Source organism: Lolium perenne, chromosome 7 (genome assembly GCF_019359855.2).
Source record: "Lolium perenne isolate Kyuss_39 chromosome 7, Kyuss_2.0, whole genome shotgun sequence".
NCBI classification, from domain to species: Eukaryota; Viridiplantae; Streptophyta; class Magnoliopsida; order Poales; family Poaceae; genus Lolium; species Lolium perenne.
In genome coordinates this window covers 330,853,067-330,925,155 of record NC_067250.2, presented here as the reverse complement: position 1 = coordinate 330,925,155, position 72,089 = coordinate 330,853,067, and the positions used below count along the sequence as shown (strand labels likewise).

Below are 72,089 nucleotides of genomic sequence, written 5' to 3'. Positions count from 1 at the left end.
CAGGAGGAATAGAACTACTTTAATAACATTGCTAGAGTAGCACATAGATAAATTGTGATACAAAACTCATATGAATCTCAATCATGTAAAGCAGCTCATGAGATTATTGTATTGAGGTACATGGGAGAGAGATGAACCACATAGCTACCGGTACAGCCCCGAGCCTCGATGGAGAACTACTCCCTCCTCATGGGAGCAGCAGCGGTGATGAACATGGCGGTGAAGATGGCAGCGGTGTCGATGGAGAAGCCTTCCGGGGGCACTTCCCCGCTCCGGCAGCGTGCCGGAACAGAGACTCCTGTCCCCCAGATCTTGGCTTCGCGATGGCGGCGGCTCTGGAAGGTTTATGTGGGTTTCGTCCAACGTATCGAGGTTTTTAGGTCAGGGGCTTTATATAGGCGAAGAGGCGGCGCCAGAGGGTCGAAGGGGTGCCCACACCATAGGGTGGCGCGGGCCCCCCCTGGCCGCGCTGGCCTAGGGTTTGGTGGGCCTGTGCCCCCTCCCTGGTGCTTCTCGTGTGTTCTGGATGCTTCCGGTGAAAATAGGAACCTGGGCGTTGATTTCGTCCGATTCCGAGAATATTTCGTTACTAGGATTTCTGAAACCAAAAACAGCAGAAACAAAGAATCGGCACTTCGGCATCTTGTTAATAGGTTAGTTCCAGAAAATGCACGAATATGACATAAAGTGTGCATAAAACATGTAGAAATCATCAATAATGTGGCATGGAACATAAGAAATTATCGATACGTCGGAGACGTATCAGCATCCCAAAGCTTAGTTCTGCTCGTCCCGAGCAGGTAAAACGATAACACAGATAATTTCTGGAGTGACATGCCATCATGATCTTGATCATACTATTTGTAAAGCATATGTAGTGAATGCAGCGATCAAAACAATGTATATGACATGGGTAAACAAGTGAATCATAAAGCAAAGACTTTTCATGAATAGCACTTCAAGACAAGCATCAATAAGTCTTGCATAAGAGTTAACTCATAAAGCAACAATTCATAGTAAAAGCATTGAAGCAACATAAAAGAAGATTAAGTTTCAGCGGTTGCTTTCAACTTGTAACATGTATATCTCATGGATATTGTCAACATAGAGTAATATAATAAGTGCAATAAGCAAGTATGTAGGAATCAATGCATAGTTCACACAAATGTTTGCTTCTTGAGGTGGAGAGAAATAGGTGAACTGACTCAACATTGAAAGTAAAAGAATGGTCCTCCATAGAGGAAAAGCATCGATTGCTATATTTGTGCTAGAGCTTTGATTTTGAAAACATGAAACAATTTTGTCAACGGTAGTAATAAAGCATATGCATCATGTAAATTATATCTTATAAGTTGCAAGCCTCATGCATAGTGTACTAATAGTGCCCGCACCTTGTCCTAATTAGCTTGGACTACCGGATCATCACAATGCACTGTTTTTACCAAGTGTCACAAAGGGGTACCTCTATGCCGCATGTACAAAGGTCTAAGGAGAAAGCTCGCATTGGATTTCTCGCTATTGATTATTCTTCAACTTAGACATCCATACCGGGACAACATAGACAACAGATAATGGACTCCTCTTTTATGCATAAGCATGTAACAACAATTAATAATTTTCTCATTTGAGATTGAGGATATATGTCCAAAACTGAAACTTCCACCATGGATCATGGCTTTAGTTAGCGGCCCAATGTTCTTCTCTAACATATGCATGCTTAACCATAAGGTGGTAGATCTCTCTTACTTCAGACAAGACGGTCATGCATAGCAACTCACATGAAATTCAACAATGAATAGTTGATGGCGTCCCCAGTGAACATGGTTATCGCACAACAAGCAACTTAATAAGAGATAAAGTGCATAATTACATATTCAATACCACAATAGTTTTTAAGCTATTTGTCCCATGAGCTATATATTGCAAAGGTGAAGAACGGAATTTTAAAGGTAGCACTCAAGCAATTTACTTTGGAATGGCGGAAAATACCATGTAGTAGGTAGGTATGGTGAACACAAATGGCATAGTGGTTGGCTCAAGTATTTTGGATGCATGAGAAGTATTCCCTCTTGATACAAGGTTTAGGCTAGCAAGGTTTATTTGAAACAAACACAAGGATGAACCGGTGCAGCAAAACTCACATAAAAGACATATTGTAAACATTATAAGAATCTACATCGTCTTCCTTGTTGTTCAAACTCAATACTAGAAATTATCTAGACCTTAGAGAAACCAAATATGCAAACCAAATTATAGCATGCTCTATGTATTTCTTCATTAATGGGCACAAAGTATATGATGCAAGAGCTTAAACATGAGCACAACAATTGCCAAGTATCACATTACCCAAGACATTTATAGCAATTACTACATGTATCATTTTCCAATTCCAACCATATAACAATTTAACGAAGAAGAAACTTCGCCATGAATATTATGAGCTAAGAACACATGTGTTCATACGAACCAGCGGAGCGTGTCTCTCTCCCACACAAGCATGATGTAATCCAATTTATTCAAACACAAACAAAAACAAAAACAAACAGACGCTCCAAGTAAAGTACATAAGATGTGACGGAATAAAAATATAGTTTCAGGGGAGGAACCTGATAATGTTGTCGATGAAGAAGGGGATGCCTTGGGCATCCCCAAGCTTAGATGCTTGAGTCTTCTTGAAATATGCAGGGATGAACCACCGGGGCATCCCCAAGCTTAGACTTTTTCACTCTTCTTGATCATAGTATATCATCCTCCTCTCTTGACCCTTGAAAACTTCCTCCACACCAAACTCGAAACAACTCATTAGAGGGTTAGTGCACAATAAAAATTAACATATTCAGAGGTGACACAATCATTCTTAACACTTCTGGACATTGCATAATGCTACTGGACATTAGTGGATCAAAGAAATTCATCCAACATAGCAAAAGAGGCAATGCGAAATAAAAGGCAGAATCTGTCAAAACAGAACAGTTCGTATTGACGAATTTTAAAATAGCACCAGACTTGCTCAAATGAAAATGCTCAAATTGAATGAAAGTTGCGTACATATCTGAGGATCACTCACGTAAATTGGCATAATTTTCTGAGTTACCTACTGATAATTTTGCCCAGATTAATGACAGCAAAGAAAACAGTTTCTGCGCAGTAATCCAAATCTAGTATTGACTTTACTATCAAAGACTTTACTTGGCACAACAAAACACAAAACTAAGATAAGGAGAGGTTGCTACAGTAGTAAACAACTTCCAAGACACAAATATAAAACAAAGTACTTTAGCAAAATAACACATGGGTTATCTCCCAAGAAGTTCTTTTCTTTATAGCCATTAAGATGGGCTCAGCAGTTTTAATGATGCACTCGCAAGAAATAGTAATTGAAGCAAAAGAGAGCATCAAGAGGCAAATTCAAAACACATTTAAGTCTAACATGCTTCCTATGCATAGGAATCTTGTAAATAAACAAGTTCATGAAAAGCAAAGTAACAAGCATAGGAAGATAAAACAAGTATAGCTTCAAAAATTTCAGCACATAGAGAGGTGTTTTAGTAACATGAAAATTTCTACAACCATATTTTCCTCTCTCATAATAACTTTCAGTAGTGTCATGAGCAAACTCAACAATATAACCATCACATAAAGCATTCTTATCATGAGTCTCATGCATAAAATTATTACTACTCCCAACATAAGCATAATCAATTTTATTAGTTGTAGTGGGAGCAAATTCAACAAAGTAGCTATCATATATAGGAGGTATATTGTAATCATAATCAAATTTATCCTCCATAACAGGTGGTACCAAAAGACTACTATCATTATAATCATCATAAATAGGAGGTAGAGTATCATCAAAGTAAATTTTCTCCTCAATGCTTGCGGGACTAAAAAGATCATGCTCATCAAAACCAGCTTCCCCAAGCTTAGAATTTTCCATATCATTAGCAACAATGGTGTTCAAAGTGTTCATACTAACATGTTCCATGGGTTTTTTAATTTTCGGATCAAACCATCCATGTCTTAAATCAGGAAATAGAACAAGAAGCTCATTGTTGTCCATTATGCCAAACTAGTGTAAACAAGAAACAAAAAGTTGCAATTGCAGGATCTAAAGGAAATAGCTTTGAGTACTTACAACGCCGGAAAATAGCTTAGTAGCCGAGATACGGAGTGTGAGTACCTTTTACCTTTCCTCCCCGGCAACGGCGCCAGAAAATTAGCTTGATGTCTACGTTCCCCCTCCTTTCCTGTAGACAGTGTTGGGCCTCCAAGAGCAGAGGTTTGTAGAACAGCAGCAAGTTTTCCCTTAAGTGGATCACCCAAGGTTTATCGAACTCAGGGAGGAAGAGGTCAGAGATATCCCTCTCATGCAACCCTGCAACCACAAAGCAAGAAGTCTCTTGTGTCCCCAACACACCAAATAGGTGCACTAGTTCGGCGAAGAGATAGTGAAATACAGGTGGTATGAATAAGTATGAGCAGTAGCAACGGTGCCAGAAAATAGCTTGCTGGCGTGTAGTTGATGGTGGTAGTATTGCAGCAGTAGTAACACAGTGAAACGATGAAACAAGCAGTAGTAACGCAGCAGTATTTAGGAACAAGGCCTAGGGATTAGACTTTCACTAGTGGACACTCTCAACATTGATCACATAACAGAATAGATAAATGCATACTCTACACTTTTGTTGGATGATGAACGCATTGCGTAGGATTACACGAACCCTCAATGCCGGAGTTAACAAGCTCCACAATTTGTTCATATTTTAGTAACCTTTAGTGTAAGATAGATCAACAGATTAAACCAAGTACTAACATAGCATGCACACTGTCACCTTCATGCATATGTAGGAGGAATAGATCACATCAATATTATCATAGCAATAGTTAACTTCGCAATCTACAAGAGATCATGATCATAGCATAAACCAAGTACTAACACGGTGCACACACTATCACCTTTACACACGTGCAGGAGGAATAGAACTACTTTAATAACATTGCTAGAGTAGCACATAGATAAATTGTGATACAAAACTCATATGAATCTCAATCATGTAAAGCAGCTCATGAGATTATTGTATTGAGGTACATGGGAGAGAGATGAACCACATAGCTACCGGTACAGCCCCGAGCCTCGATGGAGAACTACTCCCTCCTCATGGGAGCGAGCGGTGATGAACATGGCCGTGAAGATGGCAGCGGTGTCGATGGAGAAGCCTTCCGGGGGCACTTCCCCGCTCCGGCAGCGTGCCGGAACAGAGACTCCTGTCCCCCAGATCTTGGCTTCGCGATGGCGGCGGCTCTGGAAGGTTTATGTGGGTTTCGTCCAACGTATCGAGGTTTTTAGGTCAGGGGCTTTATATAGGCGAAGAGGCGGCGCCAGAGGGTCGAAGGGGTGCCCACACCATAGGGTGGCGCGGGCCCCCCTGGCCGCGCCGGCCTAGGGTTTGGTGGGCCTGTGCCCCCTCCCTGGTGCTTCTCGTGTGTTCTGGATGCTTCGGGTGAAAATAGGAACCTGGGCGTTGATTTCGTCCGATTCCGAGAATATTTCGTTACTAGGATTTCTGAAACCAAAAACAGCAGAAACAAAGAATCGGCACTTCGGCATCTTGTTAATAGGTTAGTTCCAGAAAATGCACGAATATGACATAAAGTGTGCATAAAACATGTAGAAATCATCAATAATGTGGCATGGAACATAAGAAATTATCGATACGTCGGAGACGTATCAGACTTGCATATGACGAGGATCTCCGCCGTCAAAAGGATGTGATGAAGCTTGGTGCAGGTGAAGAACAGGCAAAGGCAGAGCTTCTCGATCTCAGGATACCTTGTTTCTGCATCCAACATCCTTCTGCTGAGGTAGAAAACGACCTTTTCAACACCCTCATAGAGTTGCACCACCACCGAAGCGATGGACGTGTCAGCTACTGATAAGTAGATATAGAACGGCCTGTCTTGTTGGGGCGGAACTAGCACAGGCGGCGTCGTCAGATACCGCTTAATCTCATCAAACGCCTGCTGCTGTTCTGCCCCCCAGTGAAACTCGTCATCAGATTTAATTTTCACCAGTGCTATGAAAGGCTCGATTCGCCCTGACAGGTTAGAGATGAATCGTCGGACAAAGTTGATCTTGCCGATAAGACGTTGGAGTTCCTTCTTCGTGGTGGGCGGCTGCATGGTACGCACTGCCTCTTGACTTTTCAGGCCAATCTCAATTCCCCGTTCATGAACCAGAAAACCCAGGAACTGACCAGCCGTCACCCCAAAAGCACACTTCTTTGGATTCATTCTCAGTCCGGACTTCCGAGTTCGGTCTAGGACGTGTCGTAAATCACCCAAGTGCCCCTCCATGGAGACAGACTTGACTACCACGTCATCAATGTAGATTTCCACCAGCTTGCCGATCAGATCGTGAAATATATAATTCATGGCTCTTTGGTACGTTGCACCAGCATTCTTCAACCCAAAGGTCATGACTACATATTCAAATAAGCCTACTGCCCCTGGCACTCTGAATGCGGTCTTGTGTATATCTTCCGGAGCCATGAAGATTTGGTTATAGCCAGCGTTGCCATCCATGAAGCTCAACACCTTATGGCCAGCAGCTGCATTGATCAACGTTTCTGCCACATGCATCGGATATTCATCTTTCGGAGTGGCTCTGTTGAGATCTCGGAAATCGATGGCCACACGCCATCGGCCGTCCTTCTTTTCTACAGGAACGATACTGGAGATCCACTCAGCATACCTGCATGGCCTGATGAATCCGGCGGCCAACATCTTCTCGATCTCTTTCTTGACTTCTTCCAAGATTTCGGCCTTCATCTGACGTGCTCTTTGTTGGAACGGCCGAAATCCCTTCTTAAGGGGGAGCCGATGTTCAATGATGCTCCTGTCTAACCCAGGCATTTCTGTGTAATCCCATGCAAAGCAATCTGGGTATTCCTTTAACAGAGCTATCATTTGGCTCCTAAGATGTGGACCTAACTTTTTGCTGATGAAAGTTGGTCGCGGCTTGTCCCCAGGTCCGATGTCGACTTCTTCTAGCTCATCAGCCGATGTAAACCCATACCCTAGCTTCCCGTCACCTGTAAGGTCGACACTAAGTACAGGGGGAACGTGTGGCAAGGATAACACGGGCCGATCGCTGGAATCTGTAGGATAACATTGCATAGAAAACAAAAAATTTCCTACCGCGAACACGCAATCCAAGCCAAGATGCAATCTAGAAGATGGTAGCAACGAGGGGATTATCGAGTCTCACCCTTGAAGAGATTCCAAAGCCTACAAGATGAGGCTCTTGTTGCTGCGGTAGACGTTCACTTGCCGCTTACAAAAGCGCGTAGAAGATCTTGATCACGATCGGCTTCGGCGCCACGAACGGGCAGCACCTCCGTACTCGGTCACACGTTCGGTTGTTGATGAAGACGACGTCCACCTCCCGTTCCAGCGGGCAGCGGAAGTAGTAGCTCCTCTTGAATCCGACAGCACGACAGCGTGGTGTCGGTGGCGGTGGAGATCTCCGGCGGAGCTTCGCTAAAGCTACGCGGGAGATATGGAGGAGAGGGGGCGGCTAGGGTTTGGGAGGGGTGGCCGGCCTCAAGGGGGTGCGGCCAACTTGTGGCTTTTTGGTGGCCGGCCCCCTCCCCTATGCCCCTCATTATATAGGTGGAACCCCAAGAGTTAGTCTCCAAGTCTTCGAATAAGACCCGAACCAAAAACCTTCCATATGGAGGGGAAACCTAGCCAAGCTAGGATTCCCACTAGAGGTGGGAGTTCCACCTCCCATATGGGGGGGTGGCCGGCCCCCTAAGGGGGAGTCCACTTGGGACTCCTCCCCACCTAGGGTTGGCCGGCCATGGAGGTGGAGTCCCATGTGGACTCCACCTTCCTTGGTGGTTTCTTCCGGACTTTTCTAGAACCTTCCATAGAACCTTCCGCGACATTTTAATTCACATAAAATGACATCCTATATATGAATCTTATTCTCCGGACCATTCCGGAACTCCTCGTGATGTCCGGGATCTCATCCGGGACTCCGAACAAATATTCGAACTCCATTCCATATTCAAGTACTACCATTTCAACATCCAACTTTAAGTGTGTCACCCTACGGTTCGTGAACTATGTGGACATGGTTGAGTACTCACTCCGACCAATAACCAATAGCGGGATCTGGAGATCCATAATGGCTCCCACATATTCAACGATGACTTTAGTGATCGAATGAACCATTCACATACGATACCAATTCCCTTTGTCACGCGATATTTTACTTGTCCGAGGTTTGATCTTCGGTATCACTCTATACCTTGTTCAACCTCGTCTCCTGACAAGTACTCTTTACTCGTACCGTGGTATGTGGTCTCTTATGAACTCATTCATATGCTTGCAAGACATTAGACGACATTCCACCGAGAGGGCCCAGAGTATATCTATCCGTCATCGGGATGGACAAATCCCACTGTTGATCCATATGCCTCAACTCATACTTTCCGGATACTTAATCCCACCTTTATAACCACCCATTTACGCAGTGGTGTTTGGTGTAATCAAAGTACCTTTCCGGTATAAGTGATTTACATGATCTCATGGTCATAAGGACTAGGTAACTATGTATCGAAAGCTTATAGCAAATAACTTAATGACGAGATCTTATGCTATGCTTAATTGGGTGTGTCCATTACATCATTCATATAATGATATAACCTTGTTATTAATAACATCCAATGTTCATGATTATGAAACTAATCATCCATTAATCAACAAGCTAGTTAAGAGGCATACTAGGGACTCTTTGTTGTTCACATAACACACATGTATCAATGTTTCGGTTAATACAATTATAGCATGGTATGTAAACATTATCATAAACACAAAGATATATAATAACCATTTATTATTTCCTCTTGGGCATATCTCCAACAGTCTCCCACTTGCACTAGAGTCAATCATCTAGTTTACATTTGTAAAGATATAACACCTTGGCCTTCTGGTGCTTTATCATGTTTTGCTCACGGGAGAGGTTTTAGTCAACGGATCTGACACGCTCAGAAACGTATGTATTTTGTAATTCATTTGCGTCTCAACGCATCACTCATTTCCAAATGAGTTGGCATTAAATACGTTTGATCTTCTGGTGGAACCTTAATTCCGCGGTCTGAAATAAGTCACTAATATTGTCACATACAATATAGCTTCAAAGTTCTGACACTATCGGAACTACACCAAGTTCTCAAAGAACTTCTTGACTCAACATCCTCAGTCATTTGTCAAAACAATGACATACTCTGCCTTCGTTTGTAGAATCCGTCATAATATTTAGAACTCTTCTAAATCTAACATAGACAACTTCTAGCTCATTGTACTACCTTTAAAACAACACTTAGTCTAATTTGAGATTGAAATTCTATTTTTATATGTGACAAAACAAATATCGGTGTAATCACATTACAACGATTTGTTTTTCATTTCTCCATACAAAACTATATATATATATCCTTGGTTCTTCTAAAGTACTCAAGGATACTCTTACTGTCGTCCAATGATCATCTCATGAATCATTCTGGTATATGCTCATAACATTTTAGTGCACAGGACATCTGATTGTGTACATATTATTCGTGATTCATAATCTCTCATGTGTTTTTACTCATTGAGTATCAGATACACTCAAGTCTTGTTAAAACTTCACATGACAAGAACATTTTCTTAATATTTCTATATTGAACTATTTCAATATCCATTCTATGTACTTTGACTTAAACTTATTTTGTGTTTCAATCTATCTTCATAGATCTTGACACTAGATATGTTTCAGTCCATATCCTTTCATTGAAATTAATTTCTCAATGAACCCTTTTAATCAAGTATATAATTACGTCATTTATAACCAACTATATGTGATCTACATAAGTATTATAAATATGTCTCAGCGCTCCCACTTAATTTCTTGCAAATGCAAGCCTCTTCATCGTCTCTGATGAAATCAAAAACTCTTTGACTATTTCATCTGGTGAAGATTCAAACTCCGCGATACTCACTTCATCAAATTGAAGTTTGTATACCTATCTAGTATTCCACGGACCAGCAAAACTCTTGGTTGTATCTTGTATACAACTTTAATACATACTTCTGATAAGTAATGTATTTTGCCATCCTACTAGAATAATCCATATAGACTATAAGCATTTCTACGGAAGATCTAATCTTATCGTAGTCAACTCTTTGAACTTTGTCGTAAACAATTTTTCGACAAGTCGAGCTTCTTCAAGGATATTTCATCCAAGTCTATAGATCCATTTACTTTCAAAAAGTATTCATCTATTATGGATTTCATGGCGCATAGCCATTTTGACGGAGTCAGGGCCCATCATAACTTCTTTGTTTGTAGTTGGTTTATCATTGTTCAAAATCAATCCTTTGTCCACAAATCATTTATTTGATCACAAAGTAAACCATACCTACAAGGTTCAATATGTACTTCGATCTCCATGACTAAAACACTTTGTAGTCATGGGAGCCATGCTCGTTGTGGCCACTTCCGAAACCAATTCCGATGCTGCGCTACTCTGATCATTATGCTCAGGTTCATAAACCTTATCAAATTATATTGTCCTCCCACTCAAATACTTCACTAGAAACAATTTCTCGGAAATAAGAAACATTGACAAACACTTTTTGTCTTTGTCTCGTGGGAAGAATTCCCAATCAAATCTCTGGGATAACCAACAAAGACATTCATCCGATTTTGGTTGTAAACTTATTTACTTATGCTATGCATACCAAAATTTAAGAAAAGACTATCAGGTTTCTTACCTATGCCATAACTCGTATGGTGTCATTTCAACGGATCATGATGATGCTCTATTTAGTGTAAAAGCGGTAGTCACTAAAGCATAATCCACAAAAATGTTGGAGATATGCCCAAGAGGCAATAATAAAAGTGGTTATTATATATATCTTTATGTTTATGATAAATGTTTATATACCATGCTATAATTGTATTAACTGAAACATTGATACATGTGTGATATGTAAACAACAAAGAGTCCCTAGTATGCCTCTTAACTAGCTTGTTGATTAATGGATGATTAGTTTCATAATCATGAACATTGGATGTTATTAATAACAAGGTTATATCATTGTATGAATGATGTAATGGACACACCCAATCAAGCGTAGCATAAGATCTCGTCATTAAGTTATTTGCTATAAGCTTTCGATACATAGTTACCTAGTCCTTATGACCATGAGATCATGTAAATCACTTATACCGGAAAGGTACTTTGATTACATCAAACACCACTGCGTAAATGGGTGGTTATAAAGGTGGGATTAAGTATCCGGAAAGTATGAGTTGAGGCATATGGATCGACAGTGGGATTTGTCCATCCTGATGACGGATAGATATACTCTGGGCCCTCTCGGTGGAATGTCGTCTAATGTCTTGCAAGCATATGAATAAGTTCATAAGAGACCACATACCACGGTACGAGTAAAGAGTACTTGTCAGGAGACGAGGTTGAACAAGGTATAGTGTGATACCAAAGATCAAACCTCGGACAAGTAAAATATCGTGAGACAAAGGGAATTGGTAATGTATGTGAATGGTTCATTCGATCACTAAAGTCATCGTTGAATATGTGGGAGCCATTATGGATCTCCAGATCCCGCTATTGGTTATTGGTCGGAGTGAGTACTCAACCATGTCCGCATAGTTCTCGAACCGTAGGGTGACACACTTAAAGTTGGATGTTGAAATGGTAGTACTTGAATATGGAATGGAGTTCGAATATTTGTTCGGAGTCCCGGATGAGATCCCGGACATCACGAGGAGTTCCGGAATGGTCCGGAGAATAAGATTCATATATAGGATGTCATTTTATGTGAATAAAATTGACGCGGAAGGTTCTATGGAAGGTTCTAGAAGGTTCTAGAAAAGTCCGGAAGAAACCACCAAGGAAGGTGGAGTCCACATGGGACTCCACCTCCATGGCCGGCCAGCCCTAGTGGGGGAGGAGTCCCAAGTGGACTCCCCCTAAGGGGGCCGGCCAACCCCCCACATGGGAGGTGGAACTCCCACCTTGGTGGGAGTCCTAGCTTGGCTAGGTTTCCCCCCTCCTATGGAAGGTTTTTGGTTCGGGTCTTATTCGAAGACTTGGACACCACCTCTTGGGGATCCACCTATATAATGAGGGGCCAAGGGGAGGGGGCCGGCCACCCCAAGACCACAGCCTGGCCGACCCCCTTGAGTGGCCGGCCACCCCCTCCCAAACCCTAGCCGCCCCCTCTCCTCCATATCTCCCGCGTAGCTTAGCGAAGCTCCGCCGGACTTCTTCACCGCCACCGACACCACGCCGTCGTGCTGTCGGATTCAAGAGGAGCTACTACTTCCGCTGCCCGCTGGAACGGGGAGGTGGACGTCGTCTTCATCAACAACCGAACGTGTGACCGAGTACGGAGGTGCTGCCCGTTCGTGGCGCCGGAACCGATCGTGATCAAGATCTTCTACGCGCTTTTGCAAGCGGCAAGTGTACATCTACCGCAGCAACAAGAGCCTCATCTTGTAGGCTTTGGAATCTCTCCAAGGGTGAGACTCGATAATCCCCTCGTTGCTACCGTCTTCTAGATTGCATCTTGGCTTGGATTTCGTGTTCGCGGTAGGAAATTTTTTGTTTTCTATGCAACGTTATCCTACAGTGGTATCAGAGCCGTGTCTATGCATAGATGGTTGCACGAGTAGAACACAATGGTTTGTGGGCGTTGATGCTCTTGTTATCTTTAGTTTGAGTACTTTGCATCTTTGTGGCATAGTGGGATGAAGCGGCTCGGACTAACTTTACATGACCGCGTTCATGAGACTTGTTCCTCGTTCGACATGCAACTTGTATTGCATAAGAGGCTTTGCGGGTGTCTGTCTCTCCCACTATAGTGAAGATTCAATTTACTCTTCTATTGACAACATTAGTATCAACGTTGTGGTTCATGTTCGTAGGTAGATTAGATCTCTCTCGAAAACCCTAAACCACGTAAAATATGCAAACCAAATTAGAGACGTCTAACTTGTTTTTGCAGGGTTTGGTGATGTGATATGGCCATGATATGATGATGAATATGTATGAGATGATCATTATTGTATTGTGGCAACCGGCAGGAGCCTTATGGTTGTCTTTAAATTTCATGTTGAGTAGTATTTCAAAGTAGTTGTAATAGTTGCTACATGGAGAACAATCATGAAGACAGCGCCATTGACCTTGACGCTACGCCGACGATGATGGAGATCATGCCCGAAGATGATGGAGATCATGTCCGTGCTTTGGAGATGAAGATCAAAGGCGCAAAGACAAAAGGGCCATATCATATCACATATGAACTGCATGTGATGTTAATCCTTTTATGCATCTTATTTTGCTTAGATCGCGACGGTAGCATTATAAGATGATCCCTCACTAAAATCTCAAGATAATAAAGTGTTCATCCTTAGTAGCACCGTTGCAAAGACTTGTCGTTTCGAAGCATCTCGTGATGATCGGGTGTGATAGAATCAACAAGTGCATACAACGGGTGCAAGACAGTTTTGCACATGCGGATACTAAGGTGGCCTTGACGAGCCTAGCATGTACAGACATGGTCTCGGAACACATGATAACGAAAGGTAGAGCATGAATCATATGGATGATATGATGAACACTTTGAGTGTTCGCCATTGAAATCACACCTAGTCTCGTGATGATCGGGCTTAGGTGCGGTGGATTTGGTTCGTGTGATCACTAAGACAATGCGAGGGATATTGTTTTGAGTGGGAGTTCACCTAGATTTTTAATTATGTTGAATTAAAATTTGAACTCAATTTGTCATAAACTTAGTCTAAACTATTGCAAATATATGTTGTAGATATGGCGTCCCCAATCAATTTTAACCAGTTCCTAGAGAAAGAAAAGCTTAAGAAGCAACGGTAGCAACTTCACCGACTGGTTCCGTCATGTGAGGATCTTCCTCTCTGGCGGAAATCTGCAATATGTGCTTGATGCACCGCTAGGTGACCCTCCAGCAGAAACAGAAACCGATGAAGTAAAGAATGTTTACGCGACTCGGAAAACTCGGTACTCTCAAGTTCAGTGTGCCATCCTATGCAGTCTGGAATCCGATCTTCAAAAACGTTTTGAGCACCACGATCCTCATGAGTTGATAAAAGAGTTGAAGACTATTTTTTGAGACTCATGCGGCTGTGGAATGCTATGAAGCATCGAAACAATTTTTCAGTTGCATGATGGAAGAAGGTAGCTCCCTTAGTGAGCACATGCTCGCCATGACCGGGCATGCGAAGAAACTCAGTGACATGGAAATAGTTATTCCTAACAGACTGGGGATTAATCGTATCCTTCAATCACTGCCACCTAGTTACAAGAACTTTGTGATGAACTACAATATGCAGAACATGAACAAAGAGTTACCTGAACTCTTTGCCATGCTTAAAGCTGCTGAGATTGAGATCAAGAAAGAGCACCAAGTGTTGATGGTCAACAAGACCACCAGTTTCAAGAAACAGGGCAAGTCTAAAGGAAAATTCAAAGAAGGGTGGCAAGAAAGCTGCCACACCTCCTATGAAACCTAAGAACGGTCCTAAGCCTGATGCTGAGTGCTATTACTGCAAGGAGAAGGGACACTGGAAGCGTAATTGCTCCAAGTATTTGGCGGATCTGAAGAGCGGCCTTGTCAAGAAAAAGAAAGAAGGTATATCTGATATACATGTTATAGATGTTTATCTCACTGGTTCTCGTACTAGTACCTGGGTATTTGATACTGGTTCGGTTGCTCATATTTGTAACTCGAAACAGGAACTAAAGAATAAACGAAGACTACTGAAAGATGAAGTGACGATGCGCGTTGGAAATGGGTCCAAAGTCGATGTGATCGCTGTCGGCACACTTCCTCTACATCTACCTTCGGGATTAGTTTTAAGCCTAAATAATTGTTATTTTGTACCCGCGTTGAGCATGAACATTATATCTGGATCTTGTTTAATGCAAGACGGTTATTCATTCAAGTCTAAGAATAAAGGTTGTTCTATTTTTATGAATAATATCTTTTATGGTCGAGCACCTGAAAAGAATGGCTTATTTCTGTTAGATCTCGATAGTAGTGATACACATATACATAACATTGATGCTAAGCGAATTAAATTGAATGATAATTCTACTTATATGTGGCACTGTCGTCTTGGTCATATTGGAGTGAAACGCATGAAGAAACTCCATACTGATGGATTACTTGAATCACTTGACTTTGAGTCACTTGATAGATGCGAAGCATGTCTAATGGGAAAAATGACTAAAACTCCATTTTCTGGTATGATGGAGCGAGCTACTGACTTATTGGAAATCATACATACCGATGTGTGCGGACCAATGAGCGTAGCATCGCGCGGTGGTTATCGTTATGTTCTAACCTTCACAGATGATCTGAGTAGATATGGGTATATCTATTTCATGAAACATAAATCCGAAACTTTCGAGAAGTTTAAGGAATTTCAAAGTGAAGTAGAAAATCAACGTAACAAGAAGATCAAATTTCTACGATCTGATCGCGGAGGTGAATATCTGAGTTATGAGTTTGGCATGCATTTAAAGAAATGCGGAATACTTTCACAATTGACTCCGCCGGGAACACCTCAACGAAACGGTGTGTCCGAACGTCGTAATCGAACTCTCTTAGATATGGTTCGTTCTATGATGTCTCTTACTGATTTGTCGTTATCTTTTTGGAGTTATGCATTAGAGACAGCCGCATTCACTTTAAATAGAGCACCATCAAAATCCGTTGAAACGACACCGTATGAATTATGGTTTAATAAGAAACCTAAGCTGTCGTTCCTAAAAGTTTGGGGTTGCGAAGCCTATGTAAAGAAGTTACAACCGGACAAGCTAGAACCCAAAGCGGAGAAATGCGTCTTCATAGGATACCCTAAGAAAACTATAGGGTACACTTTCTATCACAGATCCGAAGGCAAAATCTTTGTTGCTAAGAACGGAACCTTTCTTGAGAAAGAATTTCTCACTAAAGAAGTATTTGGAAGAAAAGTAGAACTCGATGAGATTGATGAATCTATACTCGTTGATCGAGAGTAGCGCGATCGGAAGTTGTACTGCATCGTCTACACCGGCAACAGAGGAAGCTAATGATAATGATCATGAAACTTCGAACGAGGAAACTACTGAACCTCGCAGATCGACAAGGGAACGTGCCACTCCTGATTGGTATGATCCTTGTCTAAATGTCATGATTGTAGATAACAATGATGAGGACCCTGCGACGTATGAAGAAGCAATGATGAGCCCAGATTCCAACAAATGGCAAGAAGCCATGAAATCCGAAATGGGATCCATGTATGATAACAAAGTATGGACTTTGGTAGACTTACCTGATAGCCGAAAGGCTGTCGAGAATAAATGGATCTTCAAGAGAAAAACAGATGCTGATGGTAATATTACTGTCTATAAAGCTCGACTTGTCGCAAAGGGTTTAGACAAATTCAAGGAGTTGACTACGATGAGACTTTCTCACTGTAGCGAAGCTAAAATCTGTGAGGATTTTGTTAGCAATAGCTGCATTTTTCGATTATGAGATTTGGCGTATGGATGTCAAAACAGCGTTCCTTAATGGAGACATTGAGGAAGAGTTGTATATGGTACAACCCAAAGGTTTTATCGATCCTAAAAATGCCGACAAAGTATGCAAACTTCAGCGTTCAATCTATGGACCGAAGCAAGCATCAAGAAGTTGGAACCGACGTTTTGATAAGGTGATCAAAGACTTCGGGTTTATACAAAGTGTCATGGAGAGGCCTCGTATTTACAAGAAAGTGAGTGGGAGCTCTGTAGCATTCCCGATATTATATGTAGATGACATATTATTGATCGGGAATGATATAGAACTATTAAGCAGTGTTAAAGGTTATTTGAATAATAGTTTTTCAATGAAAGACCTTGGTGAAGCATCGTATATATTAGGCATCAAGATTTATAGAGATAGATCAAGACGCCTAATAGGGCTATCACTGTGTACATACCTGGACAAGATTCTAAAGAAGTTTAGAATGGACGAAAGTAAGAAAGGATTCTTACCAATGTTACAGAAAGGTCTTGAGTAAGACTCAAGGTCCGGCTACGAGAAGAAAGAGAAAGGATGAGTCAGATCCCCTATGCCTCGGCAGAGGCTCTATCATGTATGCCATGCTATGTACTAGACCGGATATAGCACATGCTGTTAGTTTGACTAGCAGATATCAAAGTGATCCAGAATGGAACATCGGGACAGCGGTCAAGAATATCCTGAAGTACTTGAAAAGAACTAAGGATATGTTTCTTTGTTATGGAGGTGACCAAGAGCTCGTTGTAACAAGTTACACCGATGCAAGTTGGAACACCGATCCCGATGACTCTAAGTCACGATCCTGGGTACGTGTTTATATTGAATGGTGCCGCAGAAGCGGGCAAGCTCGAAGCAGTGCACGGTGGCGAAGTCTTCAACAGAATCAGAGTACATAGCGGCTTCAGAGGCTTCATCAGAAGCGGTATGGATGAAGAGGTTCATTGTTGAGCTCGGTGTGGTTCCTAGTGCATTGGACCCATTAATCATTTACTGTGATAACATGGGTGCCATCGCCAATGCACAAGAGCCAAGGTCACACAAGAGGCTGAAGCATATCAAGCTGCGTTACCACTCGATTCGCGAATACATCGAAGATGGAGAAGTAAAGATTTGCAAAGTACACACTGATCTGAATGTAGCAGATCCGTTGACTAAAGCTCTCCCTAGGGCAAAGCATGACCAACACCAGAATGCCATGGGTGTTAGGTACCTTACAATGTAATCTAGATTATTGACTCTAGTGCAAGTGGGAGACTGTTGGAGATATGCCCAAGAGGCAATAATAAAAGTGGTTATTATATATATCTTTATGTTTATGATAAATGTTTATATACCATGCTATAATTGTATTAACTGAAACATTGATACATGTGTGATATGTAAACAACAAAGAGTCCCTAGTATGCCTCTTAACTAGCTTGTTGATTAATGGATGATTAGTTTCATAATCATGAACATTGGATGTTATTAATAACAAGGTTATATCATTGTATGAATGATGTAATGGACACACCCAATCAAGCGTAGCATAAGATCTCGTCATTAAGTTATTTGCTATAAGCTTTCGATACATAGTTACCTAGTCCTTATGACCATGAGATCATGTAAATCACTTATACCGGAAAGGTACTTTGATTACATCAAACACCACTGCGTAAATGGGTGGTTATAAAGGTGGGATTAAGTATCCGGAAAGTATGAGTTGAGGCATATGGATCGACAGTGGGATTTGTCCATCCTGATGACGGATAGATATACTCTGGGCCCTCTCGGTGGAATGTCGTCTAATGTCTTGCAAGCATATGAATAAGTTCATAAGAGACCACATACCACGGTACGAGTAAAGAGTACTTGTCAGGAGACGAGGTTGAACAAGGTATAGTGTGATACCAAAGATCAAACCTCGGACAAGTAAAATATCGTGAGACAAAGGGAATTGGTAATGTATGTGAATGGTTCATTCGATCACTAAAGTCATCGTTGAATATGTGGGAGCCATTATGGATCTCCAGATCCCGCTATTGGTTATTGGTCGGAGTGAGTACTCAACCATGTCCGCATAGTTCTCGAACCGTAGGGTGACACACTTAAAGTTGGATGTTGAAATGGTAGTACTTGAATATGGAATGGAGTTCGAATATTTGTTCGGAGTCCCGGATGAGATCCCGGACATCACGAGGAGTTCCGGAATGGTCCGGAGAATAAGATTCATATATAGGATGTCATTTTATGTGAATAAAATTGACGCGGAAGGTTCTATGGAAGGTTCTAGAAGGTTCTAGAAAAGTCCGGAAGAAACCACCAAGGAAGGTGGAGTCCACATGGGACTCCACCTCCATGGCCGGCCAGCCCTAGTGGGGGAGGAGTCCCAAGTGGACTCCCCCTAAGGGGGCCGGCCAACCCCCCACATGGGAGGTGGAACTCCCACCTTGGTGGGAGTCCTAGCTTGGCTAGGTTTCCCCCCTCCTATGGAAGGTTTTTGGTTCGGGTCTTATTCGAAGACTTGGACACCACCTCTTGGGGATCCACCTATATAATGAGGGGCCAAGGGGAGGGGGCCGGCCACCCCAAGACCACAGCCTGGCCGACCCCCTTGAGTGGCCGGCCACCCCCTCCCAAACCCTAGCCGCCCCCTCTCCTCCATATCTCCCGCGTAGCTTAGCGAAGCTCCGCCGGACTTCTTCACCGCCACCGACACCACGCCGTCGTGCTGTCGGATTCAAGAGGAGCTACTACTTCCGCTGCCCGCTGGAACGGGGAGGTGGACGTCGTCTTCATCAACAACCGAACGTGTGACCGAGTACGGAGGTGCTGCCCGTTCGTGGCGCCGGAACCGATCGTGATCAAGATCTTCTACGCGCTTTTGCAAGCGGCAAGTGTACATCTACCGCAGCAACAAGAGCCTCATCTTGTAGGCTTTGGAATCTCTCCAAGGGTGAGACTCGATAATCCCCTCGTTGCTACCGTCTTCTAGATTGCATCTTGGCTTGGATTTCGTGTTCGCGGTAGGAAATTTTTTGTTTTCTATGCAACGTTATCCTACAAAAAATATAATGGCGTCATAATTTTTTTATCTCATCATTAATCCAACAAGGTTTGGATACATATCTTGGATACTATATCATCATTATGATACTCCAAGAAACGTGAGTTGTAGAACAATTTCATAACTCTCTTAGATGTTCGCTAAAACTCGTAATTCAAATATTTCCACCATGATCCAATCATAGATATTTGACTTTTCTATTACGATGATTTCCACTTCATGCTGAAATTTATTTGAATCCATTCAAATGTTTCAAACTTCTTCCTTATTGAATATATCCACATATATATACTCAATTCATTGTTGAAAGTTTTCATGAAGTAGAAGAATCTCCCGCACACAACTATGCCCAGTGAACCACATACATCATCATGTATTTTTCCACTATGTTAGTTGCCCGTTCAACTTTTGGCCTATGAACGGTATTTTAATCATTCTCTTTAGAAAAGATTTGCAAGCGCCAAATGATTCAAAAATCAAATGACTCCAAAAATCCATTTGCATAGAGTTCCTTCATGCGTTCCTTTCTAACATGACCTAAATGGCGGTTCCACAAATAAGTGGAATTCAAATCATTTGCCTTATGGCATTTTTAGCGTCAGTGTTATGTATGTGTGTTTCACCATTAAGATTTATAATAACTTTATCCATTGTACATGGAGTAATGTCATAACTCATTGTTTTCATTTGACCAGAGCAAAATAACAATTATTAAGTTCTTTATTATAAATTCTAAGGGCTAGATAGAATGCTAATGACGAACATAATAACACTTTATTTTGTTCCAGGCGTGCATTCTTATCATATTCCTTGTCAGTCACTTAGGCCATTGTATTCTTGTATTGCGTTGTTTTGTATGACACTTCATACCAACCAATATAGTACTAATACCCAAGAATTTCATAGTGTGACTTAACTAGGAATACAACCATAACATGTATATCATTTATATACACCTGAGCTAGACCTTCTAGTCTTTTCTTTTCTTTTGCCAAAATATCTTTTGCGCTTCTCGTTTAGCTTTCCTCATTATTCAAAGAAACACTTTAACATTATTAACTTCTAGATTTGTTGGTCAAATACCAATAACCCTGAGGTTCTTACTTTAAGTTTGATCATCATATGACAAGTGTTTCAGATTTCACTATTAGTAACTTTGTAATATGATGAACAATTTCACTCATAATTTTATCCATTGAATCATGATGACTTTCTGAGACCATGTCTGTACATGCTAGGCTCATAAAGTTTAACCTTGGTATTCGCATGTGCAAATCTGGCTTGCACCCGTTGTATGCACACGTAGAATCTATCACACCCGATCATCACGTGATGCTTCAAACGATTTAGTCTTAGCAACGGTGCATACTAAGAATGATAACTTCATGGATATGCGAATATTATTAGTGCCCCAATAGTTGGAGGATTGTGACGCCTGGCGTCTTCAACCTTCATACATTCCCATAAAACTTATGAGTTTATGTAGTCTCACCAAATTTATATTCTATCATCTTGCAATAAGGTCTTAGATATCACATATATCTCATACCTTGATTATTTCTGAAAACTAAATTTTCAGCTCCTTACTTTTCAAACAGATTTGAACTTCAAGTTTCATGGAGACAAGATAACTTTAGGTACTAATTGAAACCATAGCTCTTTGAATCAACATTGTGAGGTTTACTAAAAATTTGCAATAGGACTTAATCAATTCTTGATTCTTAACAATACGGTACCAATCCGTAAAGTTTCTTGTCAGATTTTAACAGTATTTCTATCTCAATTACAAGACTAGCGCATAGTAGTAAACGGATGCCAAAACTACAAAATTAATTCAAAATACTACTCAGACTAAGTTTATGATAATTAGTTCATGTTTTAATCTAATTACTAATGAACTCCCACTTAATACAACATCCCTCATAGTTGTTAAGTGGTACACGATCCAAATCCACTACACCAAAACCGATCATCACGTGAGATGATGTAGCTTCAATGGTGAACATCAACATGTTGATCATATCATCCATATGACTCGTGTTCAACCTTTCGGTTTCCGTTGTCCCGAGGCCATGTCTGTACATGCTAGGCTCGTCAAGGAAACCCAAGTATTCTGCGTGTGCAACATGGCTTACACCCGTTGTATATGAACGTTGAGTCTATCACATCCGATCATCACGAGATGCTTCGAAACGACGAACCTTGGCAACGGTGCATACGATGGGAGAACACTTTATTATCTTGATATTAATGTGAGGGATCATCTTATAATGCTACCGTCGCGATCTAAGCAAAATAAGATGCATAAAGGATTAACATCACATGCAATTCATATGTGATATGATATGGCCCCTTTTTGTCTTTGCGCCTTTGATCTTCATCTCCAAAGCACGGACATGATCTCCATCATCTTCGGGCATGATCTCCATCATCGTCGGCGTAGCGTCAAGGTCCATGGCGTCGTCTTCATGGTTGTTCACCTCATGTAGCAACTATTACAACTACTTTGAAATACTACTCAACATGAAATTTAAAGACAACCATAAGGCTCCTGCCGGTTGCCACAATACAATAATGATCATCTCATACATATTCATCATCATATTATGGCCATATCACATCACCAAACCCTGCAAAAACAAGTTAGACGTCTCTAATTTGGTTTGCATATTTTACGTGGTTTAGGGTTTTCGATAGAGATCTAATCTACCTACGAACATGAACCACAACGGTGATACTAGTGTTGTCAATAGAAGAGTAAATTGAATCTTCATTATAGTAGGAGAGACAGACACCCGCAAAGCCACTTATGCAATACAAGTTGCATGTCGAGCGTGGAGCAAATCTCATGAAGGCGGTCATGTAAAGTTAGCCCGAGCCGCTTCATCCCACTATGCCACAAAGATGCAAAGTACTCAAACTAAAGACAACATAAGCATCAACGCCCACAAACCATTGTGTTCTACTCGTGCAACCATCTATGCATAGACACGGCTCTGATACCACTGTAGGATAACGTTGCATAGAAAACAAAAAATTTCCTACCGTGAACACGCAATCCAAGCCAAGATGCAATCTAGAAGATGGTAGCAACGAGGGGATTATCGAGTCTCACCCTTGAAGAGATTCCAAAGCCTACAAGATGAGGCTCTTGTTGCTGCGGTAGACGTTCACTTGCCGCTTGCAAAAGCGCGTAGAAGATCTTGATCACGATCGGCTTCGGCGCCACGAACGGGCAGCACCTCCGTACTCGGTCACACGTTCGGTTGTTGATGAAGACGACGTCCACCTCCCGTTCCAGCGGGCAGCAGAAGTAGTAGCTCCTCTTGAATCCGACAACACGATGGCGTGGTGTCGGTGGCAGTGGAGAACTCCGGCGGAGCTTCGCTAAAGCTACGCGGGAGATATGGAGGAGAGGGGGGCGGCTAGGGTTTGGGAGGGGGTGGCCGGCCTCAAGGGGGTGCGGCCAACTTGTGGCTTTTTGGTGGCCGGCCCCCTCCCCTATGCCCCTCATTATATAGGTGGAACCCCAAGAGTTAGTCTCCAAGTCTTCGAATAAGACCCGAACCAAAAACCTTCCATATGGAGGGGAAACCTAGCCAAGCTAGGATTCCCACTAGAGGTGGGAGTTCCACCTCCCATATGGGGGGGTGGCCGCCCCCTAAGGGGGAGTCCACTTGGGACTCCTCCCCACCTAGGGTTGGCCGGACATGGAGGTGGAGTCCCATGTGGACTCCACCTTCCTTGGTGGTTTCTTCCGGACTTTTCTAGAACCTTCTAGAACCTTCCATAGAACCTTCCGCGACATTTTAATTCACATAAAATGACATCCTATATATGAATCTTATTCTCCGGACCATTCCGGAACTTCTCGTGATGTCCGGGATCTCATCCGGGACTCCGAACAAATATTCGAACTCCATTCCATATTCAAGTACTACCATTTCAACATCCAACTTTAAGTGTGTCACCCTACGGTTCGTGAACTATGTGGACATGGTTGAGTACTCACTCCGACCAATAACCAATAGCGGGATCTGGAGATCCATAATGGCTCCCACATATTCAACGATGACTTTAGTGATCGAATGAACCATTCACATACGATACCAATTCCCTTTGTCACGCGATATTTTACTTGTCCGAGGTTTGATCTTCGGTATCACTCTATACCTTGTTCAACCTCGTCTCCTGACAAGTACTCTTTACTCGTACCGCGGTATGTGGTCTCTTATGAACTCATTCATATGCTTGCAAGACATTAGATGACATTCCACCGAGAGGGCCCAGAGTATATCTATCCATCATCGGGATGGACAAATCCCACTGTTGATCCATATGCCTCAACTCATACTTTCCGGATACTTAATCCCACCTTTATAACCACCCATTTACGCAGTGGTGTTTGGTGTAACAAAGTACCTTTCCGGTATAAGTGATTTACATGATCTCATGGTCATAAGGACTAGGTAACTATGTATCGAAAGCTTATAGCAAATAACTTAATAACGAGATCTTATGCTATGCTTAATTGGGTGTGTCCATTACATCATTCATATAATGATATAACCTTGTTATTAGTAACATCCAATGTTCATGATTATGAAACTAATCATCCATTAATCAACAAGCTAGTTAAGAGGCATACTAGGGACTCTTTGTTGTTCACATAACACACATGTATCAATGTTTCGGTTAATACAATTATAGCATGGTATGTAAACATTATCATAAACACAAAGATATATAATAACCATTTATTATTGCCTCTTGGGCATATCTCCAACAGAATCGGCCTTCATCTTGATTGTAACCGGGACCTTTTGGAATTGTCGGGGCCGATCATGTGGAACGGCTTCCTCCTTGTCCTCGCTATGAGAGCAACTGCCCTCGTCTCTGTCCTTACCAGGGTGGCGTCCAAGTCCTACCATGTTGACGTTGAACGAGAATCTTGACTGGCACCTCCCAGGGTACGTGTCTTCCACCATGTCAACGGCGTATGCCGGTGAGTTCGGCACTTCTGATGCTGCCAACGCGTGTGGCGGTGGTGGATGGGACTGGAGTGGCATCTCTCCTTGGTAAGTCCCGCGAGCTGGTCCCGTCGGAGAGTACTGGTGCCTCATGATCTCCTGACGCAGGGACCTGGTGCGCTCTCCTGACGGGGTGGACAGGTCCACTCCGTCGAGTGCGCCTTCAGGCGCGAACCCTTTCCACCTGATGCCGTGTGAGCGGGTTCTGTGAAAAGAGCCGATGAGGTCGGCTTCGAGGAGTGCTTTGACCTCGTCGTACTTCTTCTTGAGCTCCTCGGTCAGGTCGTCGTACGTGACTGGGGTGCCCTCCGCCATCTCAGATGTAGATGGCGATGCGGTTGATGTCGAAGATTGTCCCACCGGGCGTGCCAGAATGTGTTGCGGTCAGAAACCCACCGGCGAGCAGCGACGGGCAACACAGTGGAGCCGGGAACAACCTAGGGCTGCGGCTGGCCCTGGTCCCTCCGAGCGACGGCCCGCAAGGCTCCTGGTACGCACGCGCCGATGCTGGTGCAAGGGCGTGCCACCTGACCTATACCTGGTCAGGAAGGTGATGGATGATGCCTCGCTTAGTTTCCTGCATGGCATACACGTAAACATTAAATACGAGCCTCGATCGGCTCTCAGGTTGTCCTGTGAATCGGCTCAAAGAGCCGATCCACCCATGATCCGTACGAGGTGTACGAATATATGGTGGTCCTGCTTGATCGAAATAAAGCTAAAACGACCTACTACGATTTAGGGTTTTCACCGCATAATCGGAACATCCTACTCGTGATTGAGCCTCGCGGCCACGCACGGTGATCGTAAACCGACCCTAGACAAGGCCTAAAAACCAACACGAGGTTGATCCTCGGAACATCCTGTCTAGGGCTAGCAAACTACACCCTACGCGCCACTGGATCCTTCAACCCGTTTGTAAGGCCTAACCATGCAGATATTAAACTAATCCTTGTGGAACAAGGAGCAATCATAACGGATCGGATCTACTGAATAACGATCAAGCGGGGTGCCGCCCCTACACCTAAGATAGGTGTAAGGGCGGCTAGACGTCTCAGGGTTGCACGGCGATAGCATATGATACGAAGAACAATGCTAACCCTAACACGTCTAAGATAACTACGTTGCTCTCCATCAAAAAGGCTTCAGCACGAGCAACGCATGGACAGCGAATAAACTTGTACTGCCTAGATCGCAAGATGCGATCTAGGCAGCATGATGCTTACCCGGAAGAAAACCCTCGAGACAAGGGAGTTGGCGATGCGCCTAGATTGGTTTGTGGTGAACGTGATTGTTGTTTATTCCATAAACCCTAGATACATATTTATAGTCCGTAGACTTTCTAACGTGGGAATAATCCCAACCGGGCACGGGCCAAACTCTATCTAATTGATACGTAATCTACTATATTACAGATACACAGGCAAACTAGCCCAATCTTTGCATATAAGACCGATTCATATATTCCTTCCACGTATATCCTTTAAGCCCATCTTCAATCGCGGCCCACCTCTGATCTGGTCAAATTCTGGTGATAACAACAAGAATATTTTACGCTCGGACAACCCGGGGAAGCCTGAATCCTGGATTAGGAAGGCCCACATGGAGACTTTCGGCAGTTGGTTGAGAAAACATTTAATGAATGACAATGATGTTGTAGATCAGCTGTACATGTTGGCCAAGACACCATCTTCGACTATAACGACTTTCCAAGGGTACAAGATAAATGGGAATACATTTTACACGATCGCCCAAGATAAAAAGAGCACCAACCAAAACAGTGGTGTCCGCTTTGATGCAGCAACCGGGAATGGGCAAAAGGTCACATATTATGGTTACATAGAGGAGATATGGGAACTTGACTATGGACCCTCCTTAAGGTCCCTTTGTTCCGGTGCAAATGGTTCAAGCTAACAGGAGGTGGGGTAAAGGTGGACCAGCAATACAGAATGACAATGGTGGATTTCAACAATCTTGGTTACCTTGACGAACCATTCGTCCTAGCCAAAGATGTCGCTCAGGTTTTCTATGTGAAGGACATGAGTAGCAAACCGAGGAAACGAAAAGATAAGAAAACGATCAGTACATCATGCGATGATCCAAAGCGCCACATTGTTCTTTCAGGGAAAAGAAACATCGTGGGAGTGGAGGACAAGACAGACATGTCAGAAGATTATAATATGTTTGCTGAAATTCCGCCCTTCAAAGTGAACACCGACCCAAGCATTAAGTTAAATGATGAGGATGCTCCATGGATACGGCACAATCGTAAGCAAGCAGGGACACAAGGGAAGAAATGATGTGTAATAATTTATTGTACCAAACTTTATTGAATGGATCATGTGAATTATATTACCCGTGATGTGTTTGGTGTCCATTTTCGAATGATTCGATTGATTCGAGAAACCACACTGATGATACATGAAATTTGGAGTGATTTAGTCATACTCCTGCCTAGGCGTATAATATGCATACTCGTAGTCTTCATAGCCGCCGCCGTTGTACTGGTAGTCGTCGCCTTCTAAGTTGCCGCCGTTGTCGTCGCTGTCGTCGGGCGGCGCTCGTGGCTCGAACTGAGGGTAGCGCACGCGGGGGATATCGCCGGCCGTGATGTAGTCCATGACGCTCTGCAGAGTCCGGCCGTACCACCATAGCCGACGGCCGGCCTCGTGGAAGTTTCCAGGAGGCAGACCGTCCTCCTCATACTCGGCGAGCGCCTCTCACGCCGATTGATGAAGAAGGCGTCCCAAGTATGCTGGTTATCGGGATGCCGGCGGATTCATCCGCTGCTCCGGCGTGAGGTCGAGGTAGTAGTGGTTCGTGATGGCCGCCGGCGCAGCACTCGAGGGACGGGAGGGACCGGCACGCCGCCGGCGCTTAGGCTCCAGCCGGCGGGGACGCGGTAGCCCGGTGGGCAAAGGTAGTTCGAGGCGTAAAGCTCCTCCACCTGCTGGTAGGTTAGAGTGGGTGCGGTGGAAGCCATGAGAGAGTGATGAGAGATTGTAGAGATGTGATAATGCTGGCCAAGCCGGGCTACACATATGTAGTGAGAAATGGCGGGAAAAATGGGAGCGGGAAGACAGGAGGCGGGAAGAAAGTGGCGGGAAGAAAGAGGCGGGAAGAAAGAGGCGGGAAGAAAAAGGCGGGAAGAGGGGGCCGGCGGAAAGACAGAGGCGGGAAGAGGGGGCCGGCGGAAAGATAGAGGCGGCCGGGAAGAACTGGTGGGAAGAACTGGTGGGAAGAAGGAGGCGGAAAGATTTTGATATATTAATTGCATTTTTAACATTTTTAAATGAATTAGTTTTATTTTTCTGAATTTTTTGATATATTAATTGCATTTTTAACATTTTTAAATGAATTAGTTTCATTTTTCTGAATTTTTTGATATATTATTTGTATTTTTAAGATTTTTAAATGAATTAGTTTTATTTTTCTGAATTTTTTGATATATTATTTGTATTTTTAAGATTTTGAAATGAATTAGTTTTATTTTTCTAAATTTTTTGATATATTAATTGCATTTTTAACATTCAGAAATTAAAAGAATTTTGAAAAAATACCTTTAGGGCGCGGTCATTGCCTGCACTATATATATGTCCTAACTATATTGTTCTCTACGCTATTATGCAGAATGAAGATCAAGAAATGCGGAGTAAGGAACATCCATGATGTTGGGTTCATTGACCCACACATCGTTAATGGATATGTGTTAAAACATCACCCCGCCGACGTGGAGGAAGACCTGTGGTGGTTTCTTGATAAGCAGAACTCAAAAGTGATATTCTATTTCCTTGCCATTTTGGGTGAGTGTTTCTGTCTTGAGCACATTCTCTTTTGTGTACTCCATGCATGGTATGTGGCTAATCGATGAGTTATGCATGACTATGCATGTATCGTGTCCGCAGGTTCCACTGGATTCTGCTAGTAATTAAATTTCACTACTCCACAGTTCTCATCCACGACTCTCTGAATATGGATGCAAAGCTTTGGGCCGACATGAGAAAAATGATGCAGAAGTAATTATTTTCATTCATTTGCGCTCTATATCGATCGGCCTATTTCGTTCATTTCCTAATATCAAGTAACTAATAACTCTCTTGTTCATTTAATTTTCTTTGCCTCGTAGGGTTTGGAGACAGTTCGTAGATGCCAAGGTCGGTGAGTTCAAAAAGAGCTACATTTTATGCGGTCAGTGAGTGGGACTGGGGATATTCAGCCACCGGGGACCAATCTATGTGGATACTATGTTTGTGAGATGATCCGGAGATACACCTCTGAGCGGGTTCCGTGTGAGAACAATATCAAGAGGAATAACCTCCGGAAGATGCTTAGTCCAGAAGCTCGCTTCCGACCACTTCAAGAGGAACTAGCTGGATGGATCGCGAGGGAAGTCGTCGATCCTAAAGGAGAACACTATGTAGAGGACTTAGAACTTCATATGCACTAAATTATGTATGAAAACTTATTCAAAATTGTATATGCTGGTCATCCGATATTGAATATATATTGTATATTCCTCTTGAATTCTCTTTGGTTCTAATTTCAAATTTGTTTGAAATTGTACATTCATATGCATGTATGTAGTACCCTAGAATATGTGAAACTCCTTCAAAATTAAAATAAAACACAAAAGAAATAAAACAATACAAATTAAAAAGAAACCAGGTTTAGGGGGGGGGCTAAAACCCTAAACCTGCGGCGGCCTTTAGTCGCGGTTGGCCAGAAGAACCGCGACTAAAGGTCCTCCGCCCCGACGGTCACCTGGCGCCCACGTGGACGGGCCTTTAGTCGTGGTTCGTAAGCAACCGCGACTAAGGGGGGGGGGGGCTTTAGTCGCGCTTAATTGGTCGCGGTTGCGCAACCGCGACTAATGGCAGTTGCGAACCGCGATCAATGGCCCTTTTTCCACCAGTGTTGGGGCCAATGCTGGTTTATAGACCAAAACTATTGAGGAATTTCATTCATCTCTTATTGGAGGATACTCTGGAGTGCAAGCCAGTTATCCCATGCCGAACAAATTGTTTCCATTTTACTGGAATCAAGCAGGGAGTGCCAAACTTTGTGCAGCAGCTAGCAGGCCAAACATGAACACCGTAAGTATCCCGACCTTCTCAGTCCATTGGCAATAGCTAATGGAGCATGTGAGGATGTCTCCATGGATTTCGTAGAAGGGCTGCCTAAGTCAAATGTTTTTCTGTCACTGGTAAATAAATGTGGATAGGTATACGAAATACAATCATTTCATACCACTCAAGCATCCTTTCACAACAACAACAAAAATGTAGCTCGATCAAGATGTGTTGGGAAATATAGTGAAACTGCGCACAATATACCACTCACTATTACCTCAAATCAAGATAGGATTCTTACCAGCAAATTTTGGACAGAATTAGTATGGGGAACAAAACTGCAGATGCCCACTGCATGCTTATCAGTTCAACACCGCGCACCATTCGTCATTGGGCTGCTCACAGTTTAAAGTTGTGCATGGGAAGGAGCCAAATCTTGGACAGCTTCAGAAAACTCAACCAACCTGCCAGAAACCCGGGTTTACAAGCATGGCCGAAAGAAAGGGGGAACTATTCGAGTTTCCTCAAGCAACACTTGGCCAGAGCGCAAGCTAAGATGAAGTTCGATGCCGACAACAACATGACACAAAAGGTATTCACAGTGGGTGACTCGGTCTTTGTGAAATAATAACCTTATGCTAAAATTAATACGTCTGAGGGATTATCATCCCATAGTGGCATAGTCAGGTGCACCGAAGTTGGGCGCTGGAGTGCCCGGAGAAGGGCCGGGAAGGCGCGAGCGAAAGGCCAAGTTTAAATTAGTAACTGCTTGGGCTGAGTCGAGTCGCTTGAAGGGGTGGGCCTTGGGCGAGAGCTGGGTTAGCGTGTGGGCCGGACCGCTGCTAGTCCATCCAGTCTAGGTGCTGCTGGATCCCTGCCTGTCCCGCGCGCGTGCGCTATGTCCCGTCCTTGTCTTGTTCGTCTACTTTTTTTTTTTTTATCAAAGATGTGGATCATATATTAGCGTAGCACATGGCAGGTACATTTTTCATACACACCATTTACATCACTCGTCCTAAAGAACCGAGAATTTGAAGATAATGCATGTAATTTTACAAGAAACACCCTAGCAAGAATATTGAAAAAGCAATCAAGCCCATGGGTTTCTCTGCCACCAGCCGCCGGCGTCCTCAAGGCGTTGCCGCCGAGGAGCAGGGCGAGAGCGCTCGAGCGCCCCTTTCCGGCGAGAGACCGTCGTCGCTGGCTACCTTGAAGCTTCCGGGGACGAACCACTTGGCAGCGCCTAGGCGCCGAGCTCCAGCAGATGACGGCGAGTAGCCTCCGATTGGAGGTTGTAGGTTAGCCTCCATGGCCAAGGATAGCCGTGGCAAGGTTGCCACCGGCTTGGAAGCACATGTCGAAGAAGATCCACCAACGAAGAGCACTTGCACCATCCACCTTGAACATCACAAGGATCCTCAGCTCCTCCTAGAAGACGCCGATGTGCAGCATACTGCTGCTCCCCTTCTCCCCCCCCGCCACCATGGCCGGCCAGAGAACAGCGAGACTCGCATAGGCACCTTTTCTTCTCCTCCCGCCGCCACGGCCGACCATAGAAGATCCAGATGCTTGCTCCAACAAGCTGAGCTCAGCAAGAGCGGCTTTATTGACGGAGATTGTGGTTCCCGCCGATTGATTCACCTCCGACCGCCGGAGCTGAAGAAATCGAGTAGAGCACCCTAGGCAATCACCGATCTGGCCGAACAGATCGGGGATTCTGCTCCAAACTACGGGCATACATCCCAGATCCAGCCTAACTACTAGCCTATACAGAGACCGGTCTCCATCCCTCCATCCCCTCCGGCCGGCGAGGCCGCCGGAGAAGGTGGAGGAAGGAGCCGGGAGCGAGTTAGAGACTCTCAAGGGGAGGAGAGGAGGAGAGCGGTGCGGGGTGGGGGAAATTCCCCCGCCGAGGTGACTTGGTGGAGAAGTCTAGATAGCCCGTAACCGGTTCCTAATCCTTTTTGTTCGTCTACCTTAACCCCCCAAGGACAAGGAAAAGGATCCGACCGTGGCCGTCACTTAATTTGTTCCCGGTGGCCGATCAGCTTTATTTTTAGCGTCAAATGTCCATGCACGAATTCATGCATCACACCGGAGACCTATCTGTGGAAGCCGAGTGGCGCGGCGCGTGGTCGTGCACGCGCATGACGGCGCTGTTGGATCCGTCGAGGGTATATGTATGTATACCCAGCGATGTTACCGCCAGTATACCAATGGCACGTTTGGTTGTCTGGGTTGAAATCGTGCATGCCTGGCGCAGCGAGATGGGCGCCCCTGCGCATTGCGAACGGGCCGTGGGCCACTTTTGGCCCATCGTTTTGGTAGCCCGTGCTGCACCGGCCCGAACAGAATTGCACATTGTTTGGATGTCTGTAGACAGCGTTCCATCTCTGTTCAGCTAGAGCACATGTGTTTGGTTGCCATTTTGGGCACCCTAACAACAGCTTCTCCTCACCACATTCGAATATGGTGACCTTACCATCATATAACGACACACAAACAGCTCGAACACGATCATAAGCACATCAAAAACTTATACACAACGAACAGAGTACTTCACAGTTCCTAATATAGCGCCAGAGTGGTAAGACGCTTGCCTAAACCTGGGGGCAGACTACACAGGTCCAAAAGCAGTGTTCAAAAGCCTCCTAGAGGCCAGCACAACAGTGAGATATGCACAAAAGAGTGTTTATCAGCCTCCTAGAGGCCAGCACAACTAACAGGATCAGACATAAACAGAGGCATCGATGGAGCAGCGGCACCTTAATGGCGAGGATCAACAAAAGGGCCCTCGCGGTGCCTATTGCAGCCGAAGACGCTGGAGCAGGACGTCTCCTTCCTGAAGAGGTCGACCTTGAAGCCGTCGTCCTGAGGGGTGAAGACGAGCGTGTCGTCGACATGCAGCAAAATCTTGGCGGCGAACTCGCTCCAGGACTTGATGAACCCGACGCGCTGCCATGTCCACTGCAGCTGCACCTTCCACTCGCAACACTCGCCCAAGTACAAGCAGACCTTTACCGGGGGGCCATTGTTCTTGAGCTTGTACTTCCTGATGAGGGGCTGCTCCATGTACGGCGGGATGGCGAGGGCACGGAGGTAGTGGCTCTCCACCTGGACGAAGAACGCTGGCAAACGCTGACTGGCAGCGTGCCCCAGGTCAGCAGGACGGCCGGCGTGAACCCTCTGCGCTGTGATCAGGTGGTGGGCTTCCATGAACGCTACTTTAGGATCACGCAGCTGCACACAGATGACATAGTCGATAGCGTCCAGTATGGGCCTGTCCGAGAAGAATTCCAGGAAGGGCCAGTTCTGCGGAAGCACAAGAAAGCAATGCCAAGCTGAAGCAAGCAATGGCATGGGCAATCACAAGCATCGACTTGCACAAGCACAAGCAAGCAATGCCAAGCTGAAGCAAGCAATGTCATGAACAATCACAAGCAAGCAATGTCATGGACAAGCGGTCGGGAAGCGAGGCGTCGATGGTGCTGTCGTTTGTCGCCGAGCACGAGGTCGGCTGAACCCCGGCGGCGGCGCGACGAGAGGCGCACCATAGGGGGCAGGCGGACGCGGCATGCCCCATGGCATCTGGGTCGACGCGAACCCCGGCGGGGGCTCCATCTACCTGCTGGAGCCCGGTGCACCGGCCGCCATTGTGGCCGCCCTCGCCGTCGGAAACCCTAGTGGGGACGGGGCAAAACCCCCCCCCCCCCGTCCCCGATGGATCCGCCGGTCGAATCCCGGCGGCTTGAAGAGCCAAGACGGTGGCGCTCCGTGTTGCGACGCCGGCGGGCCTCGTGCTCGCGAACGGCGATGGTTGATTCAACACCGGCACCCGACATCGATCTGCGCCGCCAAGTCGCCGCCTCCGGCCTCATACTCGCAGACGAGTCGCATGAGCGCCTTGTTGGATTTGGTGGCCGACGGCCGTACGGCTGGATCCGTCGGCGCTGGCGAGGATGGCGGAGGCGGAGGAGGCCATGGCGGTGGTTGATGGGACAGGGCGGTGCTGTCTGTGCCATGAGTGAATGGGGAGAGAGAAGAAGGGAAGCTTTCTCCCGCGCTTCTCCAGGCGTGCAATCGTTGCAGGCGGGCGTTCAAAATGGCACGACAACGGGCCTAACTCCAGAGAAACTGCCTATTCGGGCGTTCCTCCAGGGTCTGCCCCAGGGGTGCTTTGAGAACCGGTTGGACCACTTGCAGGCGGTAGTTTTTTGCGCCGATGGGTCACAGCCTACCAAACGCGTCCCAAGTAAATAATCACAGGAGAGGAGAAGAAGTAGTGTGCAGCTTGAGTTGAGTTGGCGACACGTTGGTAGCGGCAGTACATGTACGTGCACTGCACGGGGCACATGGCCACTTCCCTAGCTTTAATTTTTCTCAGCTACTGTACCATCTTTTTTCCATACAGTGTGAAAAAGGAAACAAAAACTAGCCAGTAGCGTCATGAGCTGAATCGAAAAAGAGTATCCCTAGACAGACAGACAGACAGACAGACAGACAGAAGCCTCATGACGCGCGCGCGCGAGACCCGAGGCCGGAAACGACGACGACTGACTGACTGCCAGGCCCCACCCACGCCACAGCTGACGCTTCTACCCTCTCGCGTCGTCCTAAACCACCAACCATGCCACCAGCAGCAGCAGGCAGCAAAATTAATTTCAAAACCTTTTCTCCCACCTCCGTCCGCTCCGCTCCGCTCCACTCCACTCCCCCCTCCCCTCCGCCGCCGGCCGCTCGCCCAGACCCAGGGTTTCCCAGCCGGCCAGGCAAGCGCCCGCTCCCGCCGCCCCCCGCATTCCCTCGCTAACCTTCCAGGGGATTCTTCGAGGCGGGGGCTCAGGAACAGTCCCGCGCGGGCGCGATGGCGGCGCCGGGGGGCCGCAGGCCGGACTTCGCCTCCTCCTCGCCGGGGACGGGGACGGGGCCGGGGCCGGGGCCCTCTCCCTCGGCCGGCACCAGGAGGCTTCTGCGGACCCAGACGGTGGGCAACATGGGGGAGTCCATCTTCGACAGCGAGGTGGTGCCCTCCTCGCTCGTCGAGATCGCGCCCATCCTCCGCGTCGCAAACGAGGTCGAGGCGGGCAACCCGCGCGTAGCATACCTCTGTAAGCCCACCCGCCCCTCTCCACTCTCTCAAACCCAATCTAGCACCAACTTCATCTCCTGCTTAGCTTAACGTAATGAAAAATCCCATCTTCGGATCGTCCAGGCCGCTTCTACGCCTTCGAGAAGGCGCACAGGCTCGACCCGACCTCCAGCGGCCGCGGGGTGCGCCAGTTCAAGACGGCGCTGCTGCAGAGGCTCGAGAGGGAGAACGACCCCACGCTCAAGGGGAGGGTGCACCAGAGCGACGCCAGAGAGATGCAGAGGTTCTACAGAGAGTACTACAAGAAGTACATACAGGCGCTGCAGAACGCGGCAGACAAGACGGACCGGTACCTCAGCACTCATTCTATTCCTCTTCCTCTTCCTCTTCGCTCGCTGCTCTGCTACTCGCTTCTACACTGCTGCTGCTGCTGCTGTATAGTATCTATCATGCTCATTGCTCCTTCCTCCCTCACCAGTGCCCTCCTCACCAAAGCGTATCAGACCGCAGCTGTCCTCTTCGAGGTCTTGAAAGCCGTCAATGTGTCGCAATCTGTTGAAGTCGATCAGGCGGTAAATAGTAGTAGTAGTAGTAATTCATTCATTTTTCCTTGATTCATCATATCATTGATTCCGCTTTCTCATCTCGGCTGCTGCGCAGATTCTCGACACGCACAACAAAATCGAGGAGAAGAAGAAGCTCTATGTTCCCTACAACATCCTGCCACTTGATCCTGAAAGCACCGATCAAGCCATCATGCGATATCCAGAGGTTCCTTTCCTTCCATCTCCAGCCTCAATTGCAAATTCGACCGTCAAAAGCTCGATTTTCTCTTGACCCAGTTTCTCCCCTAATTTGTAGATTCAAGCGGCGGTTTACGCCCTTCGGAATACTAGGGGCCTGCCATGGCCCAAGGACAAGGAGAATGAAAAGAAGCCTGAGGAGAAGAAGAAGCCCGACGAGAAGAAGACTGATAAAGATCTCCTTGACTGGCTTCAGGCCATGTTTGGATTCCAGGTAAGTGTGGCCACTTGTTCTATTTGGGCGTGACACTGCATCTTCATGTCTACTTTACGCTAAAAACATACATCATCTGATTTCAACGCTCTCTTTGCAGAAAGATAATGTATCCAACCAAAGGGAACATCTCATACTGTTACTGGCAAACGTGCACATAAGACAGATACCCAAGCCTGAACAACAGTCTAAGGTTCTTATTTCTCCTTCTTTATCTTAGCTTTAAGAGGAACTGGGCGTTGTTTGTTTCCGTCTTTCTTCATGTGCCTACAAGTAATGTGATGATGAATTCATGTGCCCTTTTCTTGTTATTTTTTTTCCAGTTGGATGATAGGGCTCTGGATGCTGTAATGAAGAAGCTATTTAAGAGTTATAAGATGTGGTGCAAGTACCTCGGCCGCAAAAGCAGTTTATGGTAGGTTCAATGAAGTCTAACAATTGAAAAATGCCTAGGACCACTTGGACCGATTTTCCAAAGCTGTGATTTATGTCTTTTACCGTTCATTTCCTACAGTTTGCTGAAACAGAATCAAATTTGCCTTTTAGTTATGGCCTTACTTATGTCACACTTGCTGCAGATATTAAATCTCTTGATAAGTTACCGTTTGTCTTAACTCCTGGATGAATTGATGTGTAGGTTGCCAACTATCCAACAGGAAGTCCAACAGCGAAAGCTTCTCTATATGGGTCTCTACCTTTTAATTTGGGGCGAGGCGGCTAACTTGAGGTTCATGCCAGAGTGTCTATGCTACATCTATCATCATGTAAGATCAACTTTTTTTTTGTTAGAATGGGAACTAGAATGAGGGTTTATGAATCTGTTCCTAACCAGCTTATCCTTGCAAACCAATAAAGTTGATTATATGTACAATAGGTTCTGTTAAGCTAGAACACTAATTCGAATTTGATCTAAAGGATCCAAGCAGGTTGTAGCCTAAGGCATTTAATATTCATTTTCTCCATTTTCATGCCAAAAAAATGTCATATTTTGTTGTTGTTATGAGATGGCATACTGTATTTGTATAATATATTTATTGATCATCGCACAAGCAAACCAAATTTATGTTCATGCGAATGGAGAAAAATGTAGTTTGTCAAAAGGCCCATTAGGGGATGGTTTTGTGTTAGTACTTAGTACGAAGCTTAGTGTTTTAAGTTGTAATTTCTGGTGGCATCATGTTTAGTGGTAACAATGCTGTTTCTGATCTTAATATAGATGGCTTTTGAACTCTATGGTATGTTGGCTGGAAACGTAAGCCCAATGACGGGTGAAAATGTTAAACCAGCTTATGGCGGTGACGATGAGGCATTCTTGATGAAAGTTGTGACTCCAATATACAGAGTTATAGAGGAGGTATAGTTGTATGTTTGTATTCGGACTGTTTATTTTTCCCCATATCAATCTGGACTGTTAACTTGCCTCTGAAATTCTACAGGAGGCTCTCAGGAGCAAGACAATGAAATCCAAACACTCACACTGGAGGAACTACGATGATCTCAACGAGTACTTTTGGTAAGCAGCAACCGAATACGACTGTTGCCTTTAGTATATTGTGCCACATATTTTGACAGAAGGCATGGAGTTATTCTTGTGTTGCTTTCAGGAAAAATGATTGTTTCCGTCTTGGATGGCCCATGAGAGCCGATGCAGATTTTTTCAAAACTCCCAAATTTGCTTATCCTAATCGCCTGAATGGAGTAAGTTTCTTGACAGTATTCAATATCCTTACACTTTCTTTCTTGGCAGATACATTAAAAGTTGCCTGAGATATAATATTACAATTTGCGTGTGCTTTATTCTTCATGAATTGAACTTGGTAATAAGATTATGTGATCACATGCTGCATGTAACGACATGTTTTTTTGTTGTTGTAGATTTGATCTGTTTGTTTTCCACGTCTATGCTTTCTCTATTACTACAAGTTGTTAAGCCCATAGTAAATATACATGGACATGGACATGTGACTTGTATTGTTTCCTTCAACAAAATCCAAGAAAAAGAAAGACTTGCCTGGAGTTCCAATTCTCATGGTACTTGTTTCTTTTGTCGTAATGCAGGAGGAAAGATCTGCTGGCAGTGTCCATTGGATGGGAAAGATTAATTTTGTTGAGATCCGTTCATTTTGGCACATATTCCGTAGTTTTGATAGAATGTGGATCTTCTTAATTTTATCCTTGCAGGTTCGTTGCTCCCACACATTCTTTCACTCGAGATTCACATACTTATGATCTTATGTTTTAATGCAGGCCATGATTATTATTGCATGGAATGGTGGCACACCAAGTGATATCTTTGACGTTGGAGTGTTCAAGCAGGTTTTGAGCATTTTTATAACTGCTGCTGTTTTGAAGTTGGGTCAAGGTATTTAACTGAATTCCCTTACAGATCAGTATTAAGCAGAGACACTGCCGTGCCAATCTAACTAGCAATATCTTCTTTCTTTAACCCTGCTCATGATAACACATTAAATACTTCACGAGTCCTACCCTTATACCTGTTGTCTCTAATTTTTGTCAAATGGACAACAGCAGGAGTGAGGCCTACTGAAAATATGTGTAAAAGAAAACACAAGTGTGTCCTAGGTTTGGTTTTGCCAGCAGCCTAACGATAATGAATTTAACAACATGAAACCGAGGGATGTATTTATTAACCACATTTCCCTCTGTTCCAAATTTGGATGTATCTAGACATATTTTGTGAATAGATACATCTGAATCTGCAACAAGAATTATGAACCGGAGGGAGTATGTACTAACTTCAGTAAATACAAACCAATGCAGCAACCCTGGACATTGTATTCGGCTGGAAAGCAAGAAGAAGCATGTCATTTGCAAGAAAGCTGCGATATGTCTTGAAGTTAGTATCAGCTGCTGCATGGGTTGTGATTTTACCTGTGACTTATGCATATTCCGGGGGAAGTCCTTCGGGTCTCGCAAGAATAATAAAAGGTTGGCTTGGCAATGGTCAGAATCAGCCTTCATTGTATATTTTGGCTGTTCTTATATACTTGGCGCCAAACATGCTTGCGGCCATGCTATTTATTTTCCCATTTATCAGAAGGTCTCTTGAGAGTTCAAATCTTAAGGTTGTAACTTTCATGATGTGGTGGTCCCAGGTAATTTCTCGTCTATTGTTTTGTGTCGTAAATTACATGGCCGTGTTTGTTGATATACAAATATATCTGCAGCCTCGGTTATTTGTTGGCAGAGGAATGCATGAAGGCGCATTCTCCCTCCTGAAGTATGTGAAAAGTAGAAATACAGATACTCAATTAACTCATCTTTATTCTTAGTTTCCGTGTTATGCGTTTTCTAACCACTGTCCACTAAGCACTGGTGTACTGACAGGTATACCATGTTCTGGATTATCCTTTTAGCAATGAAATTGACAGTGAGCTTCTATATTGAGGTACCTAATCATTTCCTCCGAAAATCTAGAAAGTTATGCGCATTCTAAGGGGATATTTGATTCCTGGCCACAATTTGCCAAGCCAAAGTTTGGCAGTTTGGTATGTGTTTGGTTGTTGCCACATTTTTATAATCCTTATGGTCCACCTGTCATAGAGTACAATTTTTTGCCAACTTTTGCCACACTTTGTGGCTCCCAATTTCATATCCACACTTGCCAAACTTATGCTTGGCAAAGTGTGGATAGGAACCAAACAGGCCCTAAATGTGGCCTCACCGCCACACTACTCTTTATTTCCTTAGTTACATTAAATTTACATACAACAGCCATTTCTTGCTCTTGGATGTATAAAATGTTAAAACTAAAATGAGCATCAGCAAACATGTCTGGAATTACCAAAAGGTTACTGGATGATATGTATTATTGTTGGAGATCCAGTAGCTTTTCTCTTGGGATTCAATTAGGACCAAGCCTTCTTAGCACTGACCTTCCGCTAGTACTGTCTATTCATAATTCATTCTCTAACTTGCTGGTTGCAGATCAAGCCTCTGGTACAGCCAACAAAAGATATAATGAGAGAACCGATACGGACATTCCAGTGGCATGAGTTTTTCCCTAATGGTATTTCTGATAGAGCTTGCTATGTTTCTTTTCCTTTTTGAAACATTTCCTGAAATCGTGTTCTTATTATTTTCGGTTTGCAGGAAATAACAATATTGGTGTTGTCATCGCACTTTGGGCTCCAATAATTCTTGTATGTATCAATCCTGTTTTCTGTCAAAAAATGTTTTTTTAACAAACATGCTAAGTTTTGTTAGTTGCACTGTCCAGGTCTATTTCATGGACACCCAGATTTGGTACGCAGTTTTCTCTACATTGGTTGGAGGTATCTATGGGGCTTGTCGTCGACTTGGCGAGGTTAGTAAAATATTTCAGAATTACACATCATTATTCCATTATTTGACAGATTTGATTGCTCTGTCTGCTTTGGATTCTGAATTGATTTTCTTGTCCTATTATGTTGCGCTGCACTCAGTAGCATATTACGAAACTTGGTTCTGTGACTGCTGTTTATAACATCACCACTTCCACTTTTGAACTACCATTTCTATGACTGCTGAAACGATTTCTGCTTCTTGTCATATTGGTTGCAGCGCATGTTATGTTGCTTTGTTATGAGTGATCTATCAATTTACCACATATGTTTATTTTAGTAACCATCATGCTTTATTGTTTATTTCCGTAATATTGTGGATCACTGTCTATCATCAACAAAGGAAATTGTGCTCACTTTTCTTGGCCCATGAAATCAGATACGGACATTAGGCATGTTGAGATCTCGCTTTGAATCTTTGCCTTCGGCCTTCAATAAATTGTTGATTCCTTCTGATGCACACAAGAGGAAAGGTTTCCGTGCCGCCTTTGCCAGTAAACTCGCTAAGGTAGGTTTTCATCTGTTGAACTCATCATCTTAAGTACATTATGGTTGATCAGTATTGAATATGCAATATTTGTTAGCTTTTGACCTGACATAATATTTTCTTTAGCCTTCCGATGATGAACAAGAGAAAGATAAAATAGCTGCAAGATTTGCCCAAATGTGGAATCTAATTATCACAAGTTTCCGTGAAGAAGACCTCATAGATAACAGGGAGATGGACTTGCTACTTGTTCCATACTGCAAAGATCGCGAATTGGATATATTCCAATGGCCACCTTTCCTTCTTGCTAGCAAGGTGCTTCCTCTTGACCACTTCATACTTTCTTTACTTGGATTCACACATTTATTTATTTATACTGCATTTTAGATTCCGATAGCATTGGATATGGCGGCAGATAGTGGAGGCAAAGATCGTGATCTGAACAAGAGAATGGGATCGGATCCATACTTCTCATATGCTATCAGAGAATGCTATGTTTCATTCAAAAACATCATCAACACCTTAGTGTTTGGTCGACGTGAGAAAGTGTATGTTTATCTTACCATACATTTAGTCACTTCTAGTCCTTTACTAGTTATGTTTTTCTCTTTTAGTCCTGCATAAACATCTGATGCCCATTTCAGTGTGATGCAAGAGATTTTTGCGGTTGTTGATAAACATGTAAACGAAGGGACTCTGATAAAAGATCTGAACATGAGGAATCTTCCAGCCCTGAGCAAGAAGCTCATTGAGCTACTTGAGTTACTGGTATAGAAGTTGTCATCATGATTTTAGGTCTTGTTTAGAGATGACCCCTGACCCGCCCTCACTGTATCTATCTGTTTGAGTACAGCAAAAGAATAAGGAAGAAGACTTGGGTCAAGTCGTTATTTTGTTCCAAGATATGCTTGAGGTGGTCACAAGGGATATAATGGAGGATCAAGAGCTTGGCGGGTGAGGAGCTTAGTTTTCTTCTGTCATAACAACATGGCATTTTTACGGAAATAATGATCCACATCGTTGCATCTATAGTTTCGGTCACATTCTGTTTTTTTGTTGTCTGCCACACATATTGGCTTGCATTCTTCAGGTTTAGCATTGGGAAAACAATTTTTTTAATTTAAATAATAAATGTTAGGAATTATTTTAGATCTACATTCAATGTTTTTTGAAAGATGAACTGTGCTGATTATGGTAACTTGTGCTATATGTTTCTCTCCCTACAGAGTACTGGATTCCATACATGGTGGAAATTCTAGAAAGCATGAAACGATGACACCGCTTGATCAGCAAGATCAATTGTTTACTAAAGCTATTAAGTTCCCCGTGGTGGAATCAAATGCATGGACTGAAAAGGTATGATTTTCATCCCCCCTTTTGTTGATAAAACAGAGTTTCTAAATAATACGTATGTTGGTCCATTTTCTGTACTATACCTACCTTATGTTGATTTCAGATAAAGAGGCTTCATCTTCTGCTCACTGTGAAAGAATCTGCTATGGATGTCCCTACAAACCTCGATGCTAGAAGGAGAATATCTTTCTTTGCAAATTCTCTTTTTATGGAGATGCCAAATGCTCCGAAAGTGCGGAACATGTTGCCCTTCTCGTAAGTTCTTATTACCGATTCTCTGTTTTCTGTATTGCTTTGAGCATTGAATTTTGTTCCCACCAGACCTCCATTTTATCCTAGAGATATCATATTGCTCTTTGCTGCTCAGTGTGCTGTCTTGGTAATGGCTATATTCAATTATTCATACATTGAATATCATAATTGCTTATAACTATGTGCTTTTGTCTAATTAGCACACCTCTCCAGCAATAAAAGAAAAAAAAAACAGACGGCATGTGGTCTCGGAGAATATCTAATTATATTTTACTAATATATTACATACTACCACAATTTGCTTGCCTTTTTTGGTTTCTGCTATACTTTTTTTGACCATCGAAGCGTGCTGCATGTGTTATATATTAAGAAGAAAGGAACAAAAACAAACTCTTACATAAGTTTGAGGTTAGCAACAAGCAAAGACTTGACCTAAAAACCTACGACCTAGCAAAGTAGCAAGCACAGCCTTTCTCTCCAGCCATAGACCAGGACGTGAAGGTCTGCTTACAGAGTTCGATCAAGTCTAGGAGAGTGTAGTCATTGAACACTTTTTTGTTCTTTTCTTTCCAATTGATCCATGCCTCAAGAATGGCAACACTGTCAAATGCCTTCCTCCAGTTCCCATATGCTTACCCTTTCCTTGAGCCACCAATACTCTCGCCTCCAAATTTTGGACGAGTTCAAAATTGAGGCCAAAATTTGGGCGTTGAATTTTTTAGTTTGATTTTTCATTTTAAGATTTCCTAAACTTACCAAGCATTCAAAAGCTTCTAAATATTTATTTTAGGAAACAATGGAGATAATTGATATGTTTCAGGTATAGACCAAAAGATGTATACATAGAATACTATGTTGGGATAATTCTGGACTCGTAGAATATTGATTGCTCTTTGTTTTGTCCGTCTTTCAACTGAATAGCATACAGTTCCGTTTTATCCCTGTTATATTTGTTGCCAAGCCACATTTGTAAGACGTGATATATGGATTTATCACCTCATGTAATGTTTATTTAACTAAATCTTCTGACCTGGTTTTTTGTTTCCTTGCTGGAACAACTTCTTTACTGCAGAGTCTTGACTCCTTATTACAAGGAAGATGTTCTGTTTTCATCACAAAATTTAGAAGAGCCAAATGAGGATGGAGTTTCCATTCTTTTCTACTTGCAAAAAATTTACCCAGGTTTTTCTCCTTCGCCTAAGATTGACATATCATGCGTTTTTTTTTTAATTTCTGATTTCCATCAAAACTGACCTTGTTTCACGGAAATGTATGAACCCTGAAGATGAGTGGAAAAATTTCCTGGAAAGGGTGGACCGCAAGACTGAGGAGGAGGTCCGTGAGGATGAAACATTGGAAGATGAGCTTCGTCTTTGGGCATCATATAGAGGACAGACATTGACAAGAACTGGTATTTTGTTACATCCCAGCATGCCTGCTCTTTGTGTCATGCTAAGTGGACCAGTTTCTAAAATCGTTGTTTCCTCCTGTCTAAACAGTAAGAGGGATGATGTACTATCGAAAAGCTTTGGAGCTTCAGGCTTTTCTTGATATGGCCAAGGATGACGGTACTTTTAATAGCTCAGCCTATGATGTTCTGAACATGGCCTCGTGCAGTTGCATTAATTTCTCACCTCTCTTTCTGCATTTATTAGATCTTATGAAAGGCTACCGAGCAACAGAACTCATGTCTGAGGACTCTCCACTAATGACACAATGCAAAGCGATAGCTGACATGAAGTTCACTTATGTTGTCTCATGCCAGCAGTATGGAATCCAGAAACGTTCTGGTGATCCTTGTGCACATGATATTTTAAGACTAATGACAACGTAAGTTTCAGTTTGAGGCTCGAAAATTCTGGATATATCCTATATGTTACTTCAGTGGAATATATGAGTCTCCCTTCAATTTGGCCCATTTCTTTGCCAACCTAACTCTACACAAACATGTGGGCATGCACTAGCAGTGTCTTTCCCATGTGTGAGTAATGCTAATTAGGTTGGTAGAATGGCAGTATATTGATCATTAATAACCAATAATAAAATAGTGAAGTTTTGTTTATTTATTGCACTGATATCTATTATAGTTGGTAATTAATGCATGGGGGCGTTCCACGTCCTTCTGGTCTATCAAATTTTATTACCATTCAAAACAATAGTGCTTGAGTGCTAGATAATTACATTTTTGAGGACACATTATTCATATCTTACTAGTGTCATTATTTTAGTTAATTATTTCAGTGATACATGCATATGATGGCATTGGAATAATAGAAATGTATTTGCTTGGCAGATATCCATCTTTTCGGGTTGCCTACATCGATGAAGTTGAAGCACCTAGCCAAGATAGAAACAAGAAGATTGATAAAGTTTACTACTCAGTTTTGGTGAAGGCTGCTGTTACAAAATCTAATGATCCCGGACAGAGTCTTGATCAGGTACTGCAAAATGCTCTGTTAATTTAGTATGGCTTTGGTGATGTTTGTCGTAAATATTGTGTTTCTTTGACCAAAATTTCATAGTTCAATTTTAACCATGTGTGTTGTGTACTTGATTTGGAAGAAGAGGAATAAATTTGAGGAAGCTTTTATGTAATCGAGTTCAAATAGGCATGTCAAGAAAATAATCCTGGTTTTTGACAGGGTGAAACTTATTCGTGAGATCCAGCTGTCTTAAATGGCTTCAGCAGAAGCTATTGTTCATTTTTCGATATTGTCCACTTAACTTTACATCGCGGATATATTTTTATGTGTGGAAAAAGTTTGTTTACTCCTCCGAAGTATCACGATTGTCCTGTCTACATCATGCTTTCTTCCTCGAGTGGAATACCTTTACGTGGTCTCAACTCTTAGTGGTGCAAAATGAGATGCACTTATTTGCCATTACCTTTTGTGTACAGGTCATCTACAAGATAAAACTTCCTGGCAATGCTATTCTAGGTGAGGGAAAGCCAGAAAATCAGAACCATGCAATAATTTTCACAAGAGGCGAATGTCTCCAGACTATAGATATGAATCAGGTACAGATTGTCGCACTTGCTGCTTCATGGAATTATGTTTTCCTGTTCCTTCTTTGATGGCATGCTACAAATAATAGGAGCATTATTTGGAGGAGGCTCTTAAAATGAGAAATTTGTTGGAAGAGTTTCTGGAGAAACATGATGGTGTGAGATATCCATCGATTCTTGGAGTAAGGGAGCATATATTTACTGGCAGGTAATCAGGTGTTTCCTTTTTTCAAACTGGTGATTATATAAATTAGTTACATATGTTTTTAATTGGATTATCCAACATGTATTGCAGTGTTTTCCCACGCTAACCCTGTGATTTTTCTTTTCTACAATTCTGCAGTGTTTCATCCCTTGCATGGTTTATGTCAAATCAGGAGACCAGTTTTGTGACCATTGGACAGCGTGTACTTGCCAATCCATTGAGGTACCAATTCTATAGTATCTTGCACACAACTAATGGCATGGCATTGTGGTATCTATTAGTGTTGCTTTCACAATCATATTTGTGGTATCTATTGGTTTTGCTTTCATAAACATATTGAATTGGCTGCTTGCTTTTGTTGGACACTTGGGCAGTTTGTTGAATCATGATTTCTGAAAATCTTATTAAATTTGTGTTTTTTAACATCTCTCTGCAGGGTTCGGTTCCACTATGGCCATCCTGATATTTTTGATCGTCTTTTCCACCTTACAAGGGGTGGTATAAGTAAAGCATCTAAGATTATCAATCTTAGTGAGGACATATTTGCAGGTGCTAAGCTCTCGCTGTTGGTGCTGGAGTAGAGAAAATCTGGTACCATTTCGGTAGTTTTTTGACATCTTTTGTTTCAGGATTCAACTCTACATTACGTGAAGGCAATGTCACTCATCATGAATACATGCAAGTTGGCAAGGGGAGGGATGTGGGTCTCAATCAAATTTCTCTGTTCGAGGCAAAGATAGCAAATGGCAACGGTGAACAGACACTGAGCCGTGACATCTATCGACTGGGGCACCGTTTTGATTTCTTCAGAATGTTGTCCTGTTACTACACAACCATTGGGTTCTATTTCAGTACGATGGTATGTTATTGGCCCCAAATTTCTCTTTCTGAATAGTTGGTTAACCCATAGACCTAACTTGTTATGTTTGGTTTCAGATTACGGTTTGGACTGTGTATGTTTTCCTTTATGGACGGTTATATCTTGTCCTCAGTGGACTGGACAACGCACTTGCTACTGGAAAGAGGTTTGTGCACAATACACCACTGCAAGTTGCTCTTGCATCAGAATCGTTTGTTCAACTTGGATTCTTGATGGCGTTACCCATGATGATGGAAATTGGTCTAGAGAGAGGATTTAGAACGGCATTAAGCGACTTTGTGCTCATGCAACTCCAGCTGGCATCTGTTTTCTTCACATTTTCACTTGGGACCAAAACTCACTATTATGGAAGAACGCTGCTCCACGGAGGAGCCGAATACAGAGCGACCGGACGTGGGTTCGTGGTGTTCCATGCCAAGTTTGCCGAGAACTACCGCCTCTATTCCCGCAGTCATTTCGTGAAGGGTATCGAGCTGATGATCCTGCTGATTGTGTTTGAGATCTTTGGACAGCCATACAGAGGAGCTATCACTTACATCTTCATCACTGTTTCCATGTGGTTTATGGTGGGCACGTGGCTCTTTGCGCCATTCCTGTTCAACCCTTCTGGATTCGAGTGGCAGAAGATTGTGGACGACTGGGCTGATTGGAACAAGTGGATCAGTAACCGTGGAGGTATCGGTGTAGCACCAGAGAAGAGCTGGGAATCGTGGTGGGACAAGGAGCAGGGGCCTCTTCGGCATTCTGGCAAGCGGGGCACTATTCTAGAAATTCTGCTTGCGTTGCGCTTCTTTATCTACCAATACGGGCTTGTGTACCACTTGAATATAACGAAGCAATACAAGCAAAGCGTCCTGGTAAATAATATTCCTTTCTTATTTAGTATATACAAGTAGATGTTTGCATCTCTGTCGTGTTTATGCAGTCTTTCTAATTAATGCCATTAATTTCCAGGTGTATGGCTTCTCTTGGGTTGTGATTATGGTCATGCTGCTAGTTATGAAGGTAATGTAATCAACGAAAATATTTCAGAAATTTTTAAAATAATTCACACACGCATATCTCTGGTCTGCATTTGTCCCGCTTATGCCAGTTCTTATTTAGTCAAGATTTCGTTTTGATGTAGATTATTTAATAACTTGCAACTTAGTTCCCTGTGCAAATTTGATATCTGAATTCCAAATTTCTTGAGCCATACTTTTGCAGTGAGAAATTTATGATGTTTAACCTCTTTTTCAGCGTAAAACACTCAGCTGTCATGGTTTAAAATGATGTAGAATATTTAATAACCTGCATGCCTACATTCCGAACTCAAAATTTCTTGAGCCATCCTTTAGCAGTGAGAATAGTACGAGTATGATATTTTACCTACTTCTGAACCTAAAACACTCACCCAGTTGTCATGATTTCTCTTTGCAGACTGTGTCAGTCGGCAGGAGGAGGTTCAGCGCGGAGTTCCAGCTTGTTTTCCGGCTGATCAAGGGGCTGATATTCATAACATTCATCTCCATCATCGTGATCTTAACAGCGATCGCTCACATGACAATTCTCGACATATTCGTCTGCATCCTGGCTTTCATGCCGACCGGATGGGGCTTGCTACTGGTTAGTCACACGACTACTTTGCTCCCCTCCACATGCCTTTTTTTCTTTTTCTACTTGGGTCTGACTTAACCTTGTTTGTCAGATTGCCCAAGCGATCAAGCCTGCTGTGGAGATGGTCGGGCTGTGGGGGTCGGTCAAGGCCCTCGCCCGCGGCTACGAGATCCTGATGGGGCTCCTCCTGTTCACGCCCATTGCATTCCTCGCCTGGTTCCCCTTTGTGTCGGAGTTCCAGACCCGGATGCTCTTCAACCAGGCGTTTAGCAGAGGCCTGCAGATCTCCCGGATCCTTGGCGGGCACAAGAAGGATCGGGCCACCCGGAACAAGGAGTAGATTCAGGGCTCATGCTAGCTGTGTTGGTCCTAGCATCGCATTTTATTTTCACCCGCGCGCCCATGACTCCTCTGTGCGCGTTGAACTGGACTAACGGGGTTGGAGACCGAGCGGTTGTGCTGTAGGCTACTGTAGTTGGTGTTCTCCATTGTAGGAGTAGATTCAGAACTGTAGTTAGCACTGCAGGTGAGCATTAAGCCCTGTATGTAAAGCTCTGCAGCTGAAGCTTATTATGCAGTAATGTGGGAAATGCTGGAGCCTGGAAGTCGGGGCATTTGGGTTTGATCAGTCCTTTGAGTCTGAGTGTCTACCTGCTGCTAGTCTTGTCAGCTGGGATGAGAAAATACAGGCGCGGAACGGCCGCCGATCAGTCCATTCGCTCCGTTTTCATCCGCGCCGCCTAGAGGAGATCGCCACGCTGCCGTTCGTCTCTGCGCCCTTCTTCGCCCTGCGCCGCCTGCCGCCTGCCTCCGCGTGCTCGGTCGGTGTATTGCACTGCCCCCTTCTCCGGCATGCACCACCTGCCTCCGCGCGCTCTGGCCGGCCATCGTGCCTGGCGCTCGCGCTCCACGCCGCGCCGTTCGCCATGATGGCCGGTGGCGCCGGCGCCGCCCGCGCGTGTGTAACAGAGAGAGGGCCGCTCGCGCGCCGGGAGAGAGAGAGGGAGGGGAAGAGAGGAGATCAGAGAGGAGAGAGGACAGAAAGAGGGCCGCCGCCGGCCGATTTTTTTTTTTTAATTTTTTTAACTAGTAATTAAAATTGTAAATTTGTAACTAAGATTTTTAAAATAAATTGTAACTTAATTAAATTGTTTTTTAGACGCTTTGTGAAAATTACGTTTCTTTGTTGTTTTGTTTCGTTGCAGCGCATAGACATAAATTGTAACTAATTGTTTTTTTTAACTAATTAAAATTGTAACTTAAATAAATTGTAAATTTGTAACTAATTTTTTTAAATAAATTGTAACTTAATTAAATTGTTTTTTTTAGACGCTTTGTGAAAATTACGTTCCCTGGGCGTTTAGGTTTCATCTACCTCCCATCCCATCGGCAGCCGCCTCTAATCTGGCTGCGTCGGTGGCTCTTGTTGGCAGGAGGGCTTCGTTTCCCAGTTTTATGTAATTAAAAGTAATGCGCCGCCCCCGCATATGCATATCGTCTTCTGCTCGTTAATGCGCCGCCCCGCGTTCTTCTGTCCCGCTTCTTCTACAACGCGTTCTTCTCTGCCCCGCGTTCTTCTGCCCCGCGTTCTTCTCTTCTCCCTGTGTGCCTTTATGATCTTCGTCTCTAGCTCATTAATGCGCCGCCCCGCGTTGTCCAGGACCCTCTGTAATCGCCGCCATCATCGATCGTCCGGGAACGCAGCTCGTCGGGAGGAGTGGTTGCTGCTAGCTAGGGCGGGAGAAGACGCCGAGCTGCCCCTGGACAGCGCCAGCACCCCCGCCGCCGCCCTCTCTCTTTTGCTCGCTGTAGAGCAGGTAATACGCATCCCCCCTTTCGCCACCGCCACCGCCCCCCTTCCGCCACCACGCGTACGCGCGCCCTCTTACACGCCACACTAATGTTTCTTTACTTGTCTTCAGGAGTGACATATCGCGGACGACAGAGACCCGATGTTGCCAATATATGATAAACGGCGATATTCCGTATGTGCCGGAAGAAGGAGAGGAAGAAGACGATGTCTCTTCTTATCTAAACCTTGACGGTGAAGAAGAAGGAATGGAAATTATCGAAACGTTTGCCTCTGGAGGGCAAACGACAAACGACGATCTCCAGTTAGCAGCCACCTCCGGCAAGGTATATATATACATTGAGCCTCTGGTGATACAAATTTACTGATTTGAATAAATATGTATTAACGCGACTCTCTTTCTTTTTTTAGCCCTCGTCCGGATCGTCGAAAAAATCGAGTACAAAGCCGCGTGGCAAAACCAAGAGGATGACACAAGGAGAAACATATACCATCGATCTTGTCAGTGAACACGGTAGGCCGCTGGAGCCCAAGAAGCACTACACGAAGTTTATCAACCAATGCGGAGTCATTGTTAGAGACAACGTCCCGATCACCGTCCAGGAATGGAATGATCCGAAGAAGGCACGGGTTGGTTTCAGTTTTGTCGACAAGAGAACCAAAAAGGATTGCTGGAGAAAGCTTATGGAACGTTTCATTCTACCTCTGGAATTCACAAACGCGATGAAGAGGGTAACGAGATTCCGGGTGGACGTGAGAGGAGGAGGCTAGTCAAAGAGTTCGCTCTTTAGAAGATGGCCGAAGCATTCCGGAACTTCAAGAAAAATTTAGCCCGTGATTATGTCTCCCAGAACAAGACTCCGGATTTCAATGGACAATATGAGAAGCTGAAAGATGATTGGCCCGAATTTGGGAAGCAAAAGCAATCGGAGCATTTCAATGTCATATTGGAAAAAAATAAGGAAAATGCGGCTAAGAAAACGTACAATCATATTATGGAGCTAGGAGGATACCGCTTTTCGGAGCCTAAGTGGGAGAAGATGGAGAACGACCTGAGGGCGCGAGGAATCCCTCTAGGTACAGAGGGATGGGACCCAAGTGACATAGGCATCCCCAATGGGCCTGCCGAAGATAGTACCCAGGGTTTATTGAAGGCCCATAACCCGAAGAATACGAAGTCCAGAAGCCTACTAAAACATCGATTATGGCAGGAAGAGATGGATTAGGAATAGAGAGATTTGTAACTTTACGGGTCGAACTCAAAGAGTGTCCCGGACTTTGTAACTTGTGTAATATGAAACCCTCGGCTCCACCTCCTATATAAGGGGGAGTCGAGGGAGAAAGCGTCGAAATCATTGTCAACATAACCCTTGTTTTTCTAGCAATCGAGTAGTTTTCCGGCTGAACCTTCAAGATCTACTTGCCCTCTACTTTCCTCAAAACCCTAGTCTATAATCCGTAGGCATTGACAAGTCGATACTTTGTCAATTGGCGCCATCTGTGGGGACTAGAGACGACAAGGAGATGATTTCGATGGCACGTTCAACATCGTCGACATCTTCTGTGGCAAGCAATGCGATGGATCGAGGTAAACAGATCGAAACTGGTCTCGTTGATTTTGTTCCTCACCCTCCCGCCCGTTTGGATGCATATGCCGATTTGGAAGAGCCAATGAAGATGAAGTTCGGGAGCTTCTACTTTCGCGTCAGAGAGAAGGATTGCATCGTTCAGCGGCACCGATCCGTTCGGGACCGTTAGCGGTTGGTCCTAGTTCCTCGAGATCATCATCGACAACCAAGTCGAGCAGCGGCGAAACCTCTTCGACAGACAGCATGAAGCCCACCGCTAACGAAGATCTCGCCAACCTCTTCGGCGGGATGTCGTTTGAGTCATTCACGGATTCCAATCTAGACAGCAACTCAGAAAGCGTCGACAACCTCAGCTTCATCGACAAATCTACTCTTATTCGGGAGGTCTTCGCCGATCATTACGACGGTGTCACCGACCCAGAGGAGAATTACTCAAAGCCAACATACCATCAAGTTTACGTGATTGGCGAGTCCAGTCGTTCGGAGAATCAAACATCAGAGGCTTTCGATGACTTGGGAAATCCATACATCGATCCCGCTGATCTTACGCGAGGTTTAGGCACTAAGTATATCGGGACCACACCACGCCAGAAGTTACAACTACCGCAAGCAGCTTGGGATAGAGCGACAGCAGCTTTGAACAGTACACATCCGTTGACTACCGCCGCTATGGTGGAGGAGTTGCAGGCATATCAATATAGGCTCGCGCGTGCTGGTCGAGAATTGGAGAAACAAAGGGAAATACTGGAGCAGAGAAAGGCGGCAGCTTCCGCGTCAAGCAGGCGAAGAGCTGAGCTAAGCCGACAATCAGGAACCTCGGGAGATAGTCACAGGGCAGCTCGTAATAGAGGAAGATCTCGGCTGCACAATGTACCCGAGGGTGAGAGGGAGCACCTGTCCAAAACCTCAACATGTCCTTTATGTCGATAGACACAAGGGGAAATATTATCCCAAAAACACCGAAAGCCGGTTACATGGCGACTCAAGCTTATATACTAGCATCCAAGTCACCTCCTGGAGATCCGAGAGAAGCGTTGTACAATATGGCCATGGCAGGAGTTGGAGTAATGTGAACAGCGTTCGTAGGCACAAGTACACCTCCCGAAGGTGCTCCAAGGCAAAATAGTCCACAACCCACCGTGATAGTACAAGATACTCCAAGAACGGGAACTGCGAGAGATACAGCAACACAAGCGCGAGTCGATAGAGCGCGACAAGAAAGGAGAGAATGGCGACACTCACCGGAAGTAGACGAGGAGGATATGTGTGGACTTCCTTGTTTTACTCGACGAGTTCGTAAAACTCGGGTCCGCATTATGGCGGAAAGATTTCCGGCAATAATGCTTTTAGAAAGACTAAACCATAAAAAACTTGTGGATCTTACTCCTGCACTGACTGAATTTTCAGGAACAGCAAGCTCTGCATTTTGAGCTGCATAAAAACATTGCTCTGCAGCGCCGCGTTACCCTCAGCCAGGCGGAAAAAATCCAACATTTCAGAGAGGAGAATGCGGATCTGAAGAAGCAGCTGTCAGAAGCTCAAGGTTAGTTTCCGACTCTCTTTTGCCTGTAGGTTATGCTCCGCATCTCAAATTTGATGTTTACATATCTTTTGAGTAGGTGCATCCTCGTCCCTCGCTGCAGCCTCCTCCGAGCTGGAGACTATGCGCGCCTCCCAGAAGACTCTTGAGGCAAAACTTGCCGAGACGGAGAAAAAGCTTGCTGAGAAAATCTCGGAGCTTATTCGCAAAGAGGGCGAATTCCAACTCAAGAGGAAAACTGACAGTGAAACCATCAAGGAGAAGCAAAAGGAGCTGGGGGGACTCCGGAAATACATGGAGACAGCGGAGAATTGCTGAGACCTGCTGAACTCCGACTTCATGGGTATGTCCTCGAAGCTCATAGAGTAGTGCATATGTTGTGCTTAATTTGTTATACTTATCAAAAAATTGCGTCCTCCAGATCCGCTTGGGTATAATGAAGAACGTCGGAGCCAGTTCCCGCGCGATGATCTACTGCAGCTAGCCGGAGAAGATTGCAAAGACCTCATCTCCGCCTCCAGGAAGATCTGCCACAACCTAAATATCAAGAAGAGCCGAACTTGTGATGTGCGCAAGCTCATCAAGAGGATGGATGTGCTTCCGGAGCTGGTGGTGGATCTGCAAGCTTCTTCGGCACGGGGCGCAGCTGCCATGTCCTTGGCCATGTGCTTGGCGCACAACCCGGAGCTAAATCTTGATCAAGTAACTGCTGGTGTTCCTCCGGACGCGGACATCAACGCGCTGCTGGATGCAGTGAGTGGCTACGACACTCGCATTGCCCGGAGGATTTGCCATGATGAATTCTATGATAAGGTAGTTCTTCCTGCCGACGAGCCCCTTGAAGCTGAGCTTCTCAAGGAGCGCGAGGCGGAAGCCAAACCTGCCCAATCCGGAAGCCAGTATACCTGGACAAGCTCCAAGGACCGAGGTGATGCTGCAACTCCGGCTGCAGATGAAGAAGAAGACGACGAAGATGTCTCCTCTCCCGCCAAGGAAGCAGAGAAAGAAGCTCCGGAGGCTGATGTCAATGCGGAAACTTCTCCGGCTAAGGAGAAGTAAAGACTTGTTCCTGCGGAAAAGATCGAAAAACAATGCATCATTTTGGCCCCGAGAGGGTTTGTAATATAACTTTAAATTCTTAAGTAGTTAGGGACGAAACACGTATGCATGGGCGGAAACAACTTATCCTGCTATCCGTTAGTATTATTTGCATGTTTTGTTTTGTTGGAAAGCAAGTGCTGATTTCTATGTTTTCCGGCTTACTCATTTGACCTTCCGCGAGCCGGAAGACCTGTAGCCGGAAACGCTCGCCAGCGGCGATGAAGCCCAATGGCAATCCATCAATAACCGCGGAAACAAGCCCCAGCTAAGGTGCCGGAAATTTCTACTAGGAATCCACGAGTTTGCAACAGAAAATATTTCCACCAGAAAACTTAAGCTTACGTCCTAAAGGATGTTTTGTGAAAAATCACAACTTTCATACACGCCTAGGCGGAAATATCCAACTCTGCGGGTTTAGTTGGAAAACATACATGATCTAAAAATGAATAATTAAAGGAGGTAAAAGACTCGAAGAGTGAACCAAAAGCTTTATTTCATTGATCATGTATAACTATTATAGAGTATGTAACTCGGAAAAATTTAAGTGTGGAAAGGACGTAGCTGTGCAATGTTCCAAGTGCGATCTGTTTCATCATAGATGTCATCCGGATCCTCTCTCTTGCGTTTCCGGTGCCAATTAGCTGGTCTGTCTTTTAACTCCCGGAAATCAACAAGGTAGTATGATCCATTGTGGAGTACTTTGCTAACGACAAAGGGTCCTTCCCATGGAGATTGCAGCTTATGGTCTTTCACCTGACAAAGGCGGAGGACCAAGTCTCCGGCCATGAATGAACGATTCCGGACTCGACGGCTATGATAGCGTCGGAGCTTCTGTTGGTATATGGTGGAGCGTTGGTCAGCTAAATTCCAAGCTTCTTCTATCAGGTCCACAGATAGCTGTCTGGCCTCGTCACCAGTTTCTTCATTATAGGCGGAAACTCGTGGGGAATCGTGGATGATGTCGGAAGGGAGGACGGCTTCGGATCCGTATACCAGGAAGAACGGAGTGAATCCGGTTGACCTGTTAGGGGTAGTTCGTAGACTCCACAAGACAAAATCTAACTCATCCGCCCAAGCTCCAGCTGCGCGTCGTAGCGGTTCTTCAAGGCGTGGTTTAATTCATGATAATATGAGGCCGTTAGCCCTTTCGACCTGACCATTGGATTGTGGGTGGGCCACAGAAGCAAGGTCAAGCCTGATTCCTACGTCATCACAATAATCCTTCAATTCTCCCTGTGCGAAGTTTATACCATTATCAGTGATTATGCTATGTGGGATGCCGTATCTCACAACGAGGCTGCAGATGAATTTTAGTGCCGTAGCACCATCGACTTTTCTCACTGGCTTTGCCTCGATCCACTTACTGAACCTGTCAACAGCGACCAGGAGGTATTCAAAACCGCCAGGAGATGATTTCTTTAGTTTACCAACCATATCGAGCCCCCATACCGCAAATGGCCAGGTGATAGGGATGGTCTTCAGCTCTTGGGCTGGAGCGTTTGGTTGAGTAGCGTAGTACTGACAACCTCGGCAGGTCTTTACCAGCTTGTCAGCATCTTCTTTAGCTGTGAGCCAGTAAAACCCAAGCCGAAAGGCTTTTGCAACGAGTGACCTGGGGGCGGCATGATGCCCGCAGTCCCCTGCATGGATCTCTCTGAGTATCTCAATACCATCTTGGTTGGAGATGCATTTGAGAAAAACTCCTGTTGCACTTCGTTTATAGAGCTGTCCATTAACAATTGTGTAGGATCTTGCTCGTCTGATGATCTGTCGTGCGAGGACCTCGTCCTCTGGCAACTTTTGATCAATGAGGTAGTCCAGGAAAGGCTGTGTCCAGGCCGGAATGATGGCCATCACTTCTCTAGCCGGAGATATTGCCACATCTGGGTTTTCCGGGTTAGCGTCCTTTACCGAGGGTATCCGCAGATGCTCCAGAAAAATACCAGGCGGAATTGGTTTCCTGCCGGATCCGAGCTTGGATAGCATATCTGCCGTTGCGTTGTCGTCTCTTCTGATGTACTTGACTTCGTATCCGAGGAAGCATTTGGCGATCTCGTCAACTTCGTCTCTGTAAGCCGCCATGACGGAGTTTCTGGCGTTCCAGGTTCCGGCTACTTGCTGTGCCACCAGGTCGGAATCTCCGCAGCAAATGATGTGCTTGATCCCTATCTCCTTAGCGATGCGCAGTCCGTGTAGTAGAGCCTCGTATTCCGCCATGTTGTTTGTAGCTTCGAAGTGGATCTGCAGAACGTACTGCAGTTCTTCTCCGGTAGGGGACTTCAGGGTGACTCCGGCTCCTGAACCTTGATGCTGCTTGGATCCATCGAAGTGCATAACCCATGTCTCTGGTTCTGGCTCCAGGTTTATATCCGGAGCTTCTGTCCAATCTGCAACAAAATCTGCCAAGATCTGGGACTTGATCAGAGTCTTGGCTTTGTAGTTGATGTCGAAGGCGGATAATTCAATGCCCCATTTGCTGTGCGTCCTGTTGCGTCAGTGTTATTGAGAATCGTTGACATCGGAGCTTTTCTCACGACTGTTACTGGATGCTCCTGGAAGTAGTGTCTCAGCTTCCTGCTACCTAGGAACACTCCATAGGCTAGCTTTTGAAAGTGAGGGTATCTTTGCTTGGATTCCGTAAGCACTTCGCTAATGTAGTAGACTGGCCTTTGGACTCCATACTCGTGTCCTTCTTCCTGTCGCTCCACCACGATGACGAGGCTGATGACTCTGTTAGTAGCTGCCAGGTAAAGGAGCATAGGCTCTGACTCTGCTGGCGCTGCTAGGACAGGTGGGGAGGTGAGAATTTCCTTCAATCCTTGGAGTGCTGCATCTGCTGCCTCGTCCCAGACAAATTTGTCTGTTTTCTTCAGCAGCTTGTACAGAGGTAGCGCTTTCTCGCCAAGACGGCTAACAAACCTACTGATTGCTGCGACACAACCAGTTAGTCGTTGCACATCTTTGAGACAAGTTGGCCTTTTGATGCACAGGATTGCCTTGATTTTCTCCGGGTTAACTTCAATCCCCCTGTTAGAGACAATGAAGCCAAGGAGTTTTCCGGCTGGAACGCCAAAGACGCACTTCAGCGGATTCAACATCATCTTGTACCGTCGGAGATTCTCAAAGGTTTTTGTGAGGTCGCTGATCAAGTCGGATCCTTTCCGGGTCATGACCGCGATATCGTCGACGTAGGCGTGTACGTTCCGGCCAATTTGGTCTTTCAGGCACCGTTGCATCGTACGTTGGTAGGTGGCACCTGCCTTTTTCAAACCAAAAGGCATGGTAACATAGCAGTAAGTGCCAAACGGGGTGATGAATGAGGTCGCCTTTTGGTCGGTCTTCTTCATCCGGATCTGGTGATACCCGGAATATGCGTCAAGAAAACACAGAAGTTTCGCCCCTACCGTCGAATCAATGACTTGGTCAATGCGCGTCAGGGGAAACGGATCCTTCGGACAATGCTTATTCAAGCCGGAGTAATCGATGCACATTCTTAGTATTTCAGAATTCTTTTTGGGTACAAGGACGGGATTTGCGACCCAATCAGTGTGGATAACTTCTATTACAAAACCTGCCTCTAGTAACTTTGCTAATTGCATTCCTATGGCGCGGCGCTTCTTATCTCCAAAGCGTCGCATAGCTTGCTTCACCGGTTTAGCCCCCGGGTTTATGTTGAGGTAGTGCTCGGCGAGTTCCCTTGGTACTCCGGACATGTCAGAAGGCTTCCATGCGAAGATGTCCATGTTAGCGCGGAGAAACTCGACGAGTGAAAAGGGATTAACTTATCAATGCCTACGGGTTGTAGACTAGGGTTTTAGTTGGAAGTAGAGGGCAAGTAGATCTCGAAGGTTTCAGCCAAAAAGTACTCGACGATATGAAAACTAGGGTTTGTGAGACAATGATTCGATCCTTTCTTTGTCCCTCGACTCCCCCTTATATAGGAGGCGGAGCCAAGGGATTCTTGATACACAAGTTTACAGAGTCCGGGAGGGTTTCTAACCGTCCCGCAAGATTACAAATAATGCTTCCTATTACAACTCTAGCTTTCCTTAATAACAATTTGGGCTTCCGACTCTCCTTATCCCTCGGCTCGTGGGCCTTCAGTAAACCCCGGGTACCATCTTCGGCAGGCCCATTGGGGATGCCTATGTCAGTAGCCCCCGAGATTTTGCTTGAATCGCAGAGTCGGGGAAAATCTCCAACTTTATATTTGTTCAATAACTCAGAACTTTATCACATATCTTTAGATATGAAATTATATATTGTACAGGGATAATGGTAGTTAGGGCTAGTTCATCTGACGGATCAGGTACTAGTTAACTGCTCTAGTGGCAATCCGCAAAAACCTACTTCAAGATCACGTCCCTGGACATGATCTCGGGATACTGGTGTAAACTTCGACAGGTGCCGCTTAATGTCTTACCATTCTGTCGAGTCCCAGTCATATTTTATCGGGTACCTAACGCGTCCGTTAGGATTTTTCTTCGTATCTGTTGATACGGAAAAAAGTAGCAAACCGACGTCAGAGACAGCGCCACGCCGCTCATAACGGATCTGGGGTCTTACCTTTGCAAATTTTGCGGCATTCAGAGATTATTCGCAACTTTGGCGCTCTGAGAATATATTGTCGAGTGCTTTTTCAGCTGTTGGAATAGCACATTTTATTTAGTCAACGGATGACTTATTTTGCCTTCCCGATGGGAGTATATGTAGAGTTATTTGTATAACTCGAAATATACTCACTTCTTCTTTCTTTCCTTTTCCTCTCTCTCTTCTCTTTTTTTTATAATTTCATCGGGCACGCGAACAGCGTTCCCGATGGGAGTAGCCCCCGAGGCTAAAGGACTAGTGCTTGGTTGTAGGCTCAACACTCTAATGCCTCATGCCGCTATATTGTCATTCTTTCTCGAATTTTTATATCTATCGGGTGCGCGAACAGCGCTCCCGATGGGAGTAGCCCTCGAGGCTATGAACAAATGCTTGCGTTTGGTCATAGGCTCTCGCCACTTCTATTTTGCCATACTCGAATTTTTCTTTTTTCCAAAGTAGCCCCCGAGCATTTGAGCAAAAACTTGTATTTGATCAAAGGCTCTAAAAATAAGCAATAATCCTCTGCTGTCGCCGTTCTTGTGAAGCTTCAGAGCCGAGATTTTCTTTTACCAAGGTGACCTCATTGCTGACGATAGCCACGACCGATGTATCGGGAAAACGCGAGAACTGCACTCTCTTTGCCTTGCGGGCCCAGAAACCTCATCAATTTGACACGTCGTGCAAGTGGGGGACACATGTCCTCCGCTTTTCCTGGCGCACGCGTTGTAACACCTTCATACTGAAATTACTTTGTTACCCCTATTCCACGTGTACACCATCTATCTCACATTTTCTCCATCCAACGGTGCGCCGATTCACCGCACCTCTATTTATGGTCATCGTCTTCCTCCTTCAACACTTTTGCTCGCGCCGCTCCTTTTGCTCTCCTCTGCAAAAATCCTCGCTTGCGCCCCATAGTTCTTTGAGCTCCACCACGCTCGCACGGTGCTCCTGCGCCATTGTTGATGCCACCGCGCAGACTCACCAGACACAACACACCTGAATCCAAGATGGCTTCCGTGGATCTGGGGAGCGCTGAGTGGGAGAGATCCAAAATCTCCCCTCAAGATATCAACTTGCTGAAGAAACTGGGGATCAGCAAGAAACAGGGTGCGCTGCGCTTCCCCAGCGAAGAAAGCTACCCAACCCCTCCAATGGAGTATCGGGTTAGTTTTGTTGACCACCTCATCCGTGGCCTCTCTACCCCCATTCACAATTTTCTTCGGGGGTTGCTTTTCGTGTACGGATTGCAACTTCACCATCTTACTCCCAACTCTATCCTCCATATTTCAATCTTCATCACTCTTTGCGAATCCTTCCTTGGAGTCCAGCCTAACTGGGCTTTATGGAAACATATTTTTCTCTGTCGCTGCAATGGTTCTGCCAATGTCGCCTATAACATAGGCGGCGTTATTATCTGCGTTCGCCCTGATGTCGAGTACTTCGATGTCAAATTCCCTGATTCAGTTCAAGGGTGGCGCAAAAATGGTTGTATATCCACGAGGAAAACCATGGGTCTGTTGAAGACAACATTCCTCCTTTTGATGGTGCCGAAAAAATCTGTCGCCGCCGGTCCTGGGATGCAGAGGCTACCGACGAAGAAAAAGCGGCGATAGAGGCACTGATGACTCGCATCCACGAGCTTCAAAGTACCCACGGCCAAGAATTGTCGGGTATCCAAATCACGGCGTATTTCCTTAGGATTAGAGTGCAGCCTCTGCAAGCTCGCAAAAATCCCCTCTAGAAGTATGCTGGCGACAAAGATGTGGATCGCCTGTCGGTGGATTTGCCGGTCAAGGATTTAGAAAAACTTGTCCGAAAAATCTCCTCCCTCAACAAGAAAGATCCCGTCCCCTCGTCTTGTCGCGTAAAGCCGTATAGCGCCACCAACGCGCTCCCTAAGGTAATTTTTGTATGGACTATCTTTTCGACTACGTATTTTTGTTGACATCCTTTGCATAACTTTTTTGTCGACATTCTTCTTTTTGTAGAACCATCTAGATCTTGTTTCTCTTCCTCCCCTTCCTGAAGGTGGAGAAGTCGAAGAACGGGCCGTTGTCACCGACGATTTACCAGGGTACTTCTCGCCCTGAGAGTGAAGCTGCGGGTTCTCGAAAATCTGCGGTATCCTCTGAAAAGGAAGTTGAATCCGAGGCTACCGGATCGGCACACTCTCCTCCCCCAGCTGTTTCTCCCAAGAACAAGAGAAAAAGGGATGAAGTTGTCGACTCCGGCCCCTCGAAGACCGGCACACCTCCTGCCGAAGAAGTTGTTCCTACTGAAAAAAGGACAACTTTCGACCCTTACACCGATGCTCTTGTCAGCTTGTAAGTTCCTGCCACTATTTGTTGTTTGCCATTGATTGCTTTGACTATACTGTTTATTGTCTTGTCGCCTTTTTGTAGTGATGACGAGGATGACATTCAACCTATTGACGCGACTGCTCGAACGAGTACGTCCCGTACTTTAGTTGTTTCGGAAGCTCATCCTGATGGGGATGAAACTTCGCCTCCTCAACAAGATGCAGAACATCCAACTCCAGTTGCAAGCCCCTGAGCCTCTTCACCAAAGAGATCTAGGGTAGAACCAGCCAAGGAACCTCTCCTGCTGGCTGGTAGTTCCACGAATCCTTCATTAGATGATGTAAGTTTTTCACTGTTCTTCTTTCCGAACATTTCAGCATTTGTTGACTCCTCTTTGTTTCTTGCGTAAGTCCTGTCGAACTTTTCCTTCCTATATTGACTTTTCTTTTTCTTTTTGTTTTCTCCTCAGCCCGTGATGAAGGAGTTTGTTCGCCTCGGTACCCAATTCGTCGGGTACCACGATCATGCGAATAAACTTGAAGGTACTATGTTTTCTTGCCCTATCTGTTGTATATACTCCATTGTTTTGTCGTGACGTTTTACCATCGTTTATTTTTGCCAGAAACTCTTGCCGAAGCCAACAGACGCGCTGACGCTCTTGCTGTTAAGTTAGACCAAAGCGAAATAGCTCGCAAGAAAGCTGAAGCCGATGCTGCCGCTGTCGAAGACCTTCGAAAAAGGCTTTGTGCCGCGGAAACTTCTTTGAGCGAGCATATAACCGAACAATCTGCTCGCGAGGAAGCAATTATCAGGCGCTTGGAGTCGCAAAGCCGTCGCTTTGTCAGTAAGTGCCCAAACTATTTTGATTTCCTTGAACTTGCTTTTCTTTACTTGCTTATTAATCAATAAAATTTTGCCTCAGCAGGGAAAACGTGTCAAGAATATGAACTTGAAGATCCTGACAATGATCCCCTTCTTGATGCGCTTTCTCTTCTTGAGATTCATGGAGACGAAGCACGCGAAGGCCTTGCTGAAGCTGGGGCAGGACTGTCGCGGCTTTACCCTTACTTCTTCCCGAAGAAGAAGGAACCCGCTCCTTTTCTTGCTCTCGCCAAATGCTTCAATCCTCAAGAAGATCTTGGGCTCAAACTTCGCCAAGATGGTTTGAAGGTTGGCGTTGAAGGCACTATTGCCCTGGTTGCTGAGAGCCAACAAAATATCGACTGGACTAGGGTTGGCGACACGCAGGAGATGGAAACGAAGAAGTGGCAATCGTTGATCAAGGCTGCCAAGCCGAACTCGAAGAAGATCCTCGCCTATCTTGGATGCAAGCCAACTCCTGCTCCTAGTTCGTCGAAGCCGGAGGTCTAGTAGAGTGCCCTGTCTTCCTTTTTTACTTTGTCTCTTTTGATGTTGTCGCCACAGTAGCTTTGGCGGCAACTGCCGTAGTAGTTCTTTAAGGACTCCTTTTGTAATAGCCGTGTAAATATTCCGAAAGTCAATGGAAATCTATTTTGCTTGATGATTGATACTGAATTTTTTTTTCCAGTTGATCTTTGATAACTACTCTGAAATCCTCGTCTTGCCGATACTTTTCCTGCTTCCTCCTACTCGAAGAAAACATATGTCGATGACGACCTTATCGAAGGTTCTTCGGGTAAAGGCTCCGCGCAAGACTTGCAAGATCTTCGCCAATAACTTCAGTCCACGAAGAAGCAAATGCTTTTAGCAATGGAGCAGTCTCAAAAATCTTTGGAGAAAGAAAAAATTGCACTACAACAAGCTCAGGAAGCTATATCTGCCAAGGAAACTGCTGTGGCTGAAGCCACGAAAGATGCTTCTCGAGAAAACACCCTGCTCGAGTTGATGATTGATGCAAGCTCAGAAATGGTGGGTATATTCCTTAGGCCAATCCTTCTCTTTTTTTTTTTACTTTACCTGTTTTCTGCCTTTAACTGATATACTGCCGCCAAATAGGTCCTTTTTTGGATGCTGAAGCCGAAGATCAAAGAGTGAACACAAGATCAAATGTCCTTATTAACTTGGGACTTGATCATGGCGTCCTTTTCTGGGCTACCCCAGAACGTACCCGACAAATTGTGAGATTCCAAGACCGCTCATGCCAAGTTCGGGAATTTCTTGAGTTTTGCTCCAACACTTTATCCAAGATTTTCAATGCTATGTTTCCTCAGAATATTCAACCAAAATCTCTCCCCGAGCTAATTGAGAAATTTAAGGATACGCAGAAGATCCATGGCTTTGTAAAAGCTCAACTGATAGCTGGTGCTAAGGTTACCCTTATTATGCTTCAAATCTACCACCCCAAACTTGATATGACAAAGGTAGTAGAAACTGTTCATGCTAAGCTGAGGCAACGGCGAAGAGGTGTTGATAAAATCAATGCACGGATTACCCCAGTAGCTGAGGAAATAATTGATGACCTTCTTCGGATGGACGTCGATTTTTTTGCAGACGGCCATTATGCCGATTTTCTGGGTGCTGCTCCCGAAGAAGCTAGAGTAAATATTGACGACCTCTTGGGTCGCACCTGAATTCGTATTTTTTTGATAAGAACTATAACTTTGCTGTATGTATGTTGTAAGTTGTATATATATTTTTTTCTTCCCTCAAGCCTCCGAGCGTCTCGGCGGTGAACTGCTATATTGTTTTTGCGAGGTTAAACCAAGGCAAACAAATTGTGATGAGTATACTATGTTTGTGGGTATTAGCCCCCGAGCTTTTGTTCTTTTTTGGGATTTCTATTTTCGTGCCCTTGGGTCCTTAGTTGTGCTCATTTTTCCCCAGCTCCTTAGTTTTTCCTCAGTTTTCCCCAAGAACTTGTCTGAAACCCGCAGAAGGAGCTCGGACGGAAGGAATCCGTTAAGTTGGCCGTTCCGTGCTGATGAGTGGGGTCGTGTCGTTTGTGGGGCCGCGTCGTGTGGGGCTGGTAGGAAAGAACCGCGTGGGACAGGACGAGACCATGTTTGTGTGGCCGTAGCGTGTGGGGCCGTAGCGTGTGGAGTCGTAGCGTGTGGAGCCGTGTGGGTCCGGGACGTGGGCACGAGTGGTTTCTGTCTCTTTCGCCCAGATTAGCAGTTTTCAATGTACCTTTTTCCTCTCTCTCGCTCGATCTCATTCATATTTGATAGCCCCAATTGGTAGCAAATCTAGAGCAGCTTCTCCTTCTGTTTTTTAACGACATTCATTTCTTTATGCCTTTGTTTTTACCCAATCAGGTAGGAAATCTAGGGCACAAATCCAGAAAAAATATAGGATAAGCTGTATACAGCAGCCAACATAGTACCGATAGAACCCTACAACATAAGCTACATTTTACATGAATTTAAGCTGCTCTACAGATAGAGCAGTCACATACAGAGAGTGCAGTAGGAATGTTCAACGCCTCCAGGTTGCGCCTGTGACTCGCCTGGAGGTTGCGCAGGTGAATCCCAAGTGCTTTGTGTTTGGCCATGAACGCATGCACGATCACCGTCGTTCCAACTCTAGCGCCGCATCTGCCAATGGATTCAGCATGGTTCACCAGGTAGTTGAAGTCGGTGGCGCGGAGCTTCCTGTTGCGGAAGGGGCACTTGTAAATGCCTCGAGCAAAGGGGCCATCGTAATGGCCGGACTGCAGCCTCCTGAGGACGTGACGAGTCTTGGTGTGGAAGGACTCGTCGTCGCTGTCGACGTCGCTGCTCTGCACCTGTCACGTAGCACCAAAGATCGTGCAAAAAACACGGAGTCAATTGCAACGATGATGGAACAGAGAGTGAACAAAGATCATGCATCATAATATGGGCTCGACAAAAAGAGGTAGCCTCAGTTACATTGGACACACTTATATCCAGGATTTGAGTGAGTAAACCAAAGATCATGCACAACAAATTTGAACACACCAATTGTTTACTGACCAAACCCTGAATCAATTTGTGCCCAAATATTCATCATCATCGGCACAAATCTTAAACAAAAGCAAATCACAAGCACTAATAACACAAGATCTAACACAAAAGGATTGAACTAGGAACAGACGCACCCTAATAACGCTAGATCTAACACAAATGGATTGAACTAGGAACAGAGGAACCCTAATAACGCTAGATCTAACACAAAAGGACTGAAATGGGATAAGAACAAGGGAGTGATACGTCTCCGGCGTATCGATAATTTCTTATGTTCCATGCCACATTATTGATGTTATCTACATGTTTTATGCACACCTTATGTCATATTCGTGCATTTTCTGGAACTAACCTATTAACAAGATGCCGAAGTGCCAGTTGCTGTTTTCTGCTGTTTTTGGTTTCAGAAATCCTAGTAACGAAATATTCTCGGAATTGGACGAAATCAAAGCCCAGGGGCCTATTTTTCCACGAAGCTTCCAGAAGTCCGAAGACGAAACGAAGAGGGACCACGATGCAGCCAGAGCATAGGGCGGCGCGGCCCCTGCCCTGGCCGCGCGGCCCTATGGTCTGGGCACCTCGCGCCGCCTCTTGACCTACCCTTTCGCCTACTTAAAGCCTCCGTGACGAAACCCCCAGTACCGAGAGCCACGATACGAGAAAACATACTGAGACGCCGCCGCCGCCGATCCCATCTCGGGGGATCCAGGAGATCGCCTCCGGCACCCTGCCGGAGAGGGGATTCATCTCCCGGAGGACTCTACACCGCCATGGTCGCCTCCGGAGTGATGAGTGAGTAGTCTACCCCTGGACTATGGGTCCATAGCAGTAGCTAGATGGTTGTCTTCTCCCCATTGTGCTATCATTGTCGGATCTTGTGAGCTGCCTAACATGATCAAGATCATCTATCTGTAATTCTATATGTTGCGTTTGTTGGGATCCGATGAATAGAGAATACTTGTTATGTTGATTATCAAAGTTATATCTATGTGTTGTTTATGATCTTGCATGCTCTCCGTTATTAGTAGATGCTCTGGCCAAGTTGATGCTAGTAACTCCAAGAGGGAGTATTTATGCTCGATAGTGGGTTCATGCCTCCGTGAATCTGGAGGAGTGACAAGAACCACTAAGGTTATGGATGTGCTGTTGCCACTAGGGATAAAACATTGGTGCTATGTTCAAGGATGTAGTCACTAGTTACATTACGCGCAATACTTAATGCAATTGTCTGTTGTTAGCAACTTAATACTGGAGGGGGTTCGGATGATAACCTGAAGGTGGACTTTTTAGGCATAGATGCAGTTGGATGGCGGTCTATGTACTTTGTCGTAATGCCCAATTAAATCTCACTATACTCATCATGATATGTATGTGCATGGTCATGCTCTCTTTATTTGTCAATTGCCCAACTGTAATTTGTTCACCCAACATGCTGTTCGTCTTATGGGAGAGACACCTCTAGTGAACTGTGGACCCCGGTCCAATTCTATTTACTGAAATACAATCTACTGCAATACTTGTTCTACTGTTTTCTGCAAACAATCATCTTCCACACAATACGGTTAATCCTTTGTTATAGCAAGCCGGTGAGATTGACAACCTCACTGTTTCGTTGGGGCAAAGTACTTTGGTTGTGTTGTGCAGGTTCCACGTTGGCGCCGGAATCTCTGGTGTTGCGCCGCACTACATCCCGCCGCCATCAACCTTCAACGTGCTTCTTGGCTCCTCCTGGTTCGATAAACCTTGGTTTCTTTCTGAGGGAAAACTTGCTGCTGTGCGCATCATACCTTCCTCTTGGGGTTCCCAACGAACGTGTGAGTTACACGCCATCAAGCATATTTTCTGGCGCTGCTGTCGGGAGATCAAGACACGCTGCAAGGGGAGTCTCCACTTCTCAATCTCTTTACTTTGTTTTTGTCTTGCTTAGTTTTATTTACTACTTTGTTTGCTGCACTAAATCAAAATACAAAAAAAATTAGTTGCTAGTTTTACTTTATTTGCTATCTTGTTTGCTATATCAAAAACACAAAAAAATTAGTTACTTGTTTTACTTTACTTAATATCATGCATGTTTTTATTTCACTAGTTTGGCATAATGGACAAGAATGAGCTTCTATTTCTATTTCCTGATTTAAAACATGGATTGTTTGATGCGAAAATTAAAAAACCTATGGAATCTTATTTGCATGCTGGTAGTAATATTAGTATGAACGCTTTGAACACCATTGTTGATAATAATATAGAAAGTTCTAAGCTTGGGGAAGCTGGTTTTCATGATCTTTTTATTCCCCCAAGCATTGAGGAGAAAATTTACTTTGATGATACTTTGCCTCCTATTTATGATAATGATATTGGACTTTTAGTACCGTTTGTTATGGAGGATAAATTTGATTATGATTACAATATGCCTCCTATATTTAATGATGAGAATAATAATGATAGCTACTTTGTTGAATTTGCTCCCACTACAACTAATAAAATTGATTATGCCTATGTGGAGAGTAATAATTTTATGCATGAGACTCATGATAAGAATGCTTTATGTGATAGTTATATTGTTGAGTTTGCTCATGATGCTACTGAAAATTATTATGAGAGAGGAAAATATGGTTGTAGAAATTTTCATGTTACTAAAACACCTCTCTATGTGCTGAAATTTTTGAAGCTACACTTGTTTTATCTTCCTATGCTTGTTACTTTGCTCTTCATGAACTTGTTTATTTACAAGATTCCTATGCATAGGAAGCATTTTAGACTTAAATGTGTTTTGAATTTGCCTCTTGATGCTCTCTTTTGCTTCAAATACTATTTCATGCGAGTGCATCATTAAAACTGCTGAGCCCATCTTAATGGCTATAAAGAAAGAACTTCTTGGGAGATAACCCATGTGTTATTTTACCTACAGTACTTTGTTTTTATTTTGTGTCTTGGAAGTTGTTTACTACTGTAGCAACCTCTCCTTATCTTAGTTTTGTGTTTTGTTGTGCCAAGTTAAGCCGTTGATAGAAAAGTAAGTACTAGATTTGGATTACTGCGCAGTTCCAGATTTCTTTGCTGTCACGAATCTGGGTCCACCTCCCTGTAGGTAACTCAGAAAATTATGCCAATTTACGTGCATGATCCTCAGATATGTACGCAACTTTCATTCAATTTGAGCATTTTCATTTGAGCAAGTCTGGTGCCATTTTAAAATTCGTCAATACGAACTGTTCTGTTTTGACAGATTCTGCCTTTTATTTCGCATTGCCTCTTTCGCTATGTTGGATGAATTTCTTTGATCCACTAATGTCCAGTAGCATTATGCAATGTCCAGAAGTGTTAAGAATGATTGTGTCACCTCTGAATATGTCAATTTATATTGTGCACTAACCCTCTAATGAGTTGTTTCGAGTTTGGTGTGGAGGAAGTTTTCAAGGATCAAGAGAGGAGTATGATGCAACATGATCAAGGAGAGTGAAAGCTCTAAGCTTGGGGATGCCCCGGTGGTTCACCCCTGCATATATTAAGAAGACTCAAGCGTCTAAGCTTGGGGATGCCCAAGGCATCCCCTTCTTCATCGACAACATTATCAGGTTCCTCCCCTGAAACTATATTTTTATTCCATCACATCTTATGTGCTTTTTCTTGGAGCGTCGGTTTGTTTTTGTTTTTTGTTTTGTTTGAATAAAATGGATCCTAGCATTCACTTTATGGGAGAGAGACACGCTCCGCTGTAGCATATGGACAAGTATGTCCTTGGTTTCTACTCATAGTATTCATGGCGAAGTTTTTCCTTCGTTAAATTGTTATATGGTTGGAATTGGAAAATGAAACATGTAGTAATTGCTATAAATGTCTTGGGTAATGTGATACTTGGCAATTGTTGTGCTCATGATTAAGCTCTTGCATCATATGCTTTGCACCCATTAATGAAGAAATACATAGAGCATGCTTAAATTTGGTTTGCATATTTGGTTTCTCTAAGGTCTAGATAATTTCTAGTATTGAGTTTGAACAACAAGGAAGACGATGTAGATTCTTATAATGTTTGCAATATGTCTTTTATGTGAGTTTTGCTGCACCGGTTCATCCTTGTGATTGTTTCAAATAAACCTTGCTAGCCTAAACCTTGTATCGAGAGGGAATACTTCTCATGCATCCAAAATACTTGAGCCAACCACTATGCCATTTGTGTCCACCATATCTACCTACTACATGGTATTTTCCGCCATTCCAAAGTAAATTGCTTGAGTGCTACCTTTAAAATTCCATCATTCACCTTTGCAATATATAGCTCATGGGACAAATAGCCTAAAAACTATTGTGGTATTGAATATGTAATTATGCACTTTATCTCTTATTAAGTTGTTTGTTGTGCGATAACCATGTTCACTGGGGACGCCATCAATTATTCATTGTTGAATTTCATGTGAGTTGCTATGCATGTTCGTCTTGTCTGAAGTAAGAGCGATCTACCACCTTATGGTTAAGCATGCATATGTTAGAGAAGAACATTGGGCCGCTAACTAAAGCCATGATCCATGGTGGAAATTTCAGTTTTGGACATATATCCTCAATCTCAAATGAGAAAATTATTAATTCTTGTTACATGCTTATGCATAAAAGAGGAGTCCATTATCTGTTGTCTATGTTGTCCCGGTATGGATGTCTAAGTTGAAGAATAATCAATAGCGAGAAATCCAATGCGAGCTTTCTCCTTAGACCTTTGTACAGGCGGCATAGAGGTACCCCTTTGTGACACTTGGTAAAAACAGTGCATTGTGATGATCCGGTAGTCCAAGCTAATTAGGACAAGGTGCGGGCACTATTAGTACACTATGCATGAGGCTTGCAACTTATAAGATATAATTTACATGATGCATATGCTTTATTACTACCGTTGACAAAATTGTTCCATGTTTTCAAAATCAAAGCTCTAGCACAAATATAGCAATCGATGCTTTTCCTCTATGAGGACCATTCTTTTACTTTCAATGTTGAGACAGTTCACCTATTTCTCTCTACCTCAAGAAGCAAACACTTGTGTGAACTATGCATTGATTCCTACATACTTGCTTATTGCACTTATTATATTATTCTATGTTGACAATATCCATGAGATATACATGTTACAAGTTGAAAGCAACCGCTGAAACTTAATCTTCTTTTGTGTTGCTTCAATGCTTTTACTTTGAATTATTGCTTTATGAGTTAACTCTTATGCAAGACTTATTGATGCTTGTTTTGAAGTGCTATTCATGAAAAGTCTTTGCTTTATGTGTTGACGTCCGAAACCCACCGGCGGGCAGCGGCCTGTCAACACCGTAGAGCCGGGAAGAGTCTAGAGCTGCGGCTGGCTGAGACCCCTCCGAGCGACGGCCCGCAATGCTCTTCTGGTCACACGCGGCGATGCGAAGTGCAAGGGCGTGCCACCTGACCTATACCTGGTCAGGAAGGTGATGGGGATGCCTCGCTTAGTTCCTGCATGGCATACACGTAAACATTAAATAGAGCCTCGATCGGCTCTCAGGTTATCCTGTGAATCGGCTCAAAGAGCCGATCCACCCATGATCCGTGCGGGGTGCACGAATACTTGGTGATCCTGCTTGATCAAGATAAAGCTAATGAGATCTACGACGATTTAGGGTTTTCACCGCATAATCGGAACATCCCACTCACGATTGGGCCTCGCGGCCACGCACGGTGATCGTAAGCCGATCCTAGACAAGGCCTAAAAACCAACAATGAAGTTGATCCTCGGAACATCCTGTCTAGGGCTTGCGAACGCCACCCTACGTGCCGCTGGATCCTCCAACCCTTTGTAGGGCCTAACTATTGCAGATATTAAACTAATCCTTGCGGAGCAAGGAGCAATCGTAACGGATCAGATCTACTAAACGATGAACAAGCAGGGTGCCGCCCCCACGCCTGAGATAGGCGTGAGGACGGCTAGATATGCAAGGGTTGCACTACGTAAGCATGTTTATACGAAGAACAATGCTAACCCTAACATATCTATGATAACTACGTTGCCCGCCATCAAAGACGCTTCAGTACGGGCAACGCATGAACAACGTGGGGCTTGTGCTGCCTAGATCGCAAGATGCGATCTAGGCAGCATGTCGCTTACCTGATTGAAACCCTCGAGATGAAGGAGTTGGCGATGCGCCGAGATTGGTTTGTTTTTTGGGGGTGAACGTTGTGTTGTTGTTTATTCCATAAACCCTAGATACATATTTATAGTCCAGGGGACTTTCTAATGTGGGGTGTGCACTAAACCGTGCACGAGATAAACTCTAACTTCTAAACCGACACATAATCTAATATGTTACAGATACATGGGCAATTAAGCCCAACTTGGTATAAATGGCCGATTCACATATTTCTTCCATGTATATCCTTCAAGCCCTCTTGATTGCGGCCCACCTCTGACTTGGTCAAATTCTGGTGATAACACATGCCCCCCTGGTTTTGGAAATAATTTTTCCAAAATCATTATGCTTTCCTTCGTTGGGCCATGTTGTGGCAGAGCAGAGCTGTTGCAGTATCCGTTATCATTATGCCCCGTTTTCTCAGCTTCTCTGCAAAATTCGATAGCCCTGGCATCATCCCCTTGGAAACTGTAATGACAATAAATTTCACCAGGCTCCTTATTTTTTAACTGTGCCGATCGATTAGCTTTCTTCATCCTCTTCCTCTGTCCCAGCCATCGGCACCAAAAAACCCTCTTCTCCCTCAGCCATGTCTTCCTCTTCCTCCTCCTTCTCAAACCTCTTCCCCCCATTCTCACCGAAGAAGAACGAGGACAAGCCTCATTCCGAGGTGAACCCCCTCTCCTCCGATAATGAGAAGAAAGAAGGAGAAATAGCAAAGGCCAAGACCCTCCCCTCCGCCAAGCTCCCGCCGAAGAAGCGCTCCCGCTCGTGGGCGGACAGCGAGGACGAAGATGACGACGAAGAAGAAGAAGAGGAGGAAGAAGATGAATCTTCCTCTTCCGCCGGGTACCCGCCAACCAAGCGCTTCCGCTCCTGGGCGGACAGCGAGGACGATGATGATGACGAGGAGGTAGAGGCTCCGGTCACGGGCTGGGGTAGCAGCGACGAGGAGCTCCCCGGGAGCAGCGCCGACGACATCGACGGCGGTGACGACGAGGACAGCGATAACTAGTAGAATAGGACTAGTAGTAGTAGTGCGCTAAGCACTAGATCCCTCTTTCGAGAGCCATCTTCTTGTAAAGCTGCT

The 72,089-nt window shown here is 44.4% G+C and overlaps 1 protein-coding gene across 1 annotated transcript; it reads left to right on the top strand.

Annotated features, from left to right (window-relative positions):
• The first annotated feature begins 34,490 nt into the window (after positions 1-34,490).
• On the top strand, positions 34,491-48,658 carry LOC127314000 (callose synthase 3). The gene is made up of 40 exons (XM_051344464.2): positions 34,491-34,909; positions 35,014-35,239; positions 35,369-35,462; positions 35,551-35,661; positions 35,752-35,907; positions 36,008-36,100; positions 36,231-36,322; positions 36,545-36,671; positions 37,124-37,261; positions 37,344-37,420; positions 37,512-37,605; positions 37,966-38,088; positions 38,155-38,269; positions 38,689-39,023; positions 39,096-39,148; positions 39,256-39,316; positions 39,856-39,937; positions 40,021-40,070; positions 40,148-40,234; positions 40,630-40,758; positions 40,864-41,052; positions 41,125-41,285; positions 41,382-41,505; positions 41,591-41,691; positions 41,964-42,093; positions 42,194-42,345; positions 43,415-43,524; positions 43,628-43,753; positions 43,842-43,910; positions 43,998-44,172; positions 44,636-44,780; positions 45,242-45,361; positions 45,439-45,557; positions 45,693-45,776; positions 45,991-46,103; positions 46,184-46,413; positions 46,491-47,291; positions 47,389-47,439; positions 47,854-48,039; positions 48,122-48,658. The coding sequence occupies exons 1-40, from the start codon at positions 34,666-34,668 to the stop codon at positions 48,368-48,370; spliced, it is 5,922 nt and encodes a 1,973-aa protein (XP_051200424.1). The 5' UTR covers positions 34,491-34,665; the 3' UTR covers positions 48,371-48,658.
• Positions 48,659-72,089: the final 23,431 nt, after the last annotated feature.

What these genes read in the sequence shown, in the direction of transcription:
- LOC127314000 (XM_051344464.2), top strand. Translation starts at nt 34,666, where the DNA reads ATGGCGGCGCCGGGGGGCCGCAGGCCGGACTTCGCCTCCTCCTCGCCG. An exon ending in TCTTAATTTTATCCTTGCAG is followed by an intron (nt 38,089 to 38,154) that starts GTTCGTTGCTCC and finishes GTTTTAATGCAG; the next exon opens with GCCATGATTATTATTGCATG. An exon ending in TGTTTTGAAGTTGGGTCAAG is followed by an intron (nt 38,270 to 38,688) that starts GTATTTAACTGA and finishes AAACCAATGCAG; the next exon opens with CAACCCTGGACATTGTATTC.